The sequence below is a fragment of the Miscanthus floridulus genome, chromosome 17 (assembly GCF_019320115.1).
Source record: "Miscanthus floridulus cultivar M001 chromosome 17, ASM1932011v1, whole genome shotgun sequence".
Taxonomy (NCBI): Eukaryota; Viridiplantae; Streptophyta; class Magnoliopsida; order Poales; family Poaceae; genus Miscanthus; species Miscanthus floridulus.
Genome location: NC_089596.1, coordinates 15,017,216 through 15,089,304, shown reverse-complemented (window position 1 = coordinate 15,089,304; position 72,089 = coordinate 15,017,216). Strand labels below are relative to the sequence as shown.

Below are 72,089 nucleotides of genomic sequence, written 5' to 3'. Positions count from 1 at the left end.
CGGACGCGTCCAATCGTCCCGACCGTTGGAGCCGCGAACACTTGATCGGACGCTGCCAGCGTCCGGTTACCTGCCACCGGACGCGTCTGGTCACAGTTTCGCCGCTCTAGAACCTCTCTATACTCGATCGGACGTTGTTGCCCTGCGTTCGGTCGGTTGCCGCTAGCGTCCGGTCCAGTGTCCAGTCGCTACTGATGATGCCTGTTTGCCGAGCCTCCGGTCCAGTGTCCGATCGCTTCTTCCAGCGTCTGGTCCAGAGTCCGGTCACCTCTACGAGCTCGTTTCTTCGTGATCTTGCGTACGGCTTGGTTCCTATCTTCATGCTTGGACTTTGCTTGATATCTTGAGTCTTCTCTTGTGCTCCTAAGGTCTTGGTTATGGTGTTGATCATCGGATCATCATGTTGCCTTCGTCCAAGTCACGTCTTGCACCCTATTGAACTACAAAACAATCACTTACAAATTCATTAGTCCAATTTGGTTGTATTGGTCATCAAATACCAAAATCCAAAGTAAATAGGCCAAGGGTCCATTTTCCTTACAATCTCTCCCTTTTTGGTGATTGATAACAACACAACCAAAGCAAGCAAATAATAGAATTTTGAAATTTAAAAACTACCTACTTGCTAGGATGCAATGCAAGGGGCAAGATTATATGATGCTAAACGATACTACTTGTAAGACTATATAGAAATTTATCTTGCCCTTGCAAATGTCCCCATGTGGTATTATGGATTTAAGCCTTGCTTCTACAAGTTTTCTCATTACTTAGGCTAATCCATAATCCACTATCTTCCCTTTCTCGGACCATTACTACTGTCGCAGAACCGACCAATTTATAAGAGTACAAGTACAATGGCAGCCCGCAAGCGGTCGCACTGTCATACTTGAACCCATATAAACCCGGTAGTCCGTCGAGTACCACGACGGATCTCGATAAACGATTTACAACAACCAAGATCGTATAGGATTCAACATACATGCCACATATTACATAAAGTTCACAGATACATTTCGTCATCAGAGTACGAATAAAAGTTATTACAAACCGAGTTTGATAAATAAAGCGGAAGCAAATAAGTTCAAAAATAAAGTTTCCAACATAGTTTGATACAGTGCCAAGTCGGATCACGGTCCACAAAAGCAAGGATAGGAATTAATAAAGAAGCCTGCCCAAGGCTTACTCCTCATCCACAGCGGGATAGAAGCAACTCTTGCAATAACCATGATACACAGTGCCATCTGCAACAATGGGAAAATAAACCCTAAGTACGAGAAAGTACTCAGCTAGACTTACCCGTTATGAACCAGAAATAAAATAACTCCAAGGATTATGCAAGGCTGTATAAGTGGACGTAACTTGACAACAGTTTGCGTAAAAGGCAACTGACCCATTGTACAATTATGATTCCTTTATCAAGTTAATTATAACTATCCATTTCTAGATTAGCAACTATCCTATGCCAAACATGTGGTATATCATTTAGAAGCATACAATAGTAACCATAGCAGGTATTGTAATTCCATATTCATTCGAACCATCATGTTTCATAACACAGTTACTACGATGTTGGAGCTAGTCAAGTTTCTCACTATCCGGGAGAGACGGCGATTCGAATCGATTTCAACCAGCTGGGAATTTATTCCTAACACAAACCTAGGTCTACCAGCCACGATAACCTTAGGTCACCTTTGGTACAACTCAGGTACACATTTCGTGGGTCCGTACTGCATCGCACAATCTGGAACACCAGATGCCAGGATGCTCAGGCCAAGCCTGCCCTTGGGCTCAGTCTGATCGTTCCCTGGAAGGAGCGCACAACAGAATGGTTCCCGGCCTGAGTTGAATTACTCGGCTTCACAGTCGAAACGAGTTATCCGGCTAGCTAAGTGAGAGGCATGCATTCAATCTTGTCAGAAGTTCCAACAACGGTACGGTCCTTGATCGACACAGACTGGGATAGATCCACACCCAAGACCTCCATGTCTTGTTGCTTTTCTATCGACCTCCCGTCCGGTCTCAATTTACTTTTACCCCATGGTTCTATTCCACGATAGCCGAGATAGCCCACCGTGCTCCGGTATCCACCTATATCTCGCAGGTGACCGGACATCACCCGACTTCTATCGGTTTAAGCATGGCTAAGCATATATTCGATCCTAGACCTATACTGGTTAAAGATGTAATATCTGGATAAGGAATTTCTATGCATCAAGTGGTTCCATTCAACTCTTATAACCTAATGCATCAATCATAAGTACGTAAGTAACATTTGTAAATTACTGGGAGACTTATAATGCTCCGGGGCTTGCCTCATAGAAAGGAAGTAGGGCGGTGGTCAGGGCACTCCGGAAGCTCTTCAGGGTTCTGCTCCACGCCTTCGGGAGCTGTGACTTGAGGATTCTCCGGCTGGCCCCCTTCCTCTGCTTCTTCGAATTCCAGCAACATGATCTCTTCCTCCGATCCTAGATGCATGAATGTGGCATAAGTATTACGAATGCATATATGTTAACAAGTGCATCATGTTTATTGAGTAGGTGCATATCTCTTCTCGATTATTTAATCAACTATTTCCACAATGCATCGATTATGCCACAAAATAGTAGCTACTTGTTTCACTCATAACTGGAGTTCTACTAATCCTAATATAGTGATCCTGAACTTTCTCGAAAGCTTATCAAATTCTCTACAACTTTGTTATTAACCATTTTTACAGTACACATCATTTTCAACATGCAACTCATCAAACTCCAGAATCAGTCCGGAAACTATTCAATTTGCAAATACAAAGCAACAATACTTCTACTTCATGTAATCAGTCAAAATTTGACAACATAAAATCTACCAACAGTTTAAGCATACTAAATACATTTAAGATAAAATAATGGTGAAGCCCAAACTATTTATTTAAATTCCTTTATTATTTTATTTAGATATCTAGGTTAAATAATAAACATGTACCAAATGTACTTAATAAATTCTCAAAAATTTACAGTGCCTTACTAATGCTATCAAAGGACTACTTTAAAATTTTCATGTCATTTTACTAAGTAGAACATCCTATACAAAAATGACAACGAAGCAAGGCTTGAAATAGCATAAATGGAAAACCCTATTGAAAAGTGTCAAGCAATAGATTTCCTATTTTTCTTAGCATCCAACTAGGATTACCTCCAAAAATTTTCATGAATTTTGGATTTATAAATAATTTATGAAAATTTACACAAGGATTAACCATTCATAAAAGAAAAATCTATAACTACAAATCTACACATGCACTAGTCCTCAAATTTTTACCAGAGTTCATATATTCTAAGACTAGCTTACCACAAAAATTTCATAATTTTTGGAGCACAGGAACTCTAGATATAAAATAAACAAATTTGAATGCATTCAAAAGCACATTTCAAATCCCTATTTAAATCTACAAACTTTTCTACTGTAAATGTCAAGGACATATTTTTCCTAAATACTATACTTCCTAAGGAACACTAACAAATTTATTCCACAATTTTTGAAGCTACCAAACTGAAGATACAAAATTTACAAAACATATGAAATCTGCATTCAAAATGAAATGGCTTTAATACATGGAGTCGCTGACACGCGGGACCCACTGGTCAGTTGACCCCACCGGTCAGCAAGACAAAACAGACCCGGCGGCGCTACTCTACGGACGCGGCTAGAGCTCGCCGACGGCGAACCTACCGGCGGTAACATCTTCACGGCGTGACCTACTCGACCTAGCGCATCTAATGAGCCACTTGGCCGGTCCTATCGTCGACGCGAGTGACGACGGCGGCGGCAATGGCGGAGCGGCGAGGCGGGACCATGGCGGTACGCTGGTGGAGGCCACAGTGAAGCACAAATGGGCGCGGACGAGCTTCCTAGGGCTCAGGCGAACCTATCGCGCAAGGTTGCACGGTCTACGGTGGAAGGAGGTGCCCTAGCCACGGTGACGGGCGCGGCGGGGATGCTCCAGCGAGCTAGCGCACGGCGCTGCTGCTTACCAGGTGCAGTCAGCGAGCGCGGGCCGAGGCGGTGAGTCACTGGAGCTCAGGTGGAGGTGTTGCGGTGGCAGAGGAGCGACGAGGGCAAGCTGGCGCTGGCTACGGTGACGGCGGAGCTGCTCGGCGTTGCGGGAGCTCGGCGGCTGCACGCAAGGACGAAGGAGGAGCAGAGGAAATGCAAAAGGGAGCGTGGAAGGGGTCGGGTGGGCGCTGGCGGTGTTAAGGCCACGCTCTGGCGTGTCACTGCCACGACAGGCAGAACGCTGGCGACGCGCGGCCATTTCCCGCGCCACGTGGCAGCCACGGCCTGAACCGGTCGGCCACTGAAGATTCGATTCAGTTCGTCAGTCGAGTGAGGAGCAGCCTTATAGCGCATTTTCGAGTCGATCAAACTCCTAATCCGTGGACTTCTAGCCAAAACTTCCTAAACCAAAGTTGAAGACCGAAGTACCAGCTACAATTCTTGTTCAAAGAACTAGTTCTAATTCGCAACAGAAACGGAGTAAAATCACCCCAAACATCGGCTGTCAGTCAGTCAAGGTTCATGACTTAGCAAAAATTTGCTAAGTGTTGCAAATGTTGATTTCTCTAATTTTTGTGATCCAAATTCACACATGTTAGGAGCTGAATCAGTTAGTGACCCAAAAATAAAAGTTGTTCCTTATGTCAAATACTACAACTTTGCTTTAGTGATCTCCTCCATGCAAGGTCTCTAACACCTAGTTCAAACTTGGTCAAACAAGCTACATTCAAATGATGATACATACTCAAACTATGACATAATGACCAAATTAGCCCTAGCCCTAAATACCAAAGTTGTTCATGATGATATTCTAAACATGTTTAAGCTATTTGCAAGGTCACACAATCATCTACATGCTTACACTCATGATCATATGCATAGACACATGGATACATGAAATAATAAGGATGTTGCATATGTTTCAATCGAATGTTTCAAATGTCAAAGCTTGTATATGAATGCTTTATGATCATGCTCATGCTATGCGAGTCAAGTTATGCAAGGCTAACACCCAAGGTGTTACAGCCCCTCCCCCTTATAAAAATCTCGTCCCGAGATTTGCAAGACCTACCATTCTTGGAAAAAGGCGGGATAAACTTCTCGCAGATAATCTTCTCTTTACCACGTAGCATCTAGTTCACTATGATTGTTCCACACCACCTTATAGAACTTAATAATCTTACTCCGTGTTACTCTCTCCATCTCCTCTAATACTCGAATTGGCTTTTCCTCATAGGTCAAATCTGATTGAAGCTGCACGTTGGTGAGTGCAATAGCTTCTTCTGGTACTCGAAGACATTTCTTCAACTGGGAAACACGGAACACATCAAAGATTGCACTCATCTCTGGTGGAAGTTGTAACTTATACGCAACATTCCCTTTTCGTTCCAAAATTTTGTATGGCCCTACATATCTTGGTGAAAGCTTCTTTTTCATCCCAAATCTTTTCACACCTTTCATGGGTGATACTCTCAAGTATACATAGTCACCCACTTCAAAAGTTAGTGGTCTTCTTCTTCTGTCGGCATAGCTCTTCTGTCTTGATTGAGCTGCCTTCATATGTTGTTGGATGATACGTACTTGCTCTTCGGCTTCATTGACAAAATCAATACCAAAGTATCTCCTCTCACCTGGCTCAATCCAATTCAAGGGAGTTCTACATTTTCTGCCATACAAGGCTTCAAATGGAGCCATTTTGATACTCGCTTGATAACTGTTGTTATAGGAGAATTCAGCTAAAGGTAACCATTTCTCCCATGAACCCTTGGAAGATATAACACAAGCTCTAAGTAAATCTTCTAGGATTTGGTTCACTCGCTCTGTCTGTCCTGAAGTTTGCGGATGGTATGCCGAACTTCTGATTAGCTTGGTTCCCAAAGCCTGGTGTAAGTGCTCCCAGAAACGAGCTATGAACTGTGGTCCTCGATCTGAGATTATAGTCCTGGGTACTCCATGCAGTCTCATGATCTGGGAAACATATAACTCAGAGTATTTCCCCACATGATATGTTGTGTGAACTGGTACAAAATGTGCTAACTTGGTGAGACGATCAACAATTACCCATATTGAATCGTGACCTTGTGGCGTCACTGGAAGACCTATGATAAAGTCCATGCTGATTTCCTCCCATTTCCATCCTAGAATAGGCAATGGCTGAAGTAATCCAGCAGTTTTCATATGGACTGCTTTTACTCTACTGTAGTTATCACACCTAGCAACATAGGCTGCGATCTCTTTCTTCATCTTAGTCCACCAAAAACAGGTTTTCAAATCTTGATACATTTTACTACTACCCGGATGGATAGACAATTTGGATGAGTGAGCTTCATCTAAAATTTGATTTCTTAGCTCACGGTCTTTTGGTACCACTAGCCGGTCCTCAAACCATAATACACCTCTTTCGTCCAATCTAAAATGTTTGGTTTTCTGCTCTTGCATTTTTCTCTTGATGTGACTTATTCCTACATCTGTCTGCTGTAGCTCTATGATTTTGCCCTCAAGTGAACAACTGATTGTGATATTGTGTAGTACAGCAGGATGTAACAAGTTGAATCCATCTTCCAACAATGCTTCCATGGTGTTGCAATGGGACTTCCGACTGAGTGCATCGGCTACTACATTAGCTTTACCCGGATGGTAATGCACTTCTAAATTGTAGTCCTTAATTAATTCTAACCATCTTCGTTGTCTCATGTTCAGCTCTGGCTGAGTAAAGATATACTTGAGACTTTTGTGGTCAGTATAGATATGACATATATTGCCCAACAAGTAATGTCTCCATATCTTTAATGCATGGACAACGGCTACAAGTTCCAAATCATGTGTAGGGTAGTTGACTTCATGTTTTCTCAATTGCCGAGAAGCATATGCAATTACTCTTCCTTCTTGCATAAGCACACATCCCAAACCTATGCCTGATGCATCACAAAATACATCGAAAGGCTTTTCAATGTCTGGTTGTGCTAGCACAGGTGCTGTAGTTAACAAAGTTCTGAGGGTGTGAAAAGCTGTTTCACATTCTGGTGTCCATTTGTACTTCTCATCTTTCTGAAGTAGTCTGGTCATAGGCTTAGCTATCTTTGAGAAATCTGGAATAAAACGACGATAATATCCTGCTAACCCTAGAAAACTCCGAACTTCATGAACTGAAGTTGGGGCTTTCCAATCCATGACCTCTTGTACTTTTGATGGGTCTACAGAGATTCCATCTTTTGATAAAATGTGACCTAAGAAAGGTACTTTGCTCATCCAAAATTCACATTTGCTAAACTTGGCATATAGCTGATGTTCCCTCAGTCTGGATAGGACAATCCTCAGATGCTCTTCATGATCTGACTCATTTTCTGAATAAATCAATATATCATCGATAAACACGACCACGAACTTGTCAAGTTCGGGTATGAATACCGAGTTCATCAGGTACATGAAGTAGGCTGGAGCATTTGTTAGTCCGAAAGACATAACCAAATACTCGTATAAGCCGTACCTGGTAGAGAAAGCAGTTTTAGGTATATCCTCCGGTCTAATCTTTATCTGATGGTAACATGATCTCAAGTCAATTTTGGAGAATACCTTTGCCTTTGCTAGCTGATCGAACAAGATGTCGATGCGGGGCAATGGATATTTGTTCTTGATGGTCACAGCATTGAGTGGTCTGTAATCTACACACATCCTTAGTGACTTGTCCTTCTTTTTCACAAACAAGGCTGGACATCCCCATGGAGATGAGCTAGGTTGGATAAGACCCTTATCCATTAGATCTTGCAATTGAACCTTAAGTTCTGCTAACTCATTGGGTGGCATTCTATAGGGCCTTTTGGATATGGGTGCGGTACCTGGCACTAACTCGATCTTAAATTCCACATCCCTATCCGATGGTAGACCTGGTAATTCCTCTGGAAATATATCCGAAAACTCACAAACCACTGGAATCTCACAAAGTGTGGTGGTTTGGAGAGCACAGGCTAAATGTTGGGGTTCGAAATCGCGGGAGAGTGGGACTAGAAAAACATTTCCTCCCTGGGTTCTCTCAACATAATAGTACGGGTGCTAGTGTCAATAAGAACACTATGATCCTTCATCCAATTCATGCCTAAGATTACACTTATTGACAACCCGAGCAATATTATCAAATCCGTGGTGTACTCCGTCCCTTGTATCGAAATGAGTACATTTTTGACTATCTTTTTGGTAGTAACAGTACCCCCTGCTGAACTTATGTTATAACCCCCTTTACTTACTTCAATTATTTCTTGATCATGTCTAGATGCAAATGCTTGACTCATAAATGAATGAGAAGCTCCTAAATCAAATAAAACAACAGCGGGATGCTTGTTGACAAGAAACATACCAGCCGTGACGACTTCTCCGACGGGCACTTCCTCCACAGCGGTATAATGCACTTGTCCCTGACGTGCCCTGGCATTCACCTGCCTCTGATTGTTCTGATTTGGGTTGCCATTCTTCTTGGGGTGGGGGTACTCCTTGGACCAATGACCCAGTTGGTTGCAGTTGAAACATGGTTGATTACTTCTGAATCCGGTGGAGCTGTCCTGATTGCCAGTTCCTTTTGGTAAGGCAATAGTGAATGCCTTACGAAATGGTTTCTATGGCCTGTTATTCTGAGCTTTAGGTGGTGGAGGCCTAAACTTGGGTACAGGTGGACGGAATTGTGGCCTAGCTGTGATAGGCGCTTTTGACTGGAAAGATTCGGATGCACCGGCCTCATATGTCCTTTTGCGACCCTTAGCAACTGCATGCATGTTGTTGTGGTTTTCTTGGGTCAAGGCATCACTAATGAACTCATTGTACGTGGCACATCTAGAATTTGCCATAGTCTTCATCAGTTTGGTACCCAAACCTCACTTGAAACTCTCTATCTTTTTCTCCTCGGTATCCACAAAACCTGGAGCATATCTAGACAAGTTGTTGAATGCGTGCATATATTCAGTGAGTGACTTTGTCCCTTGAGTGAGCCTCATAAATTCGGCCGCTTTCATGCACATCAGGCCCGGGGGAATATGGTGTCCCCTAAAAGCCAGCTTGAACTATTCCTAGGTAACTCGTGCATTAGCAGGCAAAGATGACAGGAAATGTGTCCACCAGATCCCTGCTGGTCCTTGCAATTGATGAGAAGCATATTCAGCTTTCAGGTGCTCTGTGACCCTTAGCAGACGAAATTTCTGCTCAATGGTATTCAACCACTCATCAGCCTACAGTGGTTCCTCAGCCACCTTGAAGATTGGAGGCTTCGTATCCAGGAACTCCTTGAATGTACTGTGCTGATTTGGCTCGGCCCCTGGTTGATGTGGGTGGCCACGAGCAGTGTTTTGCGCGATAAGGCGCAAAGCTTCCTCCATTGTCCTCTGGCTCCCTAGGAACTGGGTAAAGAACTCCTGAGCAGACGGTGGTGGTGGGGGTGGCAAGTCATCATGGTTGCCATCCTGGCTACCACCCGCTCCAGCACGGGTACGCATCATCTACGATCTTGCAACAATAAGCGATTATTGGTTGATGTCAAGAGATTGCAGATGAATTAGGTACTCATGCCAAACTGAAATTACTGGAGAAAATTCTCAAAATCACAATAAAAACAGAGGCATAACAATTCATTCTCGCAACATGACATCCCCAAATTGACCACTCATCGCGCTCATAACGCATGCAAATTTAAATCGTGATTACCGACAAAGGACTGGAATTGCATTGATGTTCATCCAAACATGCGATTAATCAACATTACATGATAGTCAGGTTACTAATGCCAAATTTGAACTACAGGTCCATTACATAAATAAAGGTGATACATTAGACCTTCCACTAAGTACTAAGCGATCTAATCCTCATCATGATCACTATCGAGGTCAGACGTAGGATCATCTCCTTCCTCAGGTTCTACTTCTTCTTCAGGCTCCACTTCTTCTTCTTCTTCCTCGTACCCTTCTAGATCCATCTCTGCGGCTCCAGGTGGGACATAAGGGTGGAGCTGGTTGTTCAGTAGATGAACCTCTTCATGTAGATTATCATTGTATTCTTCCGCATTGGCCAGCTGCTACCCTAGCTCAAACTGTCGAGCTCTCAGGACATCTTCCTTGGACCAGGCCGCATTCCTTTGGTGAGTTAACCGAGTCATCTCTTCAGTGAGCCTCTCAATCTCGGTGTGGTGCTCCCTCTGAAGCTGACGTTGGTCCTCGCGGGCATGACCAAGAGCACCAGACACACGTCTGAGGCTACCTTCTACTCCATCTAACACTCTCATCACTGCGAACATGGCGCTCATGGAAGGGTTATCACTGTTCTGCCCTTCTGCTGCACCAATCTCCAAAGATCTTCCTCTTGCCTACTGCCATGAGTCAGTGGAGGGGTTACCCCTCGGAAAGACTCCAGCCAAGGCGGCTGCCAGCTCCTGAGGAAAATGATCTATGATATCCCTCAGGATCCCAAAGGCTGCTCTGCCAGCTGCTTCTTCAGCAGTCCTACCAGTGGACTCATAACACCAACCTGTCCACTCAGAATCGTCACCTCAGGGACGAACAATGGCCTCCACAGTAACTAAGAGACCTTCTCCCAACTGCTCATTCGCCCAGAAGTAGCGGGGTTCCATTCCATCAGGATAGCCTACATAGCTGAGCACTCTCCACAAGAGTGAAGGCATCCCAAACTCTCCAAGGAACATGTGACGTTGACGGGTACGTGGAGCAAGCTGACAACTGGGAGCTCTACCTCCGGTGGACTTGCGAGCAGTCTGCTTGGTGCGTGCCATCTGCACCATTAACATGTACCACTTGGTGAGACAATGCCATAATGGATAAGAGTTACATAACCGAGTAAGAATTTTATAAGGGGAGGAATAATTTAATTATGTGAATGGTAATTATCATGATGCATGCTCGTTCCGTACGTCCTCACAAACTTAGGAAAAATTTGTTTCTAACGGTAGATACGGTGGCATACATTCATTCTCTCATATATAGCGTAACTAGTCGAGCTACACGTTTCGTTGTTAGTGTACCTGCATAAGAATTTTCATTTCAGCCCTAAACCCATAATGAAATATGCAAAATATAATTGTAAATACTTCCATATATGTATACCCATACATATACTTCCGTATCAATCTACCCGACAATAATTTAAACCCACAATTAAATATGTACCATATACACATGCAAGCATGCATACATAGTCATACCAAAGCTAACTCTTCCCGACCACTCGCTTACATCTTGCGGTCATGTCACTTATCATCTTACCTTGGCGTAGAGGCATTTGATCCATACATTACCACTCAAGTGAATGGCATCCATACAATAGCACGCCATATGGACGACGAATTAAAAACCCCCATGTTAGTACTTAAATAGCCACCTAATAGTCCTTAATTTGGGCATAAGGAAAGTGATCATTGGCACACTTTAGATTTCAAATACCTATTATATAACTATTAGTTAATCGAGGAGGGTTTTTGGAAAACAAAAACTTTTGTTTTAAATACACTTGTGACAATTAACGTTGAATCTTGCTCTGATGCTAGCTATCGCAGAACCGACCAATTTATAAGAGTACAAGTACAATGGCAGCCCGCAAGCGGTCGCACTGTCATACTTGAACCCATATAAACCCGGTAGTCCATCGAGTACCACGACGGGTCTCGATAAACGATTTACAACAACCAAGATCGTATAGGATTCAACATACATGCCACATATTACATAAAGTTCACAGATACATTTCGTCATCAGAGTACGAATAAAAGTTATTACAAACTGAGTTTGATAAATAAAGCGGAAGCAAATAAGTTTGAAAATAAAGTTTCCAACATAGTTTGATACAGTGCCAAGACGGATCACGGTCCACAAAAGCAAGGATAGGAATTAATAAAGAAGCCTGCCCAAGGCTTACTCCTCATCCACAGTGGGATAGAAGCAACTCTTGCAATAACCATGATACACAGTGCCATCTGCAACAATAGGAAAATAAACCCTGAGTACGAGAAGGTACTCAGTTAGACTTACCCGTCATGAACCCGAAATAAAATAACTCCAAGGATTATGCAAGGCTGTATAAGTGGACGTAACTTGACAACAGTTTGCGTAAAAGGCAACTGACCCATTGTACAATTATGATTCCTTTATCAAGTTAATTATAACTATCCATTTCTAGATTAGCAACTATCCTGTGCCAAACATGTGGTATATCATTTAGAAGCATACAATAGTAACCATAGCAGGTATTGTAATTCTATATTCATTCTAACCATCATGTTTCATAACACAGTTACTATAATGTTGGAGCTAGTCAAGTTTCTCACTATCCAGGAGAGACGGCGATTCGAATCGATTTCAACCAGCTGGGAATTTATTCCTAACACAAACCCAGGTCTACCAGCCACGATAGCCTTAGGTCACCTTTGGTACAAGTCAGGTACACATTTCACGGGTCCGTACCGTGCCACACAATCTAGAACACCAGATGCCAGGATGCTCAGGCCAAGCCTGCCCTTGGGCTCAGTCTGATCGTTCCCCGGAAGGAGCGCACAACAGAACGGTTCCCGGCCTGAGTTGAATTACTCGGCTTCGCGGTTGGAACGAGTTATCCGGCCAGCTAAGTGAGAGGCATGCGTTCAATCTTGTCAGAAGTTCCAACAACGGTACGGTCCTTGATCGACACAGATGGGGATAGATCCACACCCAAGACCTCCATATCTTGTTGCTTTTCTATCAACCTCCCGTTCGGTCTCAATTTACTTTTACCCCATGGTTCTGTTCCACGATAGCCGAGATAGCCCACCGTGCTCCGGTATCCACCTATATCTCGCAGGTGACCGAACATCACCCGACTTCTACCGGTTTAAGCATGGCTAAGCATATATTCGATCCTAGACCTATACCGGTTAAAGGTGTAATATCTGGACAAGGAATTTCTATGCATCAAGTGGTTCCATTCAACTCTTATAACCTAATGCATCAATCATAAGTACGTAAGTAAACATTTGTAAATTACTGGGAGACTTATAATGCTCCGGGGCTTGCCTCGCAGAAAGGAAGTAGGGCGGTGATCAGGGCACTCCGGAAGCTCTTCAGGGTTCTGCTCCACGCCTTCGGGAGCTACGACTTCAGGATTCTCCGGCTGGCCCCCTTCCTCTGCTTTTTCGAATTCCAGCAACGTGATCTCTTCCTCCGATCCTAGATGCATGAATGTGGCATAAGTATTACGAATGCATATATGTTAACAAGTGCATCATGTTTATTGAGTAGGTGCATATCTCTTCTCGATTATTTAATCAACTATTTCCACAATGCATCGATTATGCCACAAAACAATAGCTACTTGTTTCACTCATAACTGGAGTTCTACTAATCCCAATACAGTGATCCTAGACTTTCTGGAAAGCTTATCAAATTCTCTACAACTTTGTTATTAACTAATTTTACAGTACACATTATTTTCAACATCCAACTCATCAAACTCCAGAATCAGTCCGGAAACTATTCAATTTGCAAATACAAAGCAACAATACTTCTACTTCATGTAATCAGTCAAAATTTGACAACATAAAATCTACCAACAGTTTAAGTATACTAAATACATTTAAGATAAAATAATGGTGAAGCCCAAACTATTTATTTAAATGCCTTTATTATTTTATTTAGATATTTAGGTTAAATAATAAACATGTACCAAATGTATTTAATAAATTCTCAAAAATTTACAATGACTTACTAATGCTATCAAAGGACTACTTTAAAAATTTCATGTCATTTTACTAAGTAGAACATCCTATACAAAAATGACAAGGAAGCAAGGCTTGAAATAGCATAAATGGAAAACCCTATTGAAAAGTGTCAAGCAACAGATTTCCAATTTTTCTTAGCATCCATAAACTACTAGGATTACCTCCAAAAGTTTTCATGAATTTTGGATTTATAAATAATTTATGAAAATTTACACAAGGATTAATCATTCATAAAAGAAAAATCTATAACTACAAATCTACACATGCACTAGTCCTCAAATTTTTACTAGAGTTCATATATGCTAAGACTAGCTTACCACAAAAATTTCATAATTTTTGGAGCACAGGAACTCTAGATATAAAATAAACAAATTTGAATGCATTCAAAAGCACATTTCAAATCCCTATTTAAATCTCCAAACTTTTCTACTGTAAATGTCAAGGACATATTTTTCCTAAATACTACACTTCCTAAGGAACACTAACAAATTTATTTCACAATTTTTGAAGCTACCAAACTGAAGATACAAAATTTACAAAACATATGAAATCTGTATTCAAAATGAACTGGCTTTAATACATGGAGTCGCTGACACGCGGGACCCACTGGTCAGTTGACCCCATCGGTCAGCGAGACAAAACAGAGCCGGCGGCGCTACTCTATGGACACGGCCAGAGCTCACCGACGGCGAACCTGCCGGCGGTAACATCTTCACGGCGTGACCTACTCGACCTAGCGCATCTAATGAGCCACTTGGCCGGCCCTATTGTCGACGCGAGTGACGATGGTGGCGGCAATGGCAGAGCGGCGAGGTGGGACCATGGCGGTATGCCGGTGGAGGCCACGGCGAAGCACAAAAGGGCGCAGACGAGCTTCCTAGGGCTCAGGCGAACCTATCGCGCAAGGTTGCACGGTCTACGGTGGAGGGAGGTGCCCCAGCCACGGTGACGGGCGCGGCGGGGATGCTCCGATGAGCTAGCGCATGGCGCTGCTGCTTACCAGGTGCGGTCAGCGAGCGCGGGCCGAGGCGGTGAGTCACTGGAGCTCAGGTGGAGGTGTTGCGGTGGCGGAGGAGCGACGAGGGCAAGCTGGCGCTGGCTACGATGACGGCGGAGCTGCTCGGCGCTGCGGGAGCTCGGTGGCTGCGCGCAAGGACGAAGGAGGAGCAGAGGAAATGCAAAAGGGAGCGCAGAAGGGGTCGGGTGGGCGCTGGCGGTGTTAAGGCCACGCTCTGGCGTGTCACTGCCGCGACGGGCAGAACGCCGGTGACGCATGGCCATTTCCCGCGCCACGCGGCGGCCACAGCCTGAACCGGTCGACCACTGAAGATTCGATTCAGTTCGTCAGTCGAGTGAGGAGCAGCCTGACAGCGCGTTTTCGAGTCGATCAAACTCCTAATCCGTGGACTTCTAGCCAAAACTTCCTAAACCAAAGTTGAAGACCGAAGTACCAGCTACAATTCTTGTTCAAAGAACTAGTTCTAATTCACAACAGAAACGGAGTAAAATCACCCCAAACATCGGCTGTCAGTCAGTCAAGGTTCATGACTTAGCAAAAATTTGCTAAGTGTTGCAAATGTTGATTTCTCTAATTTTTGTGATCCAAATTCACACATGTTAGGTGCTGAATCAGTTAGTGACCCAAAAATAAAAGTTGTTCCTTATGTCAAATACTACAACTTTGCTTTAGTGATCTCCTCCATGCAAGGTCTCTAACACCTAGTTCAAACTTGGTCAAACAAGCTACATTCAAATGATGATACATACTCAAACTATGACATAATGACCAAATTAGCCCTAGCCCTAAATACCAAAGTTGTTCATGATGATATTCTAAACAAGTTTAAGCTATTTGCAAGGTCACACAATCATCTACATGCTTACACTCATGATCATATGCATAGACACATGGATACATGAAATAATAAGGATGTTGCATATGTTTCAATCGAATGTTTCAAATGTCAAAGCTTGTATATGAATGCTTTATGATCATGCTCATGCTATGCGAGTCAAGTTATGCAAGGCTAACACCCGAGGTGTTACAACTACAAATTAATGCTTGCTTTTGGTCCTCTAAATTCTTCCCCTTTGGAATCAAACACCAAAAAGGAAGACATTAGTAGCACAAGGGAGGGTCAAACTTTGTGATCCTTTATATGTAGAGTGGAATAGATCACAAAATTTGACTCTCACATTATATAGATAAAGCTCCCACTAAATATATGCATACATATGATAGAAGGCAAAGCATATGCATAATTGGCAAATTTTTACTCACGGGAATTTAATCTATATAATGCATAGAGAAAGCATATAAATATCAAAATGAAATCAACATGATGATATTGGTTTAGAAATACCACATGCTGAAACCAATTTAATTTCTACCACTTGCAACCGGTGGTGGATCTTTAAAGTATGATGCTTAACTCCAGGGACTCCATTTTCCTTGCAATGAGACTACTACACACATGATAAGCTTGAAAAGGTATTAGTCTCAAATTATCCAACTTGTAGAGTAACCTCCCTCTAAATTTGTGCACACAAGTATGGAATACTTGTTGGAAGCATGCACATTGATTTTAGAATAAAAAAATACCACTTGAAAGATGACATCTCATGAATGTGAGAATCATTTTCGAAGATGATATTCGGGAGAAATTATCTACAATTTAGACTTGGCACATATTAGATGGACAATTGAAGGGCAAGTTATGTGCCGTGCTCCTAAACAAATTTAAACCACGTAGGTTTGTTCTAAGGGTTAAGAATGAAACCGAGCAAGCCTACCATAAGATATACCTAGTATATGCATGACAAAAGATATAAGTATGCAAATGCAAACCTAGGCATGAAAAACAACTAGATGCTTAAGGATACCATTTTGTAAGAAATACCACTTGTAGGAAATACCAATTGAAAGTAATAACATCTAGTTACCTAACATGGGAAGGGGAATTTGGGTCCATAGTATTCACTTACCCACATGGCAATGAATTTGTCCATCATGATGCACCCCATGAAATGCACCCATACTTTGCCAAGTCTCCAAATTCCCCAAAATCCATTGGACTTCTCACTTCCCTTTTGGGATCCAAACCTTCTTGGTGCTCTTCATGTTGGAAATGATTTCCTTTGGCACCCAAAAGCGTTTGACCCCATTGTTGGCTTGCTTGTTCACCTTGATGGGCACTACCTTGTCATTTTTCTTCTTCTTTAACAAGTATGGTGTGGAGGCCTTCTTGTCCACCGTATTGGTATAGGTGTTGGAGAGCTTGCTTGTTTGCTTCTTCTCTTTCTTCTTTGCTCCTCCCCCATTCTTCACCTTGCACTCATAAGACTTGTGACCTTCCTTGTGGCACACATAGCAAACCATGGTTTGTTCTTCATCAAGCTTCTTCACTCCCTTGACGGTGTTATCTTGATGAAGTTGGGCTTGCTTCGCCTTGCCTTTCACTTGAGTCAAGTCCTTGGTGAGGCGAGCTACTTCTTGCTTGAGTTGCTCATTCTCCTTTGCAATCTCTTATGTGCATGTATCTACAACAACTTTCTCAACACAAACTTGGTTGCACAAAGATGAGTCTAAACATAAATTATTACAAGAAGTAGAGGCATCCTTTTTAGACATGTTAAAGATAGAACTTTTCTTTTTAGATGCCTTGGTGGGGGTTGTACTAACGGCTTCAAGCTTAGCAACTTTGTTAGTTAGCTCATCACAAGTTTGCACATGGTTTCCATTTTAGCAAGCAAACTTTTATAAGCATCTTGTGAGCTAGCTAACTTTTCTTTTAATTTTTTTTTCTTTACAAGTTGCTCATCATTAATTGTGCATGCATTTATTGTTGCACTAGCCTTAAGTTGCTCAATTTTAGTAGATAGTTCAACATTGAGATTAGCAAAGTTCTCATATTGTTCAAGCAAAGTTTTATATGTTTCTTGTGAACTATCTAGCTTCCCTTTTAATTTTTCGAGCTTCTTTTGTTGACTAGTGCAAACTTTAGCATAATTAAGATTTTGTTGCACAATTTTATCATAAGAAGGCATTTCATCATCACTATCACTCTCACTAGAGGATGAGCTTTCGTTACCTCGTGCCATAAGGCACATACGAGAAGAGCTTGATGATGAGTGCTTGCGCCCTCGCCTCTTGTGATGATGTTTTTCTTCACTTGAAGAATCGTCCCATGACCTTATTTATGTTAGGGCTTGGTTCTTGCATGCCCTCTTCTTTGTCTTGGGTATGGGCTTGTTTGGCCAAACTTCCATAAAGTGTCCCAACTCGCCGCATCCATAGCATCCTCTCTTTCTTTGCTCATTTCTTTGATTAGTGAAAATGAGATCTTGGATTTGGATGGGCACACCCTTGACATTGAGCCTTTGGATTATCTTCTCCACCTTGTTGATAAGTTTGATTGATTCTTCATCAAGGTCGGAGGTGGAGGAGGAAGAATGATCATCATCACTTGAACCTTCATTATCATCATCATCCTCATCTTCTTCTTCATCTTCACTTGAGGAGCTTTAGCTTGAGCTTGTCTCAACTTGCTTGCCCTTCATCTTCTTTTTCTCGCTACATGTGAGAGCTTTGCCTTTGCTCGATGAAGAGGCTTCTTCTTGACCCATCTTACATGACATTTCAAATGCCACTATCTTGCCAATGACTATGCTCGGGATCATGGTGCTCAAGTTCTCTATATTGTGAAGGATGGTGATGATGCTTGTATATTTCTTTTATGGTAGCATGGAGATGATCTTCCTCACGATGTCCACATCATCTAGCTTTGTTAATCCTATAGAATGGAGCTCATTGATAATTAGATTCAAACAAGAATACATATCACGAACAAGCTTATCATCATTCATTGTAAAGGAATCATAATTTTGCTTAGCTAGACAATATTTTTGCTCACGGATATTACTTGTGCCGTCATGGAGCTTTTGGAGTTTTAACCAAATTTCATGTGCCGTATTTAAAGTGAACACTTGGTTAAACATATCCATACTAAATGATTCAAACAAGCAATTCTTAGCTCTAGCATTGAAATGCATTTCTTTTTCATCACTCTTTGTGGGTTTTTCAGGATTCTTTATGGGTTTCATCCCGTCACGAGTGACTCTCGAAACACCCAAATCAACCGCCTCAAGGTAGCAAGACATTCTAGCTTTATAATAAGAGAAGTTAGTGCCATCAAAGTGCGGAGGCCTAGAGGTATTCATCCCAACCACTCTAAATAGCGTCGGCTCAACCGCGGTTAAGCCAAAAGTCCAAAATGAGCCAACTGGCTCTGATACCAATTGAAGTGGACCGTGACGTCTAAGAGGGGGGTGAATTAGGCACCTTAAAATTCTAACTCTAAACTATGGCCTCTTTTTCTAACCTTAGCAAAACCTATGCAAAAGACAAACTATTTAAATGTGTAACTACGGTTTTGCTAATGCGTTGCTATCTCTACCGCAAAAGGAGTAATGCAATCAATGTAAATGCGGAAGCTAAAGAGCAAGGTAGAGATATGCAAACTCCCATCGATGACTTTGGTATTTTTACCGAGGTATCGAGAAGCGCGCAAGCTTCCCCCTAGTCCTCGTTGGAGCCCCTCGCAAGGGCCAAGCTCCCGGTCGGGTAACTCCATGGATAGCCTCGGACCTTCCCCACGCATAAGTGGGTCTCCGCGTGCCTTTCGGCAAGCCTCTCCTGGATGCTCTCCGCCGTCTTCACTATCAAGCTTCCGGCCGAAACGCCGTGGGCCTTGTTCCCTCCGGTACACGGTGGCAGCCACACCACAAACACGGTTGGTGTGATCTCGCAAGACTACAAGCCCCTTCGATGTACAACAATGGTGCGCGCAAAGCACCGAGTGGTAAGATGTATGCAAACCTCACTAAACACTAGGCCTAAACCTAGAGCAAGCGCATAAACGATGATCTAATCAACCTAAGCACTTCGCAAAGCATCTAATAAAACACTAAGCACTATACAAGTGGAGATCACTAAAATAGTGTATCAACACCCTTGATATGTTTTCTCAGCTCCACACTACTCAAATGGCCGGTTGGGGTTGTATTTATAAGCCCCACTGAGAAAGTAGCCGTTGGGGACGAAGTCCCGCTTTTCTACTACTGACTGGACGCTGAACTCGTCCTGACCAAATGCGTCCGGTCATCCCGACTGTTGGAGCCACGAACACTTGATCGGACGCTGCCAGCGTCCGGTCACCTACCACCAGACGCGTCCGGTCGTAGTTTCGCCGCTCTGGAACCTCTCTGTACTCGATCGGACGCTGCTGCCCTGCGTCCGGTCTGTTGCCGTCAGCATCCGGTCCAGCGTCCGGTCGCTGCTGATGACGCCTGTGTGCCGAGCCTCCGGTCCAGCGTCCGATCGCTTCTTCCAGCGTCCGGTCTAGAGTCCGATCGCCTCTACGAGCTCGTTTCTTCGCGATCTTGCGTACGGCTTGGTTTCTATCTTCATGCTTGGACTTTGCTTGATATCTTGAGTCTTCTCTTGTGCTCCTAAGGTCTTGGTTATGGTGTTGATCCTCGGATCATCATGTCGCTTTCGTCCAAGTCACGTCTTGCACCCTATTGAACTACAAAACAATCACTTGCAAATTCATGAGTCCAATTTGGTTGTGTTGGTCATCAAACACTAAAATCCAAACTAAATGGACCAAGGGTCCATTTTCCTTACAAAGGGGTACACAAAACAAAGTTAGCTGCATAACATGAAGAAATTGAAACCCTAAGGCAAAATTAGTTCCAATCATAGATCTAGGAAGAGGGGATGAAGGAGGCGAAGAGAATGAATCACCTCAAATCGACCCCAAAGGCCACAAGAAGGAGGGGCGACACCACTAGGGGTGGAACAGAGAGGAGATTTGGGATAGTGTAGGAGAACACAGAGGGGAGAATAGAGAGGAGGAATTCTATGGGAGAAAGGTGGACAACAACACCGGGAGTGGAAGGTAGAGGAGACCGGAGAGGACAACGTTGGGAGAGTGGGGTTGGGGTGGGAGCGGCGATGGCAGTGGTAGTGGCGGCGGCAGCGAGGGCGAGAAGACACTGTGGAGCGTGAAAGAAGAAGAGGAAGGTGACCCAAATACTCCCGTGCCACATCCACTTGCACCGCCGGAGCCACGACGCCCGCTCACTCGCGACCCGTGCGAGCCAAGCCCGAGAGAAACGGATTTCGTTTTCGTTTCTTCGGAGCCTGGCTCAGCGAGCCAGTTTGCATGCCGGCAACCAGGCCCAGCAGCCTACCCAGCCAACCAAACACTGCATGCCAAGGGCTAGGCCGGGCCAAATTCTCCCAACCAATCACGCCCTAAGTCAAGCTCCTTTTTTTCAGCTTCCGCTCTCTCTTCGTACCCCCCTCAACGTGTTTTGCAGAGCTTCGTCCACGGAGCATAGGTGCGTTTAGTAATCAAAGCCGTTTACCAGCTCACGAAGCTGCTTATGGAGCTATACCAGACACATCTTAAGTTTTGACCCGCTTCATATGCCCTAGTGGATTGTGTGAACGTGAATCTTATTTTTTTTAGCATAGTGAACGTGAATCTGATATGTTATATATATGTAGGATCGATGTGTCAATGTGGTTCTTTTCACTCTCAGCCCTCCTCTCTACGCTGGCTATGGCTTCCCCGTCGCCAAATAAATTTAAGCGACAGACACTTCTCACAACATCTATAGCGGCGTCCTAAGCAATGGCGCATGACCAGCAGACGGCGCCGGTCATCACGACGACGCCTGCATTCGCCCGATCAGCTGTTGTGCGACGTGGACCGCTCCAGCGGCGTGCTCAACTGCCCCATGCTGTTCATCCAGGTGACCCGGCTGCTGTGCGGCGGCTTCGTCTTGGCGCTCCGCATCAACCACAACATCTCCGACGGCATAGGCCTCGGCCATTTCCTGTCCGCCGTCGCGGAGCTCGCACGCGGCCTCCCTGCGCGGACGACCGCCCCACCGCCATGGTCCCGGGAGCTGCTGGAAGCACGGGTCCCGCCGAGGCCCGCGTTCCCGCACCGCGTGTACGACGCCGCGCCCATACCGCCGCCGCCGCCGCCGCCGCCGGGAGACATGGTCGTGCGCACGTTCACCTTCGCCCGACGCGACGTCGCAGCGATCAAGGCGAGCCTCCTGACGCACCTCCACGGCACTGCCACGACCTTCGAGGCGCTCACGGCGGCGCTCTGGCGCGCCCGCACGGCCGCGCGGGAGCTCTCGCCGCGTGAGGAGGTGCGCCTGGTGTGCATCGTCGGCTTCAGGGGAATTCGCGAGCTGGGAATTCCAGCTGGTTTCTACGGGAAAGCGGGCGTGCCCTCGGCGGTGCTGACCACCGCCGGGGAGTTGCAGGCCAGCTCGCTGGGAGACACGGTGGAGATGGTGCGGGAGGCGAAGGCGGCCGTCCCGTCACCACCGAGTACGTGCGGTCCACCATCGACCTCCTCGTGCTGCGTGGACGGCCGTCCATGCCAGCGGCGGCAAACTTCTTCGTCGCGTCGGTTGTACTGCATAAGTTACTCTTCCATTGCTAAAGCATTCTGATGGTTTAGCATCACACAGTTGTGAAGAGACTTATGCGAAATAACAATAAAACATGTTTTCATCCAAAAGTTCCATATTTCATTCATTTGGTTTTTGGTTACAAAATGCTTCATATCCATGCATAATATAAATCCATATGTTAAGCTAATGTTCCCAACATTGATAATGCTCGGCGTCCGCGCGCTACTAGCCCAACAAGTCCGCTTCTCTCAAAAATATCTCCCACTCTAGTGCTCACCCATCACGTGTGGCTGCGTCGTGCGCTCACTGCTTCCGTCTTCCCTGTTGCGCACCCCATCCCTCGTCGCGTGACTCCCCCATCCAGCGTTGTGCCCCCTCCGTCGCCGCGCCGCGCCCCCGCTCCAGCTCGCTGCATGCCGTGCCTCGTCCCCCGCGTGCACCAAGGTGCTGCTAGGGTGCTGCCGACGCCGCCGTTCCCCACAAGAAGATCATGCCCGCTGCCGACGTTGTGGCCACCGTGACACGCTACCTCAATAAGGAGATGTTGCAATGAAAGCGCATGTTGCAAGCGTATGTTTAAGTGTTCCAAACGTTTCAGAGGTATGTTGCAATTGTTTCATATGGATGTTGCAAAAGTAGACCAGGGATGCCGCACATGTTGCAAGTGTTTCAGAGGCATATTGCAAGTGTGTCAGAGGTTTGTTCAAAATGTTTCATGTGTTCCAGACGTTTGTTGCAAGCGTTCTGATCTGGATGTTGCATATGTTTCACACATATGTTACAATAATATGTTCCAAATGTTTCAGCTACAGTCTTATGTTGGAGTAAGGCCTTGTTTGGTTACTGCAGTCCCTCCTAAAATTCCTGTCACATCGAATGTTTGGACACATGCATGGAGTATTAAATATAGACTAATTACGAAACTAATTGCACAACTTACGACTAATTTACGAGACAAATCTTTTAAGCCTAATTAGCCCATGTTTTGATAACATGGTGCTACAGTAAACATGTGCTAATGACAGATTAATTAGGCTTAAAAAATAGTCTCGCAAATTAGCCTCCATCTATGTAATTGGTTTTGTAATTAATCTATATTTAATGCTCCTTATTAGTATCTAAACATTTGATGTGACATGAATTTTAAAAGTGACTAAAGAACCAAACACCCCCTAAGTGTTTTTATGTTGCAAGTTGCAAGTATTTTATCTGAATGTTGCATATGTTTCACATATATGTTGCAATGTATGTTCCAGATGTTTCATACGTATGTTGCATTTAAGTGTTTAATGTTGCACGTGTTTCATACTCGGAGAGTCAGGGGGCGCGGGGAGTGATGGTGGCATAGCACGGGCGCTGGGGAATAGGGTGTGGCGAGCTGGGGTCGACAGACGGGGCATGCAGAGCGCGCGGTGTCCTGTGGACGGGGGGCGCTAGGGACCAGCGGTCGGGGGCGGGGTGCGTGTGCGGGGCGGGGCGAACGACCTCAAATCGAGGCAGATAGGGCGACTGCGCGTGCGAGGCGAGTCATTCGGACGCGCGGACGCTGCGACGGGGCAGGGTGCGCATGCGGGACAGGGAAAAAAATTAGAGGACGGGGAAGGCTACGCGGGTGTCCAGACATGGACGCGCGTGTCCGTCCGGGCGCTAGCACTACCGTTCCAAAATTGATTATTATTAGTGTCCTGTACGTGTACGGGCGCGTCAAAGCACGCCATTCGTCCTAGTTTTTTTTTTGAGAGAGAATGCCCATCGACAAGCTTATTGATTCATCAGAATAGTTACATCGTTCATCAAAAAGTCAAGAAGAAAACTAGAGGTTCATTGACCCAAATACATGATTGTTTACTAATGAAACATCTTCTACTATTTCATGAGCAACCCCATTGGCATCCCTATATATGACAATGTTCTACTGAAGCATCCACAAAATCTCTCCACATATTGTAGCAATCGTCGTAAAATGGTGCTGCCGAAAAACCCTCTCCTTCATTCTTCATTGTTTCGACCACCATCATACAATCTGCCTGAACAATGAAACGACTACTACCAATTTGTTGAGCTAGTTGCATACGCTTCCGCCATTCGTCCTAGTTAACTACAAACGTGGCTACCCGTACTCCTACCCTCATGGGCTTTGATGACTTGACCAATGCAAGGCACTAAGCCCATCACTCATTCCACAATAGGTTAGGTCCACTGATTTCTCAAAAAACAAATATAGGAAGCCCACTGGGGCAGTGGGCACACCCGCTCAGTCACAGCTTCTTTCATTCCCCTTTCAGTGTGAGTGGCAAGAGCCCAAGATGGTGGCTGTTTATTAAAATTATTCCTTTCTTCTTTACGGCCCATAACTTTTTTTTTTCATTCTCAACTTAACAGACTATCTATAGTTTAACATCCCCTCAAAAAAAATTCTATAGTTTAACAGTTTTTTTAAAACCCAATATTTAAGGGGCACTTTTGTTACTAAACCTTCAAATCTCAATTTTCTTCTTCGTGCCATGTCCAGATTTTGGACGTTAGGAGCAAGCTTGGGAGATTTTTAATTTAATGTAAGTTGATGTGGAATACTTGAGAACACTTATATTTGTGTACAAATTTTGAATCCTAGGAAGGCCAATATGTTTTGATGGACAGATATACAGTAATTAAAAAAAACTCGAGAAACTGAAACTTGATAACCTTTCAGCCCTCTTCATTCCACTTTAGAAGTTTTTCAGACAATCATATGTGACTTCCATCGATAAATGAACTTACTCCCTTCGTTCCAAATTATACGTCGTTTTGACTTTTTTTTACATTCATTTTGCTATGTATCTAGATATAATATATGTCTTAAATACAGAAACAAAAAAGTCAAAGCGTCTTATAATTTGGAACGAAGAGTACGTACTTGTTCAACGGAGTAGGGAAAAATCTGAAGTAGCTTGGAGAATTTTGTCCCGGCTATAGTGAAGATGTTTTTTTGTTTTTTCGCTTCACGACACTACTACAAAAAACATTTCTAGCGACGGCTGGTAACCCTTTATAGGGGCGGTTTGCCCAGCCGTCCCTACGCAAGGGTCTCTACAAATCATGCATTTGTAGGGGCGGTTCCCAGGCCGCCCCTACAAATCGATTTGTAGGGACGGCTCGTATTACCAGCCACCCCTACAAATCGATTTGTAGGGGCGGCTGTAGTACCAGCCGCCCCTACAAACAGGTATTTGTAGGGGCGGTTCAATCTATAACCGCCCCTACAGTATGTTTTCCCATAAAAAAAAATTCAAATTTACAATTCAAAATCGCGTTGCCGAACGTCCCACGACCAACGTTCCGAACCACGTTCGCGTTGCCGAACGCCCCGCGACCAGCGTTCCGAACCGCGTTCGCGTTGCCGAATGCCCCGCGACCAGCGTTCGTGTTGCCGAACGTCCTACGACCGCGACTACAAGCACAAGAGTATTCTATAAACTACAATTACAAGTCCAATTCACAAGAATATATACAATCCATCATTAAATATATAAATTCCATACACATTGTTATCAACGTCCTAGAGCTAGCCTTTCACTCATGAAGGTGTTGGTACTGAGGATTTGTACCTAACTCGGACTCTCGGTCATGGTAGGCGCCTCTGACGTGTACAATCTGGTCCAATATGAAGTTGCAAAGGTCGTCGACGAGCTCTAAGAGTTGGTCATCCTTGTATGGGTCTCTTTTCATTCCTTTCTCTTCTCTCCACTACAAGAGAACAAGTTTCGGTTTAGTATTTCATACCATTTACGAAGTTTTTATACTACGGGTGAAGAGGTTCAAACTTACCCTTACGGAGTGTCTCCTGTAGGCACCGGTGTTACTCATTATAGAACATATATAGTATCCACAATGTACACTCCCAGGCTTCTGCTTGGGGCACTGTGAGTTTTGCATATGAAAATGTTAAGTAATGCTTTTGACAGCCATGTAATGGAGTACTGAAGAAGTAAGTTACACTTACCGCACATAGTGTTTTTATAGCCAGCTTTTCCTTCCTTGCTGGATCATGCCTTCCATGATGATTAGTGACATAGAACCTAAATGCCCTGTTCGAATTGTTTTAGCAAATACAACTTGTTAGTATCCAAAAGTGAATGTTACAAGTATGTATACAAACATATAAGCTAATGAGGATTGTCGATATGTATACGTCTTGAGAATCGATATGAAGTCTTTGTATGTCACCGTGTCCTTATCTAATAAATCAAAGACCCATGCCATGCTCCTCCCGACATCGACGGCTATACAAATCTAGTGGTTGCTGCATGGATTTAATCATAGAACTAGATAAGCTCTTTTGCATCGAATAAAATATATCGAACAAAGCTTTAAGTATAGAGTTGAGCTTACTCGAAGTTGTATGGTAGCCATATAGTAGAGTGTTATTGGAGATTTTTGAAAGCCAGGGCAATGTATGCCGTAATCTTAAGGGACTCTTCCCTTAGTTTTGTCGTACGGATGTGCTCTTTCTCCCGAAGAGTCTTTGCAGTAGCTAGCTCTTTGGCATCAAGTGTCCACTGTTTAGGGTAATTGAAATTTGTTTGGGCTATAGCTTGAGGGTCCACATACCCGACTTTCACACTTGGCATTTGTTTGACAATGTGCACTTGCATTCTACAAATCACGGCGTGGGTTAGTTACAACAAAATTCAAAGATTACATTCATATCATATCGAGAGGACAAGGACTTACAGGCACCATGTGCGAATTTGATTCATCTCCATTTCTCCTAGGTGAAATCATGTTTGTATATCATTGAAGTCAAAGACAATTTTCCCGGCTAGGCTTCCAAATGTGCCGATGGGAAAGCATGCTTGTATGATATTTATGCTTGTTGGGAGAACACGCAAGTACCAATCATGGAACCTTCTCATTCCAAGTGGTAGGCGCTGGATGTCCCGGTTTGGTAGGAAGGGCTTGCCTCTTTCATATGTTTTCAGGCAATCCTTTGACCATTTGATGGCATCAACATTTGGATATTGCTTTGCAATTTGGTGGAGTTTGCTAGTGACGACCTCCTCAGAACCCCGTGATGGGACTTTTTTAACTTGGTTCTCAGGCTTGAACTGGTCATGGGAATATCACTTGGACACCGACGAGACGTCTTTGATCGAAACATAAACTGGCCTTATGGTGATTGGATGCTTCTTTCGAAGTTCCCATTCAGGCACGTCCTCATCTTCTTGTGCTGCAGCTTCTTCAGGAGGCACTCGTTGTTCATGTATCGGCTGTGCTTGTTGAGAAGACTATGGTATCTCATGATGCACTTGCTCGGTACGAGCTGGAGAAGGTTGTGACATCTCATCAAGCACATGCTCGCTAGGAGGCGGGGAAGAATGTGGCATCTCAGGAATGTGGGGGTCACGAGACGGTGAAAATATCTCCCCGACCTCAACAACTCGCTCCAAATTTGGGAGAGAGGGAGGCGATGAAGAAGCAGTTAATATAATGTCCTGTTTGTGTCAGAGGATGAACTGCCCCATAACGTCTCCGAGTAACACCAGCCCCTCGAGAGTTGCGTAGTCTATCCTCCACTGTATGAACTCAGGCTTCACTGTATGCACCTCGACCCTAGTGTAGTCCGGTGGTATCTTATTATTGTGGTGTAAGCCACCGGGAGGATGTGCCACACCCATTGCCACCTCCATCACAGTGTTCTATTGATCGCTGAGAAACACCAAGGTGCAACTAGTTGGTTCCCGTATGTGATCGACTGGGGTTGTGGCTACAGTGGAACCTTGGCTGCTAGGAACTTTTGGAGGGCTGCCAACTAATGCCAGTTCTCTCGACGGCGTCACTAATATCTATGGCTCCATAGATAGTCCTTGCTCCTCTAGCGCCTTCACAACTAGAGCCTTCACTTGGAGCTCAAGACTAGTCTCTCGGTCTCGGCCATGTTTCTTGTACATGTGCCTGTCCTCTTCGAATCCTTGCTTCTAGGTCGTCCTTTTCCCTAGCCCCCTGGTGTGGCCTATGTGCTCCTTGTTTCCTAAGCCAAGGCTAAGCTCATCCCTCTCTCTAGAAGGATTGAATGAGCCATTCTCCTTGTCTTTAGCATATTTCAGTATCCTTGATACCGCCTCTTGGGTCTCTGGCTTATCAAACTTAAGATTACTGTCGGATGATTCTATACTCCTTGCATATATCCAGTTCCTTGAGCGTACCTTCAAATTCGTCACATCGATATTCCCAGCAGCTGCAGCCTCTTCATCCATCTTCCTAAACTACTCTTCCTTGGCATAGTAGCCATCGGGGCCTAGATGATGGTGGTGTTTATTCCTCTTCGCTAGCTCGGTGTTACGGGCACTAAGCTCCAATGCCTCCGGTGAAGTCTTCTGAGCCACGAGCTTCTCCCATTGACTAGGAGTTATTTTGCTGAACTCGTTGAAGGGAGTTAACCCCTTTTGGATATACTTCGTGTTGAGCTCCGACCTCCAACGTCGGAATGACTCTCCCATCATCCTGATAGCATTTTTTTATCAATTCGTGCTTACCCTCTAGAAATCTAAAATTAACCTTAAGCTGCCTATCCCATAGTGCATTCTTTGTGTTCTCTGGTATCTCTTTCCTGTTAGGGATTGCTGGGTTCAATTTATCTCTTACTAGGGCCCCGACCGCATTACGGAATTTTCCTCTTAATTCCTTCGGCTCAAGGATCTCCCCTGCTGGCCCGACCTCTGTTATCACATAGCATGCCTTATCTAGATATAGATTTCCTTTTCTATCCCCTTATTTCCTCTTAGGCTTGGTAGTCATGGTTGTGTCTTGAGTTTGTGGAGCAGAGGCATCGTGATCCGTCTTTGTGGCTGTTGCCTCTGCTCTCCTTTCCTCTACTCTGTCTTGTCCAGCGAGATGTCGCGGACGTCGATGTTGTCTTTTTCGAGTTTTAGGAGGGACCTGTATATACGATAGGTTAAAGTGTTAGCAGAGGTAACACAACCAAAGCTTGGGCAAAATTTGCAAGCTAAGGTTTTTTCCCTACCTGCTCGTTCGGGTCAAAATCCTTGTCCAAATCTTCCTCCGTTGGCCTCCTTCTGGCTTCACATGGGAAAGGATCCTCGGGACTTTCATATCCCTCTTCTGAGTCATCATCATCATCATCCTCTTCTTCTTCGCCTTCAGTAGCCTCTCATTCGGGGCCTTCCTCCTCGTCATACTGCTCCTGAGTAAGCATCACTTCTAGATCCTTTTCTACCTCGTTATCGAACTGTTCCTAAGTAAGCTGGTCCTCTAGTGCTTGTTCCTCAAGGGTTGGCTGCTCATCAGGCTCAGGGCATCGGGCTACACTGTCTGGTGTCCGCGACATTATTTCGCGCTTTGTTCTAATAGATGCAAGAAAGTGTGCTTTAGAAACATGTCAAAAAAAGTCCTATAAAACAACAATATATCAAAAAAAACTAGTAGTAGCAGTAGTAGAGGCCTCATAAATATGTCAATCATCATTTGATCATGAACTTGGAGCATCAAGGCATCATAACAGAGAAGAGAGGAGAAGGTAATGTAGGGGCGACTGCTAATGATGCCAAGTTCCTCACAAGTTCTTGATCATCAGCTCATATTCCATATAATGTATGGACTTGGATAATTTTATCATCGGCAAAACAAAGGAGAGGAGAGGAGAGGGGAGATTTGGTAAAAAAAAGCAACAGCTGCTTAACAAACATAGTGCAGCAGCTGATGGCAAAAGACAGGACAACAAGTCCTGGGCGAGTCCTGGGAGATTTGTCAAAAAAAGCAATAGTAGCCAACAGTTAGTAGCTAGAAGTAGCAAGTAGTAGTAGTAAGTAGAAAGTAGTAGAGTAGAGAAGAGAGGAGAGAGGAGAAGATAGAAGAGAGAAGAGAGGTGAGAGAAGAGAGAAGAGAGGAGAAGATAGAAGAGAGGAGAAGAGAGGTGAGAGAAGAGAGAATGATAACTTAACTGAAAAAAGATCCATTCCATTCCATGGCATCAGTCAAAAAAAAAGTAGCAGCACAGCTATTGCAAAAAAAAGTAGCTTAGACAGCCAGTGCACTTTACCTATTTGGTTCATGGCCATGGCCTACCTCAGGTTTCATAGAGCACCAGCTGTTGGTGCAATAGTTTTAAGTTTTAACTACAGAACAGTACACCTCTTTTTTGAGCAACAAGGAACTACTGTGGATAACATAGTATAATGAAGCAAGCAACAATTTGTATTACGAAAGCATGACCTCCACCAAGACTTGAATTTTTCAATAAAAAGGCATATCTAACAACAAGATTAAATATTAACATGAGACACTAACAAGAAAATAGTGAATAATGAAGCAACAGTCTTATCAAACAAGGATTTCTTGTTGCCCCCTAACAGTGGTAGTAGGTGGCATCATACTTTGCACAGCATGTTTTGTAATGCATGCCTACGCCCTAGTATTGCATGACAAGCTAGCAGAGAAGATAATTTCACAAGGAAAGAAAAATTATCTAAACAATTGCTAAACTTAGCAAGAAAGATCAAGATGCATACAAACATAATTGTCATCAGATCGGTGCATGCTCTAAGGCTGACATCACAAATTTCAAGGTAGGACACAGCATGATAATCAAGGAATGAGGCAGGAGCCGGCCTGTGTATTGCATGACAAGCTAGCAGAGAAGATATTTTCACAAGGAAAGAAAAATTATCTAAACAATTGCAATACATGAAGTCCAGATTCATGATGTCTGCCCGGCGGTAAATTATATAGATAGACAGGGCTCTAGACAGGCGGGCGGAGCCGAGAAGGGGAGATATTTATTTGGCAAGAGGGGGGAGGGTGCACGCCAAAGCCGGGAGCGGGCAGTTGGAGCCCGGTGCTGCCTGCTCCTGCACCTGCAGCAGCTAGCCCATGCCGATAGGACCAGGAGCGCATCGCAACCGCGTGGGCTTGGCTTGCATGGGCCTGGGTCCACCATGGGCCTCGGCCCTGCTGCTGCGATGTAACCGTTTGGCCTACGACGACCAAGTGCTAGCCAAATGGACACAGACTTCCCTAAAAAAATGGATGCACAGACATGGAGCCAGATTCAGCGTGTTATATTAGGGTGCTTATTATACGCATGGAGAATCATGAAACATCCAAATAAGACCCTAGTACCTCCAATGTAAACTAAACAAATTTACTTTGCCAATTAAATAGCTCTGCCATTGTGGAGCATTTTTTTGGCTCCATGAACAACTTCATTTTTGTTTATTTGTTTGTTTTGGTTGCTTCTTCTAAGATTTACAGGACCATAGCATACAAAAATCATCATAAATACACAATCAGCTGAAATAGAACAGTGAGCATGACAACTATGGCTAGAAATAAGAATGTCAGTGGATGGTCCACTTCCAGGAACCAGCAAATCACTGGGTATTCTTGAACTTGTCACTTATAATCCATTTACCTCCTCAAGCTAAGATAATTACCCAGAGGTCATGGATATACTGTGGATCTTCTAAATCTAGAGGTAGCAATAGACATCTACCATGAGACAAGGATATACAACATCTGATTTCTCAAGCAGTGATAATAGTGAAAGGATTAAGAAAAAAGAGGAAGCGTTCAAATATGTCAAAACAGAACAAACCAATCACATCTCAAAGCAACCAAATTGAATGAAACAAAAATCAATTCCCTTCTTCTAAGGTTTCAAAATCTCACAATCAACCAGCTCTACAGTGAACTACTATCTAAAGTAGCACACAAACTTAAAACTACTAAAAGCACAAGTGTCAACTGGGATCCATAACCTCCCACGGAAACAAAAGAAGATTATGTGTGTGGTCAAGACTCAAGAGTACCGCTCTCAATTCCTATTAACCTATGCAAGTTCTATTTTCTTATTTCTAGGCTTGTGGGTCCATTTGGGCTCTAATTTTATGAAACCAGTTTCTCCGTGGGATGGAAAAGGAGCTTCACCAACTCTAACTCCTAACTTACATACACATCCTAGATGAAGCATCTGCATACTGCCACACACAGCTTAAGTTACTTGACCTTAACTACTTAAGTACTTGACCTAACCTATTCACAAAAGCTCATGCTATTCAAATACTAATTATGTGGACTACTAACAATAACTTGTAGAAGCCAACTTTACTGAACCACATTAAAGGTCAACATACTTAATGCCTCATAGAGCCCGAGAAGTAGAAATTAGCAAACAAATTAATTCTTCAACATTCCAATCAAACGTGATATCTCATTGTAGTTATTGTAAGCTTCAACATCATCCACGCCTTCAACTCCAATAATGTGTTGTTTCCCAGAGGCAACCACGTGCTTTGTCTTCTTCTTCGGGGGGAGGTTACTTTGTGGGTCAGACATATAGAAAACTTGTGCGACACGTGAAGCGAGCACCCAAGGGTCATCTTGGTAGCCTAGATTCTCGAGGTCCAGGACTCTCAATCCAATCTCGTTCAGTTGGTGTTGTTTGATCCAGCGGCATCAAAACAAGGCCACCGTTATATCCCTTCCATAGTCAAGTTCCCATATCTCTTCAATGATGCCAAAGTATTGGATCTTTCGCCTTAATCCATCGAGAGCCTCTATTCGAACACCGCTGTTTTGGTTCACATATTTACTATCCTTTGTGTGGGTATAGTATGTATACCCATTGATGTCATAAGCATTCTAAGATGTCACTAGTCTCGATAGCCCCTCTGCCAACCTACTGATGGTAATAGAGTCTATGGTTTCTCTAGGCGGTATGTTTTGGTCCTTCAACCATGTAGTTAGTCGTTGCTTGTGTTGTTTCATGACCCAATCATCTGAACGACCATTTCTCTCCTCCATAATGATAGCCAAGTGTTCATCAATATACAGTTGCATCAGTTGTGTACTCTGCAAGACACTTTAATGCGCCTGACTCACCTCTTTGTAATCATGGTCGATGAACACTTTTCTACCACTGGTGCCCTTCCCAGCCAGCCTACCCTTGTGACAAGAATCAGGTTTACCAATCCCTTTATGTACTTTTAGGTACTCTTGACAGCACTCGATGACTTCTTCAGTACTGTAACCCTCTATCATGGAGCCCTCTGGGTATGCTCGATTATGCACATATCGACTTAGAACCGACATGAATCGCTCGTAGGACCACATTTTATGCAAGTAGCAAGGGCCAAGCGCCTGTATTTGATGAACCATGTGAATCATGAGATATGGCATTATATCAAAAAAAGTAGGAGGTAAACACATCTCCAATTGGTTTTGTGTCTCCACCACAAATTCATTTTATCATAAGAAGGCATTTCATCATCACTATCACTCTCACTAGAGGATGAGCTTTCGTTACCTCGTGCCATAAGGCACATACGAGAAGAGCTTGATGATGAGTGCTTGCGCCCTCGCCTCTTGTGATGATGTTTTTCTTCACTTGAAGAATCGTCCCATGACCTTATTTATGTTAGGGCTTGGTTCTTGCATGCCCTCTTCTTTGTCTTGGGTATGGGCTTGTTTGGCCAAACTTCCATAAAGTGTCCCAACTCGCCGCATCCATAGCATCCTCTCTTTCTTTGCTCATTTCTTTGATTAGTGAAAATGAGATCTTGGATTTGGATGGGCACACCCTTGACATTGAGCCTTTGGATTATCTTCTCCACCTTGTTGATAAGTTTGATTGATTCTTCATCAAGGTCGGAGGTGGAGGAGGAAGAATGATCATCATCACTTGAACCTTCATTATCATCATCATCCTCATCTTCTTCTTCATCTTCACTTGAGGAGCTTTAGCTTGAGCTTGTCTCAACTTGCTTGCCCTTCATCTTCTTTTTCTCGCTACATGTGAGAGCTTTGCCTTTGCTCGATGAAGAGGCTTCTTCTTGACCCATCTTACATGACATTTCAAATGCCACTATCTTGCCAATGACTATGCTCGGGATCATGGTGCTCAAGTTCTCTATATTGTGAAGGATGGTGATGATGCTTGTATATTTCTTTTATGGTAGCATGGAGATGATCTTCCTCACGATGTCCACATCATCTAGCTTTGTTAATCCTATAGAATGGAGCTCATTGATAATTAGATTCAAACAAGAATACATATCACGAACAAGCTTATCATCATTCATTGTAAAGGAATCATAATTTTGCTTAGCTAGACAATATTTTTGCTCACGGATATTACTTGTGCCGTCATGGAGCTTTTGGAGTTTTAACCAAATTTCATGTGCCGTATTTAAAGTGAACACTTGGTTAAACATATCCATACTAAATGATTCAAACAAGCAATTCTTAGCTCTAGCATTGAAATGCATTTCTTTTTCATCACTCTTTGTGGGTTTTTCAGGATTCTTTATGGGTTTCATCCCGTCACGAGTGACTCTCGAAACACCCAAATCAACCGCCTCAAGGTAGCAAGACATTCTAGCTTTATAATAAGAGAAGTTAGTGCCATCAAAGTGCGGAGGCCTAGAGGTATTCATCCCAACCACTCTAAATAGCGTCGGCTCAACCGCGGTTAAGCCAAAAGTCCAAAATGAGCCAACTGGCTCTGATACCAATTGAAGTGGACCGTGACGTCTAAGAGGGGGGTGAATTAGGCACCTTAAAATTCTAACTCTAAACTATGGCCTCTTTTTCTAACCTTAGCAAAACCTATGCAAAAGACAAACTATTTAAATGTGTAACTACGGTTTTGCTAATGCGTTGCTATCTCTACCGCAAAAGGAGTAATGCAATCAATGTAAATGCGGAAGCTAAAGAGCAAGGTAGAGATATGCAAACTCCCATCGATGACTTTGGTATTTTTACCGAGGTATCGAGAAGCGCGCAAGCTTCCCCCTAGTCCTCGTTGGAGCCCCTCGCAAGGGCCAAGCTCCCGGTCGGGTAACTCCATGGATAGCCTCGGACCTTCCCCACGCATAAGTGGGTCTCCGCGTGCCTTTCGGCAAGCCTCTCCTGGATGCTCTCCGCCGTCTTCACTATCAAGCTTCCGGCCGAAACGCCGTGGGCCTTGTTCCCTCCGGTACACGGTGGCAGCCACACCACAAACACGGTTGGTGTGATCTCGCAAGACTACAAGCCCCTTCGATGTACAACAATGGTGCGCGCAAAGCACCGAGTGGTAAGATGTATGCAAACCTCACTAAACACTAGGCCTAAACCTAGAGCAAGCGCATAAACGATGATCTAATCAACCTAAGCACTTCGCAAAGCATCTAATAAAACACTAAGCACTATACAAGTGGAGATCACTAAAATAGTGTATCAACACCCTTGATATGTTTTCTCAGCTCCACACTACTCAAATGGCCGGTTGGGGTTGTATTTATAAGCCCCACTGAGAAAGTAGCCGTTGGGGACGAAGTCCCGCTTTTCTACTACTGACTGGACGCTGAACTCGTCCTGACCAAATGCGTCCGGTCATCCCGACTGTTGGAGCCACGAACACTTGATCGGACGCTGCCAGCGTCCGGTCACCTACCACCAGACGCGTCCGGTCGTAGTTTCGCCGCTCTGGAACCTCTCTGTACTCGATCGGACGCTGCTGCCCTGCGTCCGGTCTGTTGCCGTCAGCATCCGGTCCAGCGTCCGGTCGCTGCTGATGACGCCTGTGTGCCGAGCCTCCGGTCCAGCGTCCGATCGCTTCTTCCAGCGTCCGGTCTAGAGTCCGATCGCCTCTACGAGCTCGTTTCTTCGCGATCTTGCGTACGGCTTGGTTTCTATCTTCATGCTTGGACTTTGCTTGATATCTTGAGTCTTCTCTTGTGCTCCTAAGGTCTTGGTTATGGTGTTGATCCTCGGATCATCATGTCGCTTTCGTCCAAGTCACGTCTTGCACCCTATTGAACTACAAAACAATCACTTGCAAATTCATGAGTCCAATTTGGTTGTGTTGGTCATCAAACACTAAAATCCAAACTAAATGGACCAAGGGTCCATTTTCCTTACAAAGGGGTACACAAAACAAAGTTAGCTGCATAACATGAAGAAATTGAAACCCTAAGGCAAAATTAGTTCCAATCATAGATCTAGGAAGAGGGGATGAAGGAGGCGAAGAGAATGAATCACCTCAAATCGACCCCAAAGGCCACAAGAAGGAGGGGCGACACCACTAGGGGTGGAACAGAGAGGAGATTTGGGATAGTGTAGGAGAACACAGAGGGGAGAATAGAGAGGAGGAATTCTATGGGAGAAAGGTGGACAACAACACCGGGAGTGGAAGGTAGAGGAGACCGGAGAGGACAACGTTGGGAGAGTGGGGTTGGGGTGGGAGCGGCGATGGCAGTGGTAGTGGCGGCGGCAGCGAGGGCGAGAAGACACTGTGGAGCGTGAAAGAAGAAGAGGAAGGTGACCCAAATACTCCCGTGCCACATCCACTTGCACCGCCGGAGCCACGACGCCCGCTCACTCGCGACCCGTGCGAGCCAAGCCCGAGAGAAACGGATTTCGTTTTCGTTTCTTCGGAGCCTGGCTCAGCGAGCCAGTTTGCATGCCGGCAACCAGGCCCAGCAGCCTACCCAGCCAACCAAACACTGCATGCCAAGGGCTAGGCCGGGCCAAATTCTCCCAACCAATCACGCCCTAAGTCAAGCTCCTTTTTTTCAGCTTCCGCTCTCTCTTCGTACCCCCCTCAACGTGTTTTGCAGAGCTTCGTCCACGGAGCATAGGTGCGTTTAGTAATCAAAGCCGTTTACCAGCTCACGAAGCTGCTTATGGAGCTATACCAGACACATCTTAAGTTTTGACCCGCTTCATATGCCCTAGTGGATTGTGTGAACGTGAATCTTATTTTTTTTAGCATAGTGAACGTGAATCTGATATGTTATATATATGTAGGATCGATGTGTCAATGTGGTTCTTTTCACTCTCAGCCCTCCTCTCTACGCTGGCTATGGCTTCCCCGTCGCCAAATAAATTTAAGCGACAGACACTTCTCACAACATCTATAGCGGCGTCCTAAGCAATGGCGCATGACCAGCAGACGGCGCCGGTCATCACGACGACGCCTGCATTCGCCCGATCAGCTGTTGTGCGACGTGGACCGCTCCAGCGGCGTGCTCAACTGCCCCATGCTGTTCATCCAGGTGACCCGGCTGCTGTGCGGCGGCTTCGTCTTGGCGCTCCGCATCAACCACAACATCTCCGACGGCATAGGCCTCGGCCATTTCCTGTCCGCCGTCGCGGAGCTCGCACGCGGCCTCCCTGCGCGGACGACCGCCCCACCGCCATGGTCCCGGGAGCTGCTGGAAGCACGGGTCCCGCCGAGGCCCGCGTTCCCGCACCGCGTGTACGACGCCGCGCCCATACCGCCGCCGCCGCCGCCGCCGCCGGGAGACATGGTCGTGCGCACGTTCACCTTCGCCCGACGCGACGTCGCAGCGATCAAGGCGAGCCTCCTGACGCACCTCCACGGCACTGCCACGACCTTCGAGGCGCTCACGGCGGCGCTCTGGCGCGCCCGCACGGCCGCGCGGGAGCTCTCGCCGCGTGAGGAGGTGCGCCTGGTGTGCATCGTCGGCTTCAGGGGAATTCGCGAGCTGGGAATTCCAGCTGGTTTCTACGGGAAAGCGGGCGTGCCCTCGGCGGTGCTGACCACCGCCGGGGAGTTGCAGGCCAGCTCGCTGGGAGACACGGTGGAGATGGTGCGGGAGGCGAAGGCGGCCGTCCCGTCACCACCGAGTACGTGCGGTCCACCATCGACCTCCTCGTGCTGCGTGGACGGCCGTCCATGCCAGCGGCGGCAAACTTCTTCGTCGCGTCGGTTGTACTGCATAAGTTACTCTTCCATTGCTAAAGCATTCTGATGGTTTAGCATCACACAGTTGTGAAGAGACTTATGCGAAATAACAATAAAACATGTTTTCATCCAAAAGTTCCATATTTCATTCATTTGGTTTTTGGTTACAAAATGCTTCATATCCATGCATAATATAAATCCATATGTTAAGCTAATGTTCCCAACATTGATAATGCTCGGCGTCCGCGCGCTACTAGCCCAACAAGTCCGCTTCTCTCAAAAATATCTCCCACTCTAGTGCTCACCCATCACGTGTGGCTGCGTCGTGCGCTCACTGCTTCCGTCTTCCCTGTTGCGCACCCCATCCCTCGTCGCGTGACTCCCCCATCCAGCGTTGTGCCCCCTCCGTCGCCGCGCCGCGCCCCCGCTCCAGCTCGCTGCATGCCGTGCCTCGTCCCCCGCGTGCACCAAGGTGCTGCTAGGGTGCTGCCGACGCCGCCGTTCCCCACAAGAAGATCATGCCCGCTGCCGACGTTGTGGCCACCGTGACACGCTACCTCAATAAGGAGATGTTGCAATGAAAGCGCATGTTGCAAGCGTATGTTTAAGTGTTCCAAACGTTTCAGAGGTATGTTGCAATTGTTTCATATGGATGTTGCAAAAGTAGACCAGGGATGCCGCACATGTTGCAAGTGTTTCAGAGGCATATTGCAAGTGTGTCAGAGGTTTGTTCAAAATGTTTCATGTGTTCCAGACGTTTGTTGCAAGCGTTCTGATCTGGATGTTGCATATGTTTCACACATATGTTACAATAATATGTTCCAAATGTTTCAGCTACAGTCTTATGTTGGAGTAAGGCCTTGTTTGGTTACTGCAGTCCCTCCTAAAATTCCTGTCACATCGAATGTTTGGACACATGCATGGAGTATTAAATATAGACTAATTACGAAACTAATTGCACAACTTACGACTAATTTACGAGACAAATCTTTTAAGCCTAATTAGCCCATGTTTTGATAACATGGTGCTACAGTAAACATGTGCTAATGACAGATTAATTAGGCTTAAAAAATAGTCTCGCAAATTAGCCTCCATCTATGTAATTGGTTTTGTAATTAATCTATATTTAATGCTCCTTATTAGTATCTAAACATTTGATGTGACATGAATTTTAAAAGTGACTAAAGAACCAAACACCCCCTAAGTGTTTTTATGTTGCAAGTTGCAAGTATTTTATCTGAATGTTGCATATGTTTCACATATATGTTGCAATGTATGTTCCAGATGTTTCATACGTATGTTGCATTTAAGTGTTTAATGTTGCACGTGTTTCATACTCGGAGAGTCAGGGGGCGCGGGGAGTGATGGTGGCATAGCACGGGCGCTGGGGAATAGGGTGTGGCGAGCTGGGGTCGACAGACGGGGCATGCAGAGCGCGCGGTGTCCTGTGGACGGGGGGCGCTAGGGACCAGCGGTCGGGGGCGGGGTGCGTGTGCGGGGCGGGGCGAACGACCTCAAATCGAGGCAGATAGGGCGACTGCGCGTGCGAGGCGAGTCATTCGGACGCGCGGACGCTGCGACGGGGCAGGGTGCGCATGCGGGACAGGGAAAAAAATTAGAGGACGGGGAAGGCTACGCGGGTGTCCAGACATGGACGCGCGTGTCCGTCCGGGCGCTAGCACTACCGTTCCAAAATTGATTATTATTAGTGTCCTGTACGTGTACGGGCGCGTCAAAGCACGCCATTCGTCCTAGTTTTTTTTTTGAGAGAGAATGCCCATCGACAAGCTTATTGATTCATCAGAATAGTTACATCGTTCATCAAAAAGTCAAGAAGAAAACTAGAGGTTCATTGACCCAAATACATGATTGTTTACTAATGAAACATCTTCTACTATTTCATGAGCAACCCCATTGGCATCCCTATATATGACAATGTTCTACTGAAGCATCCACAAAATCTCTCCACATATTGTAGCAATCGTCGTAAAATGGTGCTGCCGAAAAACCCTCTCCTTCATTCTTCATTGTTTCGACCACCATCATACAATCTGCCTGAACAATGAAACGACTACTACCAATTTGTTGAGCTAGTTGCATACGCTTCCGCCATTCGTCCTAGTTAACTACAAACGTGGCTACCCGTACTCCTACCCTCATGGGCTTTGATGACTTGACCAATGCAAGGCACTAAGCCCATCACTCATTCCACAATAGGTTAGGTCCACTGATTTCTCAAAAAACAAATATAGGAAGCCCACTGGGGCAGTGGGCACACCCGCTCAGTCACAGCTTCTTTCATTCCCCTTTCAGTGTGAGTGGCAAGAGCCCAAGATGGTGGCTGTTTATTAAAATTATTCCTTTCTTCTTTACGGCCCATAACTTTTTTTTTTCATTCTCAACTTAACAGACTATCTATAGTTTAACATCCCCTCAAAAAAAATTCTATAGTTTAACAGTTTTTTTAAAACCCAATATTTAAGGGGCACTTTTGTTACTAAACCTTCAAATCTCAATTTTCTTCTTCGTGCCATGTCCAGATTTTGGACGTTAGGAGCAAGCTTGGGAGATTTTTAATTTAATGTAAGTTGATGTGGAATACTTGAGAACACTTATATTTGTGTACAAATTTTGAATCCTAGGAAGGCCAATATGTTTTGATGGACAGATATACAGTAATTAAAAAAAACTCGAGAAACTGAAACTTGATAACCTTTCAGCCCTCTTCATTCCACTTTAGAAGTTTTTCAGACAATCATATGTGACTTCCATCGATAAATGAACTTACTCCCTTCGTTCCAAATTATACGTCGTTTTGACTTTTTTTTACATTCATTTTGCTATGTATCTAGATATAATATATGTCTTAAATACAGAAACAAAAAAGTCAAAGCGTCTTATAATTTGGAACGAAGAGTACGTACTTGTTCAACGGAGTAGGGAAAAATCTGAAGTAGCTTGGAGAATTTTGTCCCGGCTATAGTGAAGATGTTTTTTTGTTTTTTCGCTTCACGACACTACTACAAAAAACATTTCTAGCGACGGCTGGTAACCCTTTATAGGGGCGGTTTGCCCAGCCGTCCCTACGCAAGGGTCTCTACAAATCATGCATTTGTAGGGGCGGTTCCCAGGCCGCCCCTACAAATCGATTTGTAGGGACGGCTCGTATTACCAGCCACCCCTACAAATCGATTTGTAGGGGCGGCTGTAGTACCAGCCGCCCCTACAAACAGGTATTTGTAGGGGCGGTTCAATCTATAACCGCCCCTACAGTATGTTTTCCCATAAAAAAAAATTCAAATTTACAATTCAAAATCGCGTTGCCGAACGTCCCACGACCAACGTTCCGAACCACGTTCGCGTTGCCGAACGCCCCGCGACCAGCGTTCCGAACCGCGTTCGCGTTGCCGAATGCCCCGCGACCAGCGTTCGTGTTGCCGAACGTCCTACGACCGCGACTACAAGCACAAGAGTATTCTATAAACTACAATTACAAGTCCAATTCACAAGAATATATACAATCCATCATTAAATATATAAATTCCATACACATTGTTATCAACGTCCTAGAGCTAGCCTTTCACTCATGAAGGTGTTGGTACTGAGGATTTGTACCTAACTCGGACTCTCGGTCATGGTAGGCGCCTCTGACGTGTACAATCTGGTCCAATATGAAGTTGCAAAGGTCGTCGACGAGCTCTAAGAGTTGGTCATCCTTGTATGGGTCTCTTTTCATTCCTTTCTCTTCTCTCCACTACAAGAGAACAAGTTTCGGTTTAGTATTTCATACCATTTACGAAGTTTTTATACTACGGGTGAAGAGGTTCAAACTTACCCTTACGGAGTGTCTCCTGTAGGCACCGGTGTTACTCATTATAGAACATATATAGTATCCACAATGTACACTCCCAGGCTTCTGCTTGGGGCACTGTGAGTTTTGCATATGAAAATGTTAAGTAATGCTTTTGACAGCCATGTAATGGAGTACTGAAGAAGTAAGTTACACTTACCGCACATAGTGTTTTTATAGCCAGCTTTTCCTTCCTTGCTGGATCATGCCTTCCATGATGATTAGTGACATAGAACCTAAATGCCCTGTTCGAATTGTTTTAGCAAATACAACTTGTTAGTATCCAAAAGTGAATGTTACAAGTATGTATACAAACATATAAGCTAATGAGGATTGTCGATATGTATACGTCTTGAGAATCGATATGAAGTCTTTGTATGTCACCGTGTCCTTATCTAATAAATCAAAGACCCATGCCATGCTCCTCCCGACATCGACGGCTATACAAATCTAGTGGTTGCTGCATGGATTTAATCATAGAACTAGATAAGCTCTTTTGCATCGAATAAAATATATCGAACAAAGCTTTAAGTATAGAGTTGAGCTTACTCGAAGTTGTATGGTAGCCATATAGTAGAGTGTTATTGGAGATTTTTGAAAGCCAGGGCAATGTATGCCGTAATCTTAAGGGACTCTTCCCTTAGTTTTGTCGTACGGATGTGCTCTTTCTCCCGAAGAGTCTTTGCAGTAGCTAGCTCTTTGGCATCAAGTGTCCACTGTTTAGGGTAATTGAAATTTGTTTGGGCTATAGCTTGAGGGTCCACATACCCGACTTTCACACTTGGCATTTGTTTGACAATGTGCACTTGCATTCTACAAATCACGGCGTGGGTTAGTTACAACAAAATTCAAAGATTACATTCATATCATATCGAGAGGACAAGGACTTACAGGCACCATGTGCGAATTTGATTCATCTCCATTTCTCCTAGGTGAAATCATGTTTGTATATCATTGAAGTCAAAGACAATTTTCCCGGCTAGGCTTCCAAATGTGCCGATGGGAAAGCATGCTTGTATGATATTTATGCTTGTTGGGAGAACACGCAAGTACCAATCATGGAACCTTCTCATTCCAAGTGGTAGGCGCTGGATGTCCCGGTTTGGTAGGAAGGGCTTGCCTCTTTCATATGTTTTCAGGCAATCCTTTGACCATTTGATGGCATCAACATTTGGATATTGCTTTGCAATTTGGTGGAGTTTGCTAGTGACGACCTCCTCAGAACCCCGTGATGGGACTTTTTTAACTTGGTTCTCAGGCTTGAACTGGTCATGGGAATATCACTTGGACACCGACGAGACGTCTTTGATCGAAACATAAACTGGCCTTATGGTGATTGGATGCTTCTTTCGAAGTTCCCATTCAGGCACGTCCTCATCTTCTTGTGCTGCAGCTTCTTCAGGAGGCACTCGTTGTTCATGTATCGGCTGTGCTTGTTGAGAAGACTATGGTATCTCATGATGCACTTGCTCGGTACGAGCTGGAGAAGGTTGTGACATCTCATCAAGCACATGCTCGCTAGGAGGCGGGGAAGAATGTGGCATCTCAGGAATGTGGGGGTCACGAGACGGTGAAAATATCTCCCCGACCTCAACAACTCGCTCCAAATTTGGGAGAGAGGGAGGCGATGAAGAAGCAGTTAATATAATGTCCTGTTTGTGTCAGAGGATGAACTGCCCCATAACGTCTCCGAGTAACACCAGCCCCTCGAGAGTTGCGTAGTCTATCCTCCACTGTATGAACTCAGGCTTCACTGTATGCACCTCGACCCTAGTGTAGTCCGGTGGTATCTTATTATTGTGGTGTAAGCCACCGGGAGGATGTGCCACACCCATTGCCACCTCCATCACAGTGTTCTATTGATCGCTGAGAAACACCAAGGTGCAACTAGTTGGTTCCCGTATGTGATCGACTGGGGTTGTGGCTACAGTGGAACCTTGGCTGCTAGGAACTTTTGGAGGGCTGCCAACTAATGCCAGTTCTCTCGACGGCGTCACTAATATCTATGGCTCCATAGATAGTCCTTGCTCCTCTAGCGCCTTCACAACTAGAGCCTTCACTTGGAGCTCAAGACTAGTCTCTCGGTCTCGGCCATGTTTCTTGTACATGTGCCTGTCCTCTTCGAATCCTTGCTTCTAGGTCGTCCTTTTCCCTAGCCCCCTGGTGTGGCCTATGTGCTCCTTGTTTCCTAAGCCAAGGCTAAGCTCATCCCTCTCTCTAGAAGGATTGAATGAGCCATTCTCCTTGTCTTTAGCATATTTCAGTATCCTTGATACCGCCTCTTGGGTCTCTGGCTTATCAAACTTAAGATTACTGTCGGATGATTCTATACTCCTTGCATATATCCAGTTCCTTGAGCGTACCTTCAAATTCGTCACATCGATATTCCCAGCAGCTGCAGCCTCTTCATCCATCTTCCTAAACTACTCTTCCTTGGCATAGTAGCCATCGGGGCCTAGATGATGGTGGTGTTTATTCCTCTTCGCTAGCTCGGTGTTACGGGCACTAAGCTCCAATGCCTCCGGTGAAGTCTTCTGAGCCACGAGCTTCTCCCATTGACTAGGAGTTATTTTGCTGAACTCGTTGAAGGGAGTTAACCCCTTTTGGATATACTTCGTGTTGAGCTCCGACCTCCAACGTCGGAATGACTCTCCCATCATCCTGATAGCATTTTTTTATCAATTCGTGCTTACCCTCTAGAAATCTAAAATTAACCTTAAGCTGCCTATCCCATAGTGCATTCTTTGTGTTCTCTGGTATCTCTTTCCTGTTAGGGATTGCTGGGTTCAATTTATCTCTTACTAGGGCCCCGACCGCATTACGGAATTTTCCTCTTAATTCCTTCGGCTCAAGGATCTCCCCTGCTGGCCCGACCTCTGTTATCACATAGCATGCCTTATCTAGATATAGATTTCCTTTTCTATCCCCTTATTTCCTCTTAGGCTTGGTAGTCATGGTTGTGTCTTGAGTTTGTGGAGCAGAGGCATCGTGATCCGTCTTTGTGGCTGTTGCCTCTGCTCTCCTTTCCTCTACTCTGTCTTGTCCAGCGAGATGTCGCGGACGTCGATGTTGTCTTTTTCGAGTTTTAGGAGGGACCTGTATATACGATAGGTTAAAGTGTTAGCAGAGGTAACACAACCAAAGCTTGGGCAAAATTTGCAAGCTAAGGTTTTTTCCCTACCTGCTCGTTCGGGTCAAAATCCTTGTCCAAATCTTCCTCCGTTGGCCTCCTTCTGGCTTCACATGGGAAAGGATCCTCGGGACTTTCATATCCCTCTTCTGAGTCATCATCATCATCATCCTCTTCTTCTTCGCCTTCAGTAGCCTCTCATTCGGGGCCTTCCTCCTCGTCATACTGCTCCTGAGTAAGCATCACTTCTAGATCCTTTTCTACCTCGTTATCGAACTGTTCCTAAGTAAGCTGGTCCTCTAGTGCTTGTTCCTCAAGGGTTGGCTGCTCATCAGGCTCAGGGCATCGGGCTACACTGTCTGGTGTCCGCGACATTATTTCGCGCTTTGTTCTAATAGATGCAAGAAAGTGTGCTTTAGAAACATGTCAAAAAAAGTCCTATAAAACAACAATATATCAAAAAAAACTAGTAGTAGCAGTAGTAGAGGCCTCATAAATATGTCAATCATCATTTGATCATGAACTTGGAGCATCAAGGCATCATAACAGAGAAGAGAGGAGAAGGTAATGTAGGGGCGACTGCTAATGATGCCAAGTTCCTCACAAGTTCTTGATCATCAGCTCATATTCCATATAATGTATGGACTTGGATAATTTTATCATCGGCAAAACAAAGGAGAGGAGAGGAGAGGGGAGATTTGGTAAAAAAAAGCAACAGCTGCTTAACAAACATAGTGCAGCAGCTGATGGCAAAAGACAGGACAACAAGTCCTGGGCGAGTCCTGGGAGATTTGTCAAAAAAAGCAATAGTAGCCAACAGTTAGTAGCTAGAAGTAGCAAGTAGTAGTAGTAAGTAGAAAGTAGTAGAGTAGAGAAGAGAGGAGAGAGGAGAAGATAGAAGAGAGAAGAGAGGTGAGAGAAGAGAGAAGAGAGGAGAAGATAGAAGAGAGGAGAAGAGAGGTGAGAGAAGAGAGAATGATAACTTAACTGAAAAAAGATCCATTCCATTCCATGGCATCAGTCAAAAAAAAAGTAGCAGCACAGCTATTGCAAAAAAAAGTAGCTTAGACAGCCAGTGCACTTTACCTATTTGGTTCATGGCCATGGCCTACCTCAGGTTTCATAGAGCACCAGCTGTTGGTGCAATAGTTTTAAGTTTTAACTACAGAACAGTACACCTCTTTTTTGAGCAACAAGGAACTACTGTGGATAACATAGTATAATGAAGCAAGCAACAATTTGTATTACGAAAGCATGACCTCCACCAAGACTTGAATTTTTCAATAAAAAGGCATATCTAACAACAAGATTAAATATTAACATGAGACACTAACAAGAAAATAGTGAATAATGAAGCAACAGTCTTATCAAACAAGGATTTCTTGTTGCCCCCTAACAGTGGTAGTAGGTGGCATCATACTTTGCACAGCATGTTTTGTAATGCATGCCTACGCCCTAGTATTGCATGACAAGCTAGCAGAGAAGATAATTTCACAAGGAAAGAAAAATTATCTAAACAATTGCTAAACTTAGCAAGAAAGATCAAGATGCATACAAACATAATTGTCATCAGATCGGTGCATGCTCTAAGGCTGACATCACAAATTTCAAGGTAGGACACAGCATGATAATCAAGGAATGAGGCAGGAGCCGGCCTGTGTATTGCATGACAAGCTAGCAGAGAAGATATTTTCACAAGGAAAGAAAAATTATCTAAACAATTGCAATACATGAAGTCCAGATTCATGATGTCTGCCCGGCGGTAAATTATATAGATAGACAGGGCTCTAGACAGGCGGGCGGAGCCGAGAAGGGGAGATATTTATTTGGCAAGAGGGGGGAGGGTGCACGCCAAAGCCGGGAGCGGGCAGTTGGAGCCCGGTGCTGCCTGCTCCTGCACCTGCAGCAGCTAGCCCATGCCGATAGGACCAGGAGCGCATCGCAACCGCGTGGGCTTGGCTTGCATGGGCCTGGGTCCACCATGGGCCTCGGCCCTGCTGCTGCGATGTAACCGTTTGGCCTACGACGACCAAGTGCTAGCCAAATGGACACAGACTTCCCTAAAAAAATGGATGCACAGACATGGAGCCAGATTCAGCGTGTTATATTAGGGTGCTTATTATACGCATGGAGAATCATGAAACATCCAAATAAGACCCTAGTACCTCCAATGTAAACTAAACAAATTTACTTTGCCAATTAAATAGCTCTGCCATTGTGGAGCATTTTTTTGGCTCCATGAACAACTTCATTTTTGTTTATTTGTTTGTTTTGGTTGCTTCTTCTAAGATTTACAGGACCATAGCATACAAAAATCATCATAAATACACAATCAGCTGAAATAGAACAGTGAGCATGACAACTATGGCTAGAAATAAGAATGTCAGTGGATGGTCCACTTCCAGGAACCAGCAAATCACTGGGTATTCTTGAACTTGTCACTTATAATCCATTTACCTCCTCAAGCTAAGATAATTACCCAGAGGTCATGGATATACTGTGGATCTTCTAAATCTAGAGGTAGCAATAGACATCTACCATGAGACAAGGATATACAACATCTGATTTCTCAAGCAGTGATAATAGTGAAAGGATTAAGAAAAAAGAGGAAGCGTTCAAATATGTCAAAACAGAACAAACCAATCACATCTCAAAGCAACCAAATTGAATGAAACAAAAATCAATTCCCTTCTTCTAAGGTTTCAAAATCTCACAATCAACCAGCTCTACAGTGAACTACTATCTAAAGTAGCACACAAACTTAAAACTACTAAAAGCACAAGTGTCAACTGGGATCCATAACCTCCCACGGAAACAAAAGAAGATTATGTGTGTGGTCAAGACTCAAGAGTACCGCTCTCAATTCCTATTAACCTATGCAAGTTCTATTTTCTTATTTCTAGGCTTGTGGGTCCATTTGGGCTCTAATTTTATGAAACCAGTTTCTCCGTGGGATGGAAAAGGAGCTTCACCAACTCTAACTCCTAACTTACATACACATCCTAGATGAAGCATCTGCATACTGCCACACACAGCTTAAGTTACTTGACCTTAACTACTTAAGTACTTGACCTAACCTATTCACAAAAGCTCATGCTATTCAAATACTAATTATGTGGACTACTAACAATAACTTGTAGAAGCCAACTTTACTGAACCACATTAAAGGTCAACATACTTAATGCCTCATAGAGCCCGAGAAGTAGAAATTAGCAAACAAATTAATTCTTCAACATTCCAATCAAACGTGATATCTCATTGTAGTTATTGTAAGCTTCAACATCATCCACGCCTTCAACTCCAATAATGTGTTGTTTCCCAGAGGCAACCACGTGCTTTGTCTTCTTCTTCGGGGGGAGGTTACTTTGTGGGTCAGACATATAGAAAACTTGTGCGACACGTGAAGCGAGCACCCAAGGGTCATCTTGGTAGCCTAGATTCTCGAGGTCCAGGACTCTCAATCCAATCTCGTTCAGTTGGTGTTGTTTGATCCAGCGGCATCAAAACAAGGCCACCGTTATATCCCTTCCATAGTCAAGTTCCCATATCTCTTCAATGATGCCAAAGTATTGGATCTTTCGCCTTAATCCATCGAGAGCCTCTATTCGAACACCGCTGTTTTGGTTCACATATTTACTATCCTTTGTGTGGGTATAGTATGTATACCCATTGATGTCATAAGCATTCTAAGATGTCACTAGTCTCGATAGCCCCTCTGCCAACCTACTGATGGTAATAGAGTCTATGGTTTCTCTAGGCGGTATGTTTTGGTCCTTCAACCATGTAGTTAGTCGTTGCTTGTGTTGTTTCATGACCCAATCATCTGAACGACCATTTCTCTCCTCCATAATGATAGCCAAGTGTTCATCAATATACAGTTGCATCAGTTGTGTACTCTGCAAGACACTTTAATGCGCCTGACTCACCTCTTTGTAATCATGGTCGATGAACACTTTTCTACCACTGGTGCCCTTCCCAGCCAGCCTACCCTTGTGACAAGAATCAGGTTTACCAATCCCTTTATGTACTTTTAGGTACTCTTGACAGCACTCGATGACTTCTTCAGTACTGTAACCCTCTATCATGGAGCCCTCTGGGTATGCTCGATTATGCACATATCGACTTAGAACCGACATGAATCGCTCGTAGGACCACATTTTATGCAAGTAGCAAGGGCCAAGCGCCTGTATTTGATGAACCATGTGAATCATGAGATATGGCATTATATCAAAAAAAGTAGGAGGTAAACACATCTCCAATTGGTTTTGTGTCTCCACCACAAATTCATGTAGGTCACTCAGCTCTTCCTTGTCAATCGTCTTCTGTGAGATCTTTGAAAAGAAGTAGCACATGCGGGTGATAGCCATTTTCAAGAACTCTGGCTTTATAGCCCTGATTGCAATAGGTAGAAACACTATCAGCATCACATGGCAATCGTGAGCCTTGCAGTGTGTTATTGATAAGTCCTTCATTGACACTAGCTTCTTCACATTTGCTGAAAACCTAGTCGGGACTTTGATCCCCCTCAGGAAAGTGCATATAGCTCTCTTCTCGTCTGGTGTTAGGTTGAAGCACGCAGCGGGTAGAGTGTATTTTCCATTAGCCTTAGGTACCAGGTGAAGCTGTGGCATCATGTTTAGCTGCACCATGTCTTTCCATGCTTTCAGACCATCCTTTGACTTGCCTATGTCCATCAAGGTAGCAATGAGACTCTCAAAGATATTCTTCTGCACATGCATAGCATCAATGGCATGGGAGACCTCCAAGTCTGTCCAATAAGGCAGATACTAAAACAAGATCGATTGTTTCTTGAAAGGTACGCCTTCAATAGGAGGTGTGCTTCTATCTCTGTTCGTCCCATCCGGATTCTTCTTTCCATAGACGACGCATATGTTTTTCACCATTCTGTACATGTGTTCTCCGTTATGACGTCTCTCCGGAGGGGGGTCAATCTCCGGGGCGTTGTCATAAAATCTAAAGAACAATTTGCTGCGGTACTTGTGACTTGTCTTTAAGAAGCATCGGTTCCTTAGATAAACTATCTTCTTGGATGCATCCAGGTACACCCATGTAGTACCATCCAAGCAAACCAAGCATCCTGACTTCCCTTTGATCTGTCCAAACAAAGCAAACAGCACGGGGTAATCATTGGTAGTAACAAATATTATTGCTCTACATATGAAGTCCTCCTTTTGGAATGCATCGTACATCTGCTCCCCATGCCTCCATAGCCTCTCCATTTCTTCCATCAAGGGCTCAAGGAACACATCTATATCAATGCCTGGTTGTTTAGGGCCAGAAATAAGAATAGTGAGAAGAAGGTACTTTCTCTTCTAACACAACCATGTTGGCATGTTGTACATGGTCAAGATCACTGGTCATGTGTTGTGGTCGCTCATCCTCTCATTGAAGAGATTCATTCCATCGGTGCTCAAGCCAAACCGTACATTCCTTGGGTCATCGCTGAATTCTTTATGCTTCTCATCAAACCTTTGCCACTGACTACAATCAGCCAGGTGTGCAATCTTATCATCATCCACCTTGCGCTCATCATCCCACCATGTCATGAGTGCGGCTTCTTTAGGGTTTAGGAAGATACATCTCAAGCAGTCGGTCACTGGCAGGTACCACATTATCAGGGCAGAAATTCTTCTCTGCTTTGCATCGTTGCCTAATGGAGTGTCCTCTGGGGGCTGAGATTCTTGTACCACCTTTTTTGTACCCTTCTTATTCCTCTTTTTCCCCATGGAGGGTTCGTCCCCACCGTAAAGGTCATTGTTCTTGTACAGGCTAGTGTAACGTCCAGTCCCGACATACATGGCCCAGGCCCACTCTTCCTAGGAGTGGTCCCACCCGCGTAGCAACCCGCTTGAACTTTCATCCTCGCTTCGTTCAAAATGATTAACCGAAGGTTACTACGCGTCCCTGGCCCTGGTATTTAAGTCGATCCGACGATTCCTCAGTTCCAATATGGTACTAAACACGGTTGCACAGTGTTTTCGCGGTGCTACAGTACCATCGAAATCGGTCGGCTCATTTTCCGAGTGAACAGTGACCGGTGAACAGTAGCCTAGAGCCTGGATGCTACAGTGACCGCCATTTCCCATGCTACAGTGACACCGCCCATACTGAAATTTAATTGGGCCCACTTTGGCCCATTAGGATGTTACAATCATCCCCCCTAAGGATTCGATGTCCCCGTCGAATGCCAGATCAGCTTACCCTTTCGGGACATTTACCCCAGGATCCACCTCTCTTCAACACGTTTGTGTGGCCCCGTGCCGTGCATGTGTATGCCATGCCGTGTCCACGACGGGCCCACGCACACACACACAACATGCCCGCGCAGTCGTCCCCACGTGCCCGTGAAACCTCGAGAGTCGGCTCTGATACCAAATGTAACGTCCAGTCCCGACATACATGGCCCAGGCCCACTCTTCCTAGGAGTGGTCCCACCCGCGTAGCAACCCGCTTGAACTTTCGTCCTCGCTTCGTTCAAAACGGTTAACCGAAGGTTACTACGCGTCCCTGGCCCTGGTATTTAAGTCGATCCGGTGATTCCTCAGTTCCAGTATGGTACTAAACACGGCTGCACAGTGTTTTCGTGGTGCTACAGTAACCTGTGAACAGTACCAGCGGAATCGGCGTCCCATTTTCGAGTGAACAGTGACCGGTGAACAATAGCCCAGAGCCTGGATGCTACAGTGACCGTCATTTCCCCTGCTACAGTGACACCGGCCCATACTGAAATTTAATTGGGCCCACTTTGGCCCATTAGGATGTTACTGCTAGCCCCACACCGGGGACATTTATCCAGTGACTTGAACGTTTCGCCACGAAAAAGTATACAGTGGTTGGGGCATGCATGGATTTTTTCAACCCCCATTGTCAATGGACTTATGACCTTCTTCGCTTGGTATGTGTTGGCGGGAACTGAGTTTGGTTGTGGCAGCACCCATGACAGGAGATGTAATAGATCATTGAAACTACAGTCTGACCAGCCGTACTTAGCCTTCAGGATGAGCAGCTCAAGCACGAAACGTAGCAATGTCCAATGTGTCGAACAACCCTTTTCAACACCATACACAGTCTCCTTCGATGCTTTTGTCACCCTTTCTAAATTTTCTAGACCTTTCAGGCTATTTAGTAAAATCTCTAGTCCAAGGGCTCGAATCAGGTCCTCTAAATCATCTTCATCCCCGACACGTGCTCCACCATCATTATTGGCACCACCTTCGTCGTTACCATCCCAACCACCAACATCACCACCTTGTTCATTACCAAATTCGAAATCCATTCGTGCATCAAGCTCTGCTGAATATTGGGACATGGATTCTATGGTTTCATCGTCGTATTCCTCCTCATCCTCGTCATTAACAATAACCGTTTCACCATGATGAATCCACACTGTGTAGTCCTCAACAAATCCTCGCATAATCAAATGTGATCTAATGATAGTCACATCTGTCCATGCCATACGGTTCTTGCAATCTTTACAGGGGCAAATAATTGTATCCTTATTCTCTTTCAATGTCGTTGCATGCTTCTTTGCGGCTTCAATAAATTTATCCACCTCTTCACAGAAACCTGCCTTGAACCTTAACGAACCATATATCCAAGAGTTTCTGTACTCCATCTTTTACAACAACAAAACAAACATTAAAGGACTACTTATTTAGATATATATATAAATGAATCAAAGTAATAATTACTTGAGAATAATTGTATATACTTTAGATATATATGACTATAAATCTAATATAATTACATGAAGCATACAAACACACCATGGTAGAGGAAAATTAATTAATGGCCCATTTATCCATAAATAATTAAAATACATATTTATTGATTACAATAAACAATTTCAAAGACAACAATTAGCAACAATTATACTTTACCCAATATCTTTCATACAAACCCTAGTCTAATTTCATCAAACATAAATTTACAAAAACAAAATTAATAAAAAAACCAAACCCTAGATCTAGATCCACATGCACATGAAACATCCATAAAACTAACTAATTGTTCACTAAAATCAAGAAACATGGACCAAATAAGGGTATAATCTTTTTCCCCTCCCTAATTTACCCTAGTACATTTAAAACTTGGGTCTAATTTGCTTCATAAGTAGCTCAAGCACCATAGAAGAGAGAGAAAAACAAAACTCTAATTACTCACTAACCAACCATTAAAACTTCAAAAAAGTATGGAATAGCATTTTCTTACCTTCTACAACCTCTCTACCAAAGGATTTGAAACCAAAACCTTCCCCCCTTAGTAGAGCAATTTTTGAGAGGTGCCCAAGGCCTCCCCACCTTTCTTTCACGGGTTGAAGTGAGTGACCCGAGGAGGAAGAATGTGCTGCATCTGTTTTATATGGGAGGCATTTATAGGGGCGGCTGGTGATTAAGTCGGCCCTATAAATCAGAGCTATAAATACGGGCCCATTTGTAGGGGCGGCTAAATCACCAGCCGCCCCTACAAATAGCATTTCCAGGGGCGGCTGATGATTGAGCCGCCCCTACAAATCATACCCCATTTGTAGGGGCGGTTCGTATCACCAGCCACCCCTGTTGTTCTATTTCTAGGGGCGGCTGGTGTCTGGGCACCCGAGCACGCCACTGTAGGGGCGGCTCCATCACCAGCCGCCCCTACAAAAAATCGAACTGTTGCTAAAAATCGTTTTTTACGTAGTGCGAGTAGCTTTGTCGGCGTTTGGCAAAACAACTCTCTGAATGAAAGAAAAGGAATAAATTACCATAGTGCCCTTTGCTTTATCTTCTTCCCTTCCACGCCCTTTCTTCCCCATCCCCGACGCTCATGAGGCCCCAGGCGGCCACATCCTTGGCGCTCGGCGGTCGCATCACCCAGCAAACACGCCCACCCGCGACGGCCAGCGACATCCCCGTCCCCGCGCCCCCAGCAGCGGTGTCCTAGCCCCGTGCTCCGGCTCCGCATCCTCCCTCGCAATTGTGCCTGGCCGTTGGCTCCCCACGGCGGCATGTAGATGCGCTTGGACACTGGCACCCCATGGTGGCTCACTCGCGCCTCCTGGTGGCCGTGGCTAAGCCCGTGCGCCGATGGCCATGGCCGCTTGCGCCACGACAGCGTCCGCGAGCTCGAGCGCCCATGCGCCGGTGGCTGTGGCAGCTCGCGCCTCTGTGGCGCCTACGAACTCGAGCACCCATGTCTTGGCGGCGCCCGTGCAGTAGCGCTGGCGGGCTCGTGTGCCCAGCAAGCGGCACTCCTAGCGACGCCCGCACCCCAGCGACCGATTGTGCATGGGCAAACCTGACATCCGTACGCAGTGGGGCCCACTTTGGTGGGATGAAGCTGTAATAAGCTATTTTTAGTTTTATCCTAACTCATCTCTTTGTGAGAGGAGAAAAAATAGGTTCAACTATGAAGCTGTTTTTAAAAAAGGGTGTTTGGTAGAAAAAAAAGCTCATAAAGCTGTTGATGAAGATGTGTCAGGCACTGAGTAGGGAAACTTTTGGTGGTACAACTAACGTAAAACAGATGAACCGATATTTATAGAACCTTTATTGAACCAATTAGGGAAATGTTTTTGCAAAACCATTGTAACTCGGTTAATTTGTTGTTCACTTTATTTGGAACTTTTAGACTATGCAAGGGTCTATTTGGAACACATGCAAATTTTTATGTTCCTACGCTTTATCTGTGAAATTGCAGTCATATGAATTTTTTTGCATGATTCCTGTGAAAGTCAGGTGTTCCAAACAGACCGTAGATGAGTTAGAAATCATTGTTAGGTTGTGCACTTATTGACCAAAGCATTTTACGGGGCAGAATGGCAAAAGGTTCGGTTTATTTTAGGGATGTAATTTGTGGCAGCATTGTCCATGGGCTGGGCCCGAACGGGCCAGTCAATTTTTATTATAAAAACAATTTAAATTAATATTTCAAGCCAAGTTCAGGCCAACAATTTTTTTCCGTTCACATTTCGCTGACTAGCCCCTGTTCATCAAGATTTGCAGGGCGGGCCTGAGATGTTCATGGGTCTATTTGCGACATCCTTCTGGACAGAAGTTGGATGATGATTCAAGCTAACTCGAGGGGTTGAAAATATTATCATTGGGCTAGGCGTGTCTGTATCATTTTGTTTTCCTTAATATGTGGAAGCTCATTGGAAGACGTGAGATCCTGCAAAAGGCATCTGAATTCCCAACGTTCATTCAATTTTGGAGTACTCCGTTTCGTAGCCGTCAGCTCTTAGCACTGAATTCTAACCCACAAATGCAGCATAATCTCAGAAACAGATTTTTTTTAGATAATGGATAAAATAATATCCGGCCTCTACATCCATAGATGTACACAGCCCATTATTACAAAGTTTTGGAGGAAAAAGAGAGAGCCAGTCTTATAGATCGACCCGGACGCTGATTCAAATAGTATAAATGTTTCCATCCTTTATTGGATATCTCTAAAGCAATTATTTCCAATTTCTTGCTCATCATAGAGAGCGCGTCCTTGGCTATCTCATCACGCTGCAGCTGGGCCCAAGAGCGTAACCAGTACGCTCCTCTGAAAATTACCTGCATCATAGAGTTAGATCTCATTTGATTAAAAACAACATCATTACGGCATTTCCAAATGGCCCAAAATATGGCAGCCACCCCCACCAAATCAAATTTCTAATCCTTTTATTTTGATTAGTTAGCCAATTACCAAACATGTGAATCTCAGAAATAGATGGATACCAACCAAGCATCTTCACTCTTTGGTAATTTGTCCAAACATACAAACAACGATGTGACACGCACTGCACTGCGCCTATAAAGTCTATAAAGTATTGGATTCTCGCTCCGTCCCAAAAAAAAATATCATTTTTGACTTTTAGATATTTTATTTAACCTTCCATCTTACTCAATTTTTTTTATAAATATCATATATTTTGTTATGATTTATTTTATCATTAGAGATATTCTAATAATAATTTATTTATTTTATAATTTATATAAAATTTTTAAATAAGACGAACGGTCACGATATCTAAAAGTAAAAAAGGTCGCTCTTTTCGGGACTAGGCATGCATCGCATCATTTCATCCTGTTGCTAACATCACCTTGTGGGCTTGTGGCCTGTGGCTAGACAAAGTCCCTGCACCTGCACCTCATGGCGGAAGCGACGGAGCATTACGTCCAGGCGCCGGCCATGACCACGCCGACGCCGCTCGCATTCGGCGTGCGTCGGGGGGAGCCGGTGCTCGTCGGCCCTGCCGCGCCGACGCCGCGCGAGACGAAGCGCCTGTCGGACATCGATGACCAGGAGACGCTACGCGGGCACGTGCCGTTAGTCTTCGTCTACCGCGGCGGGCGCGGAGAGGTGGTGCGCGCCGCCGAGGCCGGCGACCGCGACCCGGCGGCCGCCATCCGCCGCGCGCTGGGCGAGGCGCTGGTCCCGTACTACCCGCTCGCCGGGCGGCTGCGGGAGGTGGAGGGGCGGAAGCTGGTCGTTGACTGCACCGGCGAGGGGGTGACGTTCGTGGAGGCCGACGCCGACGTGCGGCTGGCGGAGCTGGAGGCGGCCTCATCCGGCGGGCTCAGGCCGCCGTTCCCGTTCATGGACCAGCTGCTGTTCGAGGTCGACGGATCCGGTGGCGTGCTCAACTGCCCCTTGCTGCTCATCCAGGTAGGCACTACCCATGCAAGTTTGCTTCAAATTCCAAGAAAAAATAAATAAATAACGCTCGCTTGCATGATCTCACTCTCACTAGGTGACCCGGCTGCTCTGCGGCGGCTTCGTCCTCGCGCTCCGGCTCAACCACACGATCTGCGACGCCATTGGCATCGCGCAGTTCATGTCCGCCACGGCCGAGCTCGCGCGCGGCCTCCCCGCGCCGACCGTCGCGCCCGCATGGTCCCGCGAGCTCCTCGAAGCGCGCAGCCCGCCGAGGCCGTCGTTCCCTCACCGCGAGTTCGACGCGGTGCCGGCAAATGTTTCGGTACCCAGGTGGGCAGGTGCCATGCCGGCGGGCGACATGATCACGCGGACCTTCACGTTCGGTCCAGCCGACGTCACCGCGATCAAACGGGGCCTGCCGCCGAGCCTCCGCGACATGGCCACGACCTTCGAGACGCTGACGGCGGCGCTGTGGCTCGCGCGCACGGCGGCGCTGTTGGTCCCGGCGGACGAGGAGGTGCGGGTGGTGTCCATCGTCGGCTTCCGGGGCGTGCGTGCCCGTGGCCGCGCTGACCACCGCCGGGGCGCTGCTGGCCGGTTCTCTGGGCGACACCGTGGAGCTCGTGCGGGAGACGAAGGCGGCGGTGACCGCCGAGTACGTGCGGTCCACGGTGGACCTGCTGGTGCTGCGCGGCCGGCCGTGCGTGGCGCTGGGCAACCTGTTCCTTGTGTCGGATAACCGGCACGCGGGGTTCCACCGCGTCGACTTCGGGTGGGGCGAGCCGGTGTACGGCGTCGTCGTGACCACCGTGTTTGGGTCCAGCTTCCTTGTCGCCGTTAGTGGTGGCGGAGACGGGGAGGAAGCCGTGGCCGTGCCGATCGTGCTGCCACGCCCGGCCATGGATCGTTTCGCGTCAGAGCTAGAGATCACGTTGACCTGCCCCATCGGCTCTGCAGCGCCGCCACCCCGTGGGAGACTTTGAACTTCGCTTAATTACTGCGTACAACCACATAATGAATTAGAATAAGGAACCTTTCCGTTTGTGCAACTATGCCCGTTATGCTTTCCATATTTACAATTTTGTCTGTGACTATATGCTGAAAATAAAATCCTTTATATGTAGAACAAGGATGGATAAGGTGCTGGTCTTATATACTCTCCCATCCTACAATATAAGAATCAAAAGTTCAATTTTTATACTCCCTCCATTCAAAATTATAAGTCATTCCAACTTTCTTGGAGAGTTAAAATATCTTAAGTTTGACCAATTTATATAACAAAATAATAACATTTATGATACCAAATAAGTTCATTAATTATATTTTCGTAGTGTATCTATATGATGTCATATATCTTTATAATTCTTTCTATATTTTGGTCAGACTCGAGATGCTTTGACTTTTCAAAAAATCAAAATAACTTATAACTTGAAACAAAGGGAGTATTAAATTATAAGAAAATTTAGTTGAACAAACAATCTAAACGACATCATTCACATGTATACCTACCACTAATATCTATCACAAACTCAAATTTGGTAATTAGGAAGAATTATATGCATCATTTCCCTCGCAGTCTAGGCGGCATCCTTCTGACCATCGGCTGCTGACTGCTACAACATGGTTAGCTTTGTCCTATGCTCTGCTTCTCTATGCTCCAAGAACCTCCTTACGCCATTGATCGCCTCTGCCCTCTAGTACCATGGTTTTGTCTCTGTCGAATAGTCAAAAAAGAGGTGCGCACTCTAGAGGCCTTACGCCACCGATCGCCCTTGCCATCTAAAACCATGGGGTTTCGTGTCTGTCAATGAGGAAAACAAGAGGTGCGGAAGAAATAGGGGAGAAGTGAGAACCACTATTTCATCCAAGGGCTTAGATGTAAAAATTGAGCTCCGGTCGTCATGTTGAACCAAAATGAGACCCAAACAGTTTAAAGACCAAGATGCTAGCAGTACAATTTAGGGACCAAGATGATCTAGACATTTTATGGACCGAGAAAACAGTAGCTTGTTGGATCTTGATGAGCCTTGAGATGCAGACAAATCCAGTTTGGAATCGAGATAACAGCAGGACAAGTCTCTAAGCAGGGGCGAAACTAGCATAAAATATGAATGGCGGTCTATTAATGATGAACCCCTATAGCTACACGAACTAAGGTATATTATCTTAAAAAAACTCAGAATTTGAGTGGGGGCACGTGCCCCCGCTCCTTGTGTACTAGATCTCCCTGCTCCTTATGTACTGGATCCGCTAGTCTCTAACCAACGCTAGTGGTAAAAAAGGTCCATGATCTAGACTATCTCGCACCCAAAATACAAGACCCATTCTATGTTTGGGTAGTTACAGGCAAATGGTTCAATACTGAAAAGCATCTAGGCCCCTAGTTGGGTTTCGGTGATTAATGACAATATATGATTACTATGACTAACGTGTGTTTTGCAGAGGCAATTAAGTTAGGTCATGGTAATGGAGATCGATTGGGCTATCATGGTGGTCATGCCCCTACGATGGAAATCATTTCGGTTTTCAAAGGATGGACAACAAGGCTAAGGATGGACTAGTTCTAAGTGTCGTTTGGTATTGAAGAGACACTTAGAGTAGTTTGGGACTTTGTTTTTCCTTTGGCCATACTATTAAGGGGGTATGGATGGGTAGCTTGACCTAGGTGAGTCTAGTGGGTTAGGTGTGGTGCACACTTGCTAAACCTAGCACTAGGTAGCTCCTAAAAAGCCCTTAGATCCATTGGAGCAAACTTCATTCACGTACGTTCGAAAGTTGGAAGTGAATGGAGGGTCAAATACTGACCAGACACTGGCTTCGGTGTGATCGGACGCTGGCGCAGAGTCCGGTCAGTTCATTTTATCAAGGTGAAGTCATCTAGAAGTGACCGGACGCTGAGAGGTGAAGTGACCGGCCGCTGTGACCGGACGCTGAGGGCCAGCGTCCGGTCGACTCCAGTAAGGTTCCAGAGAGGGAAAATCACAACCGGACGCGTCCGATCAGTGCTGACCGGACGCTGTCCAGCGTCCGGTCACTATTTGATCACTGGAATTCGGGGTGAACTGACCGGCGCATCCGGTCACCCCGCAGAGGCACATAATGGTTCGTTTTTCAGCCCATGTTATAAATACTTCGTCCATTCGTATGTGGGGGTACTTTTGCTCGTTTCAACAGCCGAGAAACATCTTTGAGAGTGCCAAGAAGAGCAAGATCCTAGTGAGGTGATTGAGATTTGAGAATCCCAAAGAGAGCCCTCATTAGTGAGATCAAGAGTAGCAAAGTGTATATCCACCCTTCTCATTAGGCTTGTTGTGGTCAAGTGAGAGTTTGTGCTTGTTACTGTTGGTGATCGCCATCACCTAGACGGCTTAGTGGTGATTGAGAGCTTGGTGATCATCCGACGGAGCTTGTGGATGACCCAACTCAAGTTGTGAGCGGTTGTGGGTGATTCACCGCGACGGAGTATCAAAGAATCAACCCGTAGAGAGCACTTGATCCTTGCGCGGATCAAGGGGGAGCTACACCCTTGCGCGGGTGCTCCAACGAGGACTAGTGGGGAGTGGCGACTCTCCGATATCTCGACAAAACATCGCCGTGTTCTTCCTTCTCTCTTTACTTTGAGCAATTCAATACTTGTCTTTACATTCATAGAATTGGCATGCTAGAGTAGGATTGGAACTTAGGTTGCAAGACGTTTTGTGCGGTAGAATATTAGAAACACTTTCTAGGCACAAGGGGTTAATTGGGCTAACCGTTGGATTTAATTATTGCAAAGAAATTTAGAATTAGCCCAATTCACCCCCCTCTTAGGCATCTTGATCCTTTCAATTGGTATCAGAGCCTTGTGCTCACGTATTTAGGCTTAACCGCCTAGAGAAAGATGTCTCACGGGGATGGACCTCCTCCTATCTTTGAGGGGGATGATTTTTCATATTGGAAAATTCGCATGGAGGCGTACTTAGAAGCTCTAGATGTTGAAATACTTAGAGCCACCTCACAAGGCTTCCCAAAACCTCGGGATGCTACTAACCTACAAGGCGATGAGGTGAATTACGAGAAATGGAATGCAAAGGCTCGAAACACCATCTTTAGAGGCCTTTGCAAAGATGTGTTTAACCAGGTGAGGAACCACAAAGACGCCCATGCACTATGGTCAGACGTTTGTGCGCTCCATGAGGGAACGAAGAGTGAGCGTGAGGAACGCTATCATCTTGTCATGAAAAAGCTTAACTCCTTTGAGATGCTTCCTAAAGAATGTGCTAATGAAATGTATTCACGCTTAAATGTTCTTGTAGAGGAAGTCAGTGGGCTTGGACTCACTCAAATGCAACTATCTGATGTTGTAAGAAAGATCTTGAGTGTCCTCCCTATTGATAAATATGGGCATATTGTGACCGTGTTTCATCAAGGTGATCTTTCCACTGCTACACCGACATAAATCTTGGGAAAGATCAATACTCATGAGATGTACATGCACATCACACCTCAAGATGGCTCATTCTCTACAAAGAAGAAAGAAAAGGACTTAGCATTCAAAGCTAGCCAAGAGAAGGGCAAAGCAAGACTTGAGTATGAGAGCTCAAGTGATGATGAAGTTGATGATGCAAGTCTTGCTCTCATGGTGAGAAAAACCGCCAAGATGCTAAAGAAGCTCAACAAGAGTGGCATCAAGTTCGATGGCAAGAAGAAGAAGTTCTTCACTAGCTCTAGAAGGAAGCCAATCTCCGAGATGGATTGCTACAATTGTGGAGAACTTGATCATCTAGCATACCAATGCACCAAGCCCAAGAAAGATAAGTTCAAGAACAAGTACAAGAGCAAGAAAGATGACTCAAGTAATGAAGAAGAAGATGAGAAGAAAAACAAGCCATACAAGAAGAGAGATGGCAAGAAAAAAGACTTCCACAAGAAGAAGAAGAGTGGAAAGGCATATATCGTCGGTGATTGGCTCACAGACATTGAATCATCTAGTGGCTCATCTGATGATGATAGTGACAACGAGAAGGTGGCCGCAATTGTTGTTGACTCTTCATCATCTTCACCGCCACCACCGCCATCATCATCTATACACCTATGCCTTATGGCTAAGGGTGAACGCAAGGTATCAAATGATGATGATAGTAGTGGTGATGAACATGCTAATAATGATGATAGCGATAGTGATGATGATGAATATGAATCACCTTCTTATGATGATCTTGCTAGATTGCTAAAACAATACACTAAGATCATTATAAAGACTAGAGCTAAGAATGAAAAGCTAGAAGCTAAGAATGATTCACTTTTAGCAAAATGTGATATGGCGGAAAAGGCTAGGATTGAGCTTAGAGAAGCAAATGATGCTATATCATCCAAACTCAAGGAGCTCAAATCTTCTAAGAAAGAGCTTAGAGATAAACATGATAAACTTGAGAGGATACACAATGAACTCATCACTAGCCATAACAAGCTAAAAGAAGAATATACAACTCTAAAGATCAATCATGATAATCTTGTTATTGCTCAAGAATTCTTATCCAATGAGCCACATGATGCTACTAACGATGTTGTTAAGATTGATATAGCTACATCATGTGATGATTTGATCATTGAGAGCATTGAGCAAAGTTCTAGTAGCAAGGGCAAGCAAGTGGTTGAGGCCAATGATTATGATGAGTTTGTCAAGCTCAAGAATGACAATGAAAAGCTCAAGAAAGATCTTGAAGAGATCAAAAGCCACAACACTATTGTGCAAGAAACTCTTGATCATGATGGTGACTTGATCCTTGAGAATGAGAAGCTCAAAGAAGAGAACAAGAAGCTCAAGGAAGAGAAAAACAATGATGCTGTCAAGGAAGAAAACAAGAAGCTCAAATTAGAGAAAGAGCATCTCAAGATTGGATTGAGCAAGTTCACAAGAGGCAAGTATCCACAAAGTGAGCTACTTATGAACACCATCATGAAGATAGATAGAAGTGGCATTGGGTATTTGGCAAACCAAGAGAAGAAGGCTCAAGCTCAACAACAACACAAGTCAAAGCCAAAGCCAAAGAGATGTTTTGAGTATGGACAAGAAGGTCACTTTGCCCATGAGTGCCAAACTCAACCACCACAACCCTTGCCCAAGCATGCTAGACCTTTTGCCTTTAATGCTCACTACATGCTTAGAAAGGATTCTAGTGGGAAAATGAAAGTCATGTTCTTAGGACCTTCCAACAAGAATAGGCCTAAGAAAATTTGGGTTGCAAAGTCACTTGTTGAGAAGGTGAAGGGCCCTCAACAAGTTTGAGTTCCTCAAGCTTGATCTCTTATGTGTAGGTGAACTACAAGACCGGTGGAAGTCATTGGGTTATTGATAGTGGTTGCACACAACATATGACCGGTGATCCTCGTATGTTTACCTCACTAGATGAAGAAGTAGATGGAAGAGAAAGAATCACATTTGGAGATAATTCAAAGGGTAAGGTTAAAGGATTGGGCAAAGTGGCAATATCAAATCATCATTCTATCTCAAATGTGCTATATGTTGCTTCATTGAGCTTCAACTTGCTATCCGTTGGACAATTGTGTGATCTTGGCTTCCAATGCTTGTTCACCGAGAAGAAAGTTGTTGTATCTAAGAAGGATGATGATCAAGTGATATTCAAAGGATTTAGATACAACAACCTATATCTAGTGGATTTCACCTCCAAAGATGCAAATTTGAAGACTTGCCTATTCACCAAAACAACACTTGGGTGGCTATGGCATAGAAGACTTGCTCATGTTGGGATGATCTCACTCAAGATGCTAATGAAGAATGATTTGATGAGAGGGTTGAAGGATGTGAAGTTTGAGAAGGACAAGCTTTGTAGTGCATGTCAAGCCGGCAAGCAAGTTGCAAATACTCATCCAACCAAAGCTTTCATGTCAACCACAAGAGTGCTAGAACTCCTTCACATGGATTTATTTGGACCAACAACATACAAGAGTTTGGTAGGAAATCTTTATTATCTTGTGATTGTTCATGACTATTCAAGATATACATGGGTATTCTTCCTTCATGACAAATCTAAAGTTGTATCTTGCTTCAAGAAGTTTACCAAGAGAGCACAAAATGAATTTGAAGTAAAGCTCAAGAAGATTAGAAGTGACAATGGGAAGGAATTTGACAACACAAACATAGAAGCCTATTGTGATAAAGTTGGGATCAAGCATGAGGTCTCCGCAACATATACTCCTCAACAAAATGGTGTAGTTGAGAGAAAGAACCGGACACTGATTACTCTTGCAAGAACAATGCTAGATGAGTACAACACTCCCAAAGTTCTATGGGCAGAAGCTATCAACACCGCATACTATGCATCCAACCACCTATTCCTTCAAAAGTTCCTTGGCAAGACACCTTATGAGTTGCTCAATGGGAAGAAGCCGAACGTCTATTTCTTTAGGGTGTTTGGTTGCAAATGCTACATCTACAAGAAGCGGCAACACCTAGGGAAGTTTCAAAGACGTTGTGATATTGGTTTTCTTGTTGGTTACTCATCAAAGTCCAAAGCATATAGAGTATTTAATCATGCCACCGACTTGATTGAAGAAACATATGATGTTGAATTTGATAAATCTAACGGCTCCCAAGGAACACATGAGAATCTTGATGATGTAGGTGATGAACCATTGAGGGAGGCTATAAAGAATATTCTGGTTGGAGACATCAAGCCTAAAGATGATGAAGATGATGTACAAGTGATTGATCCACCTTCTTCATCAAGTGTGCCACAAGATTGTGATAAAGATGGGAGAGTAGAAAATGAAGATACTCATGTCTCCCATGATCAAATGGTGGTACAAGCACAAGATGTTGATGCTCCACAACCTCCTCCTCAAGTGGTCAATAGAAGAAATACACCTCTACTACAATATCATCCACAAGATCTCATCATAGGGAGTCCATCAAAGGGTGTAATGACTCGCTCAAAAAAACTTGCTTCATTTATTGCTCATCACTCTTTTATCTCTTGCTATGAGCCTACCAAGGTAGAAGAAGCTCTTCAAGATCCGGATTGGATAAATGCCATGCATGAAGAGTTGAACAACTTCACCCGCAATGAAGTTTGGACTCTTGAAGAGCGGCCAAAAGGTGCAAGAGTCATTGGAACAAAATGGGTGTTCCGCAACAAGCAAGATGATCAAGGCGTAGTTGTGAGGAACAAGGCAAGACTAGTTGCAAAGGGGTTCTCTAAAGTTGAAGGATTGGATTTTGGAGAGACCTTTGCACCGGTTGCAAGACTAGAAGCCATTTGTATCCTCCTTGCATATGCATCACATCATGAAATGAAATTATATCAAATGGATATGAAAAGTGCATTTTTAAATGGCTTTATTAATGAACTAGTCTATGTTGATCAACCTCCCAGGTTTGAAGACCCTAGATATCATAATCATGTTTATAGGTTGTCCAAGGCATTATATGGGCTTAAGCAAGCCCCAAGAGCTTGGTATGAGCGCCTTTGGGACTTCCTCATTGAGAAGGCCTTCACCATCGGAAAGGTCGACACCACACTATTCACCAAGAAGCTTGATGGGCATATCTTCATTTGTCAAGTATATGTTGATGATATCATCTTTGGATCATCAAATGAAGATTCTTGCAAAGAGTTCGATGAATTGATGTCAAAGGAGTTCGAGATATCAATGATTGGAGAGCTTACATTCTTTCTTGGTTTTCAAGTCAAGCAAATGAGAGAAGGGATTTTCATCTCTCAAGAGAAATATACAAATTATCTTCTCAAGAGATTCAAGATGGATGAATGTAAGATAATCAAGACATCAATGCTAACTAATGGACATCTCAACCTAGATGAGGGAGGTAACACAGTTGATCAAACTATCTATAGCTCTATGATTGATAGCTTATTATATTTAACCACATCTAGGCCCGACATCATGTTTAGTGTGTGTATGTGTGCTAGAATTCAAGCTAATCCTAAGGAAACTCATTTGATTGCCATTAAAAGAATCCTTAGGTATCTTAAGCACACACCAAGCATTGGCCTTTGGTATCCCAAAGGAGCTATATTTGAATTAGTTGGCTATTCCGATTCGGATTATGCCATTTGCAAAGTTGATAGAAAAAGCACATTCGGAGGGTGCCATTTGCTTGGTAGATCAGTTGTGTCTTGGTCCTCTAAGAGACAAAATAGTGTGGCCTTGTCCACTGCTGAATCGGAATACATTGCCGTGGGTGCTTGTGCACAAATACTTTATATGAAACAAACTTTGCTAGACTATGGTGTAGTTCTAGAAAAAGTACCTCTTTTGTGCGACGATGAAAGTGCGGTAAAACTTGCAAATAATCTAGTTCAACACTCTCGCACGAAGCACATAGATATCCGCCATCACTTTCTTAGAGATGATATATCATTAGAAGGTGTAAGGACCGAGGATCAATTGGCGGATATCTTCACTAAACCGCTAGATGAGGCGACTTTTGTCGATTGCGGAATGAGCTCAATGTTCTTGATTTTAGTAACTTCACTAAAAAATGAGCTTGTGTTGTTCCTTGCATTGCATTGTAATATACAACATGGTTAATTTTTGGTAATGCATATAGGGCATGTCTAACAAGGTTAAGATAACCGCCATAAAGCATGTGAAGAAGCTTAACCTTAGATCAAACTTGACAAGCAACTAGATTTATTTTCAAGTATTGCATTGTATATGCATGAATGTTGCTTTGTCGTTTATCTTCAATTGCCTTCTTATTGCCTATTTTCTTAAAAAGAATTATAGCCTAAGGCAAAATATTTTTGAAAAACTTGAGGGTTTGAGAGAGGTCACTCACATCAGTCCCAATTGGTGTTTATTTGGATCTTATTGGAGTTGGGACTTGATTAGGAATAGGCAGTGCGAAGGACTTTGAAGATTTGCTAGAAAAAGGGTGACCAGACGCTGCACCGGACTCTGATGTCCAACGTCCGGTCAGTTCACAGGAGGTGAACTGCTGCTGAGAAGGAGTGACTGGACGCCGAAACAGTGTTCTTCCAGCATCTGGTCAGATGGTGATCCAGCGTCCGATCGATCGAAGATGATGAAGGCAGCTTGCACCGGACTCTGGCTGCATCTGGTCGGTGTTCACCGGACGTGTTAGATCGCGAGTCCAGGGGTCTTAGACCTCTTTGGAATCAACTAGACGCTGGGTGGCAGCGTCCGGTCGCTGCCACCGGAGCGTCCGGTCAGTAGGAAACATGCATTTTTAGGACTACTTCTCCGTTTCCTTTTCTATCTCACGGGGGACCCCATACAACGCAGTGCCGCGCCAAATTGCCCGTGCCCTAACCCACGCCGCTGTCGCGTCCCTGTGCCGCCGCTCTGCCAGCGCCGCCATGCTCGTGCCCCACGCTCGCGCCTCCCTTGCCTGCGCCGCCGCTCTGCTAGCGCCGCCATGCTCGTGCCCCACGCTTGCGCCTCGCCTGCCCACACCCAGTGTCCCCGCCAGCGCCGCACCCTGCCACACCACCACCTGCCCGAGCTCTTGCGCAAGCCCGTGCCCGCACGCCACCGAAGCCCCCACAGCAGTAGCGCCGCCTCACCAGTGCTGCCCACATGCTCTAGTGCCTTAACGCCGCCGCCGTGCCCTGCCCGAGCGCTAGCGCCGTCGGGCCCTTGTTCCAGCGGCCATCGAGCTCTTGCCCTAGCCCTCTCTCGTGCCCTAATCCACTACCCTACATTGCATTGCTCGGCCACCGCACTTTGCTGGAACCCTAATCACCTGTTGCCGACCTGGTGGTCCCCCAATCCGTTCCTCTTCTCATCGTTTCGCCGGTTCGTCAGGTAGCAAGCCCTCGGTTCTAATTTCGCATCTAATTGCTTGCTTTCCTAGGGTTTCGTATCTCTAGATGAATAATTAAAATTATTTGTATACCCTCTATTCTATCATGCAGCGAGTCAGTGTTGTTGTGGTCCTATTTGCAGTTGTCAGTCAACTCGGGGCCAAGCTCGTGAGTACGGATCGAGGCCAAGCCTCGGAAGTGACAGTTGGCAGTTGATCTTTGTCAGCGGCAGTTGTTGTTTTTAGATCCATCAGATGGCTCATGTCAAGAATGTTGGAGGTGGTCTCGGTGATGAGGATCCGAGGCCCCCGCCTCGCTTGCCTGTAGATCCAAAAGGCAAGGCGACGAAAAAGCTTGCCACAAAGAAGCTAAAGTATCCAGATGCAGATACAGCTAGAGTAGCCGCAGTTGCAGCAGCAGCAGAGCGTGCAGAGGCAGGAGGTGCTAGGAGTGGAGTCTAGATCGTAGATCAGCTCTCTCCTTCTACTAGAGCTGCACTAGAGTAGGTTGAGCGCCGTCATGGTGGTCCAGCTAGGACTGTCATGGTTGCGGGACGGCGAGTTGTCTTGGATGAGAGTCAGCCTCAGGTGGGTCACAGTAGGAGCCACAACTAGCAGCATAGACTTAGGAGGGAGAGCAGGCTGTGGAGACAGAGCAGGCACCTCAGCCATAGCTTCGTCGCTCTAGACATACCTATGTGCTAGTCACTTCAAGGTCAGAGACTCAGCGGAGGGGTTCATGTCCACTGCCTAGACCACAGGGTCCGCCCCTAGTGACCCACTTGGATTTGAGGGCCGCCACGGCCAAGCAGGTTCAGCAGCTCAGATTTATGGATTTTGAGCAGTGGTTTCCACCGTGGCGGGATGAGCACGCTTCAAAGGGTTTCTATACACCTCTGTAGGAAGATTTCTATAATGCATATCTTAACAGTGGGGCTATATTCAGATCTCAGAGGGTGTGTAACATTGAGACCATTGTAGCAGCAGCTGGAGAGCACATTCGCCCCTTCCTATCTTACCTGCCAGGGCTGACAGACTTACTTGGATGGACAGGCTTATATGTTCCATCTTGGGTTCATCAATTCTATGCTTCTCTCTGGATTGACCCGTAGCACAGATTTACACACTTTGCATTCAGTGGTAGAGATTATAGGCTGACGAGCACTAGGGTCAGAGAGATACTCAGGCTTCAGGAGCAGCCCATCTGGCTACATGAGGTTTGCTATGGACCAGTGTTTTCCTAAATGCTAAACGGTAAACAGTCGGTCACCTACCGTTTAGCCATTATTCGGGCAAAACATCCCATTAAACGGGCTAAACGGCCAATTAAACGGGGTAAACAGGTGATTAAACAGAAATGGTGCACCACCGTGTAGCGTTTACACGGTGTTTAAATAGGCTAAACAACCATTTAGGCGAACAGTGCTATGGACAGACAGCACCCCCCAGACGCCCTCATGGCGGTATGGTGCCCCCTACAGATCTAGTCCACCACTGCTTCACAGAGCCATTCGGCGAGGGGTCTAGCAGGACACCCAGTGATCTCACTCCCACTGCTAGAGTGTTTGATGCCATTATGAGGAGGACACTGCTTCCGAGGATGGGGAATCACGAGGGCTTGACTCGCATACAGTTGTGGTTACTGAACTCTCTGATGCAACTGATAGTGTTTGACATTTGGGATCTCCTTCTATCAGAGATGGAGGATACTATTGCAGAGGGGTTCAGGGTTCATAGGCAGCTGTCGTATGCTCACTGGATTACTTTCTTGATCCATAGGGCAGTTATTGTGAGGCCACTAGAGATGCTGGTAGAGTACAATGGTGCTACTACAGAGTTCCCTGCATACAACATGACTCAGATGATCCGACATAGTGCAGTGAAGACACCCAGCCAGCCGAGTCGATGTCTAGAGGTGCCAGAGACTGTGGCTCAGCAGGATGAGACTATTAGGGGCATAGCAGCTATAGAGGAGGAGCAGCTTGATGCTCAGCAGGAGGGGATGGTCGAGAGCGACCCCAGTGATAGCTCAGATGAGGACTACCGAGACATTCCTCAGATGCCTCCATGTCGACATGACCATGAGGCCGGTAGCTCCAGTTCAGCTCCACCTGCACCACAGACAGACCCCGCTCTACTTGCCATACTTGAGCGAATGAGGCAGGATCATGCTCGCCAGGCTTAGGAGACCGCCGCCACTTTTGCATAGTTTCAGACTCGGCATGATGAGTTTCAATGGTAGCAGCAGGCCATACAGTAGCAGTAGTAGGCCATGCATCAGCAGCAGCTCCTTGGATTTATGTAGCATGTAGTGACAGCTATTGGGGTTCCACCGTCACAGCCTTCACCCTAGCTTGGTCAGCCTGCCACCACTTCTATGACTCTAGTTTTACAACCTAGTGGGCTTCAGAGTCAGGGACAACCACCAGCATAGTTTGCTTCACCTATAGAGTAGGTGTCCTAGTGGTTTGCTTCGCCCATGTTAGCCCTGTAGTTCACACCTCTCCAAACAGGCTTCACACCGGCTCAGACTTCCTCGCTACTAGTGCTAGATACCTCAGTCTCTAGGAGTCTTGGAGCGACTTTCAGTGAGTTGACAGGGCAGCCTACTCTGCCATATTTGTATGTTCCAGGTCTTTCTATAGTTGCACCCATTACCAGGACTACAGAGACACTCCCTTCCTTAGTGGCATCATCAGAGCCGGCTGCTCCCATCATACCTGAACAGTCTATAGCAGTTCCAGTTGTTGATCCGACTCGGACCGCTTCAGCATCGCTTCCAGCTACAGAGGGTCAAACTGCTCAGAGCTCAGGTTTAGATGATGATGGCACTTAGTTCTAGCTTGCTCCTCATACCTTAGCACCCGACTCATCCGCAGCAGCCCCGCCGGCTGACCCTTAGGTTTTGGTGTTTGACGCCAAAGGGGGAGAGGGATCGAGTATGTGAGTCTTAGGGAGAGCGACATATCTAGGGGGAGCTTAGTTTATCTATTACATTTGGAGTTTTATGTGTGATACACTATTATGCATTCGTGTGTTTACTTTTATGCATCAAACTATATCTATGTGATAGTGTTATCTACATGATCGTTGAAAGCATCTAGGCCCCTAGTTGGATTTCGATGATTAATGTCAATACAAGATTACTATGACTAACTTATATTTTGCAGAGGCAATTAAGTTAGGTCATGGTAATGGAGATCGATTGGGCAATCGAGGTGGTCATGCCCCTACGATGGAAATCGTTTCAGTTTTCAAAGGATGGATGACAAGGTTAAGGATAACTAGTTCTAAGTGTCGATTGGAGTTGGAGAGACACTTAGAGTAGTTTAGGACTTTGTTTTTCCTTTGGCCGTACTATTAAGGGGGGTATGGATGTGTAGCTTGACCTAGGTGAGTCTAGTGAGTTAGGTGTGGTGCACACTTGTTAAAACTAGCACTAGGTAGCTCCTCAATATGCCTAAGATCCTTTGGAGCGAACTTCATTCACATATGATCGAGAGTTGGAAGTGAATGGAGGGTCAAATGCTGACCGGACGCTGGCTCCGGTGCGACCGGACGCTGGCCGTAGGGTCCGGTCAGTTCATTTGATCAAGCAGATTGCGTTCGGTGCGACCAGACGCTGGAGTGGTCAAGTGATCGGACGCTGAGAGGCAGCGTCCAGTCGACTCCAGTAAGGTTCTAGAGAAGGGAATCTATGACCGAATGCGTCTGGTCAGTGCTGACCGGACCCTGGGGGTTCAGCATCTGGTCGAGTACAGTAAGCATCCAGTGAGGGTTTAATGCGACCAGACACGTCCGGTTAGTGGTGATCGGACCCTGCTAGCGTCCGGTCAACACTTTATCACTGGTTTGCGGGTTGAACTAACCGGAGCATCCGGTCAACATGACCAGAGCGTCCGGTCACCCCGCAGAAGCTCATAACGGTTCGTTTTTTAGGCTGCCTTATAAATAGAAGCTCCACTCGTGTGTGGAGTCATTTTTGCTCATTCCAACAGCTGAGAAACACGTTTGTGAGTGCCAAGAAGAGCAAGGTCCTAGTGAGGTGATTGAGATTTGAGAATCCAAGAGAGTAGCCTCATTAGTGAATCAAGAGTAGCAAAGTGTGCATCCATCTTCCCATTAGGCTTCACGTGGTCAAGTGAGAGTTTGTGCTTGTTACTCTTAGTGATCGCCATCACCTAGACAGCTTGGTGGTGATTGGGAGCTTGGTGATCACCCGACGGAGCTTGTGGGTGACCCAACTCAAGTTGTGAGCGGTTTTGGGTGATTCACCACGATGGAGTGTCGAAGAATCAACCCGTAGAGAGCACTTGATCCTTGCATGGATCAAGGGGGAGCCACACCCTTGCGCGGGTGCTCCAACGAGGACTAGTGGGGAGTGGCGACTCTCCGATACCTCGGCAAAACATCGCCGCGTTCCTCTCTCTCTATTTACTTTGAGCATTTACTTTGAGTAATTCAATACTTGTCTTTATATTCATAGAATTGCCATGCTAGAGTAAGTTTGGAACATAGGTTGCAAGTCCGTTGTACGTTAGATTAATAGAAACACTTTTCTAGGCACAAGGGGTTAATTGGGCTAACCGTAGGATTTGATTATTGCAAGAAAATTTAGAATTAGCCCAATTCACCCCCCCCTCTTGGGCATCTTGATCCTTTCAATTGGTATCAGAGCCTCGTGCTCATGTTTTAAGCTTAATCGCTTTG

The 72,089-nt window shown here is 45.2% G+C and overlaps 3 pseudogenes; all 3 read left to right on the top strand.

Moving 5' to 3' along the window:
• Nucleotides 1-21,478: 21,478 nt before the first annotated feature.
• On the top strand, nucleotides 21,479-22,302 carry LOC136515283 (benzyl alcohol O-benzoyltransferase-like; annotated as a pseudogene).
• Nucleotides 22,303-37,194: 14,892 nt separating this feature from the next.
• LOC136515282 (benzyl alcohol O-benzoyltransferase-like) lies at nucleotides 37,195-38,018 on the top strand (annotated as a pseudogene).
• An 18,065-nt stretch (nucleotides 38,019-56,083) lies between these two features.
• LOC136518981 (benzyl alcohol O-benzoyltransferase-like) lies at nucleotides 56,084-57,614 on the top strand (annotated as a pseudogene).
• The last annotated feature ends 14,475 nt before the right edge of the window (nucleotides 57,615-72,089 follow it).